The 72,089-nt window shown below is 44.3% G+C and overlaps 1 protein-coding gene and 1 long non-coding RNA gene across 2 annotated transcripts in view; one reads left to right on the top strand and one right to left on the bottom strand.

Annotated features, from left to right (window-relative positions):
• Positions 1-8,810: 8,810 nt before the first annotated feature.
• On the bottom strand, positions 8,811-24,071 carry LOC132404377 (uncharacterized). Its single transcript, XR_009515512.1, has 3 exons — positions 23,983-24,071; positions 17,379-17,453; positions 8,811-9,130 (listed from the first exon to the last, which is right to left on the bottom strand). It is a non-coding gene; the product is annotated as an uncharacterized LOC132404377 (long non-coding RNA).
• Positions 24,072-67,686: 43,615 nt separating this feature from the next.
• Positions 67,687-72,089, top strand: part of tmem150c (transmembrane protein 150C) — a 14,978-nt gene continuing 10,575 nt past the window's right edge. The window contains 2 exon segments of the mRNA XM_059989816.1: positions 67,687-67,777; positions 69,211-69,297. Coding sequence (XP_059845799.1) covers positions 67,687-67,777; positions 69,211-69,297 — 178 coding nt within the window.

Below are 72,089 nucleotides of genomic sequence, written 5' to 3' on the forward strand. Positions count from 1 at the left end.
AATTACTACTTACCGCCCTTTATGAAGGGTAGTATTGAACAGCACAATCACAAATGGCAACACAAATGATAATGTTTCTCTATGGAGTGTTATGATTGTATTCCCCACTGACAATGTCTAGTTATCAGCAGTCTATTGCTAATGTACCAGCTCCAACTGCACACAGTCTGACTGGGAATTCATCACTTTCTATTTGCTCAGTTAGGACAGCAGAGACTCCAGACAGGCTAGTGAAATATTTCTCTTGCAGGATGTGGAAAGGCAGGAGATCTCCAGTTTCCCTGATGACTACAACTGTGAGAAGTGCATTCAGCTGTAGCTTCTAACGTACTGCTTGAAGGAGTTGAAGCTGGAACTAGATGAACTCTGGACCATTTGGAAGCCTGAAGACGTGATAGATAGGACATAGAGAGAGGTAGTTACACCGAAGGACCCAGGAAGCTGGTATGACAGTCAAGAAGGGGAAAGGGGTTAAGGAGCTAGTGCAGAGTACTCCTGTGGCAACACCCCCCCCCCACAACAAGTTGTTGGATATTTTGGGTGGGGGGGGGGTTGGGGTTGCCCTAACAGAGGAAGGTCTTTGGCACTGAATCTGGCTCTGTGACTCTGAGGGAAGTGGGAGGAGAGGCACACTGTGGTGATAGGGACTTTGTTAGTTAGGGAATGGACTGGAGGCTCTGTGGGCAAGAATGTGATTCCCAGATGGTACATTGCCTCCTGGGTGCCAAGGTCCGGGACATCTTGGATCCAAGTACTCAGCATTCATAAGTGGGAGGGTGAATAACCAGAAGTCGTGGTCCACGTAGGTATCAATGACATAGGTAGGATGAGTGACAAGGTGCTGCATAGGGAGTTCAGGGAGTTAGGTGCTAAGTTAAAGAGCAGGACCTCCAGGGTTGTGATCTCAGGATTGCTACCCATGCCACGTGCTAGTGAGGTCAGAAATAAGAAGATTATACAGTTTAACAAGTGGCTAAGGAGTTACTGCAGGAGGGAGGGCATGAGATTTTTGTATTATTGGGCCCTCTCCCAGGGAAGGTGGGACCTTTACAGAAGGGACAGTTTGCAGCTGAACTGGAGGGGGACTTATATCCTAGAGAGAAGGTTTATTAATGCTGCACGGTGGGGCTTAAACTGGAGTTATGGAGGGGAGGAGGATGGGAACCAGAGTGCCAGAACAGTTAGTGGAGAGGTTGTGGGTTGGTAAGACCTTAAGCAAAGTTGAGCATTGTGCAACTAGAGTCCTGAGCTGCGTATACTTCAATGCAAGAAGAATCATAGGAAATGTGGATGAGCTCAGGGCACGGATCAACACATGGAATTCTGACGTTGTAGCTATTAGTGAGACTTGTTTGCAGGATGGGCAGGACGGGCAGCTCAATATTCCAGGGTTCCGTTGATTTAAGCATGACAGATGGGGAGGGATTAAAGGAGGAGGGGTGACATTACTAGTCTGGGAAAATGTCACGGCAGTGCTCAGTAGGACAGACAGGAGAACTCAACGAGTGAAGTATTATGGGTGGAATTGAGAAATAAGAAAGGTATGATAATGTTAATCAGGCTATATTACAGACCACTTGACAGTTCTAGGGATTTAGAGGAACAAATTTGTAAAGAGATCGAAGACTGTTGCAAGAAACATAAGGCTGTTATAGAAGGTGATAATAACTTTCCACATATTGACTGGTACTCCCATACTGAAAAAGGAATAGATGGGATAGAGTTTCTCAAATCTGTTCAGGAAAGTTTCATTCATCAGTATGTAGAAGCCGCAATGAAAGAGCATGTGGTATTGGATCTACTATTAGGGAACAAGACAGGGAAGATGACAGAAGTTTGTGCAGGGGAACACTTTGCATCCAGTAACCATTATATCATTTGTTTCAAAGTAAACATGCAAAAAGATAGGTCTGGTCCTTGGGTTGAGGCTATAAATTGGAGAAAGGCCAACTTTGATGGTATCAGAATTGATCTGACAACTGTGGATTGGGACAAGTTGTTTTCTAGCAAAGATGCACTTGGAAAGAGGGAGGCCTTCAAAAACGAAATTTTGAGAGTACAAAGCTTGTGTGTACCTATACCTAAAAGGTAAAGATAACAAATGTAGGGACCTTGATTTTCAAGAGTTATTGAAGCCCTGGTTAAGAGAAAAAAAGGAGGCACATAGCAGGTATAGGCAGGTAGGAACAAATTAAGTGCTTATGTGGTATAGGCAATGCAAGAGAAGATTAAAGAAAGAAATCAGGAAGGATAAAACAAGGAATGAAGTTGCTCTAGCAGACAAGGTGAAGGAGAATCTTGAGGGATTCTACAGATATGTTAAGGATTGCAAGGGACAAAATTGTTCCTAATGGTCTTCCATTTCTTTGAAGCTCAAAAGAGATGAATGAATCCTTTGCATTTGTATTTACTCAGGAGATTGATACAGAGTTTATAGAGTGAAGCAAAGTGGCATCAACTTCATGGACCATGTAGAGATTATAGAGGAGGAGGTGTTTGTTACACTGAGGCAAAACAAGATGGATAAAACCCCAGGGCCTGACAAGGTGTTCCCTCAAACCCTTTGGGAAGCAAGTACAGAAATTGCCAGGGTTCTATCAGAGATATTTTAAAAATCCTTAGTGACAGGAGAGGTACCAGAGGATTGAAAGATCCTAGATCCTAAAAGGCTTTAAACCTAAACCAGGAAATTATGGGCTGGTGAGTTTGACATCAGTAGTGGGAAAGTTATTGGAAGGTGTTCTAAGGGACTGGATATGTAAGTATTTGGATAGATGGACAGATTAAGGATAGTCAGCTTGGCTTCGTGCGTGGTGGGTCATGTCTAACCAATCTTACAGTTTTTCTAGGAAATGGATGAAAACAAGGCAGTGGAAGTTCTCTACATGAACATTAGTAAGGCATTTGACAAGGTCCTACATAGGAGACTGGTCAAGAAGGTTGTCCCTTGACATTCAAGATGAGGTAGTAAATTTAATGAAACATTAGCTTTGTGGGAGAAATCAGTGAGTGATAGAAGAGGGTTGCCTCTCTGACTGGAGGCTTGTGAATAGTGCTGTGCTGCAGGGATCTTTGCTGGGTCCGTTGTTGTTTGTCATCTATATCAATGATCTGGATGATAATGTGGTTAACTGGGTCAGAAAATTTGAGGATGACACCAAGATTGGGGGTGTAGTGGGCAGTGAGGAAAGGGATCTGGACCAGCTGGAAACATAGAGTCACAAAGAAAGCTTTAGGCACATTGTCCTTCACAAAAGAATTTATTGAATACAGAAGATGGGATGTTATGTTGAAGTTGTACAAGATGTTGGTGAGGCCTAACTTGGAGTATACAGTGGCATGCAAAAGTTTGGGCACCCCGGTCAAAATTTCTGTTACTGTGAATAGCTAAGCGAGTAAAAGATGACCTTATTTCCAAAAGGCATAAAGTTAAAGATGACACATTTCTTTAATATTTTAAGCAAGATTACTTTTTTATTTCCATTTTTACAGTTTCAAAATAACAAAAAAGGAAACGGTCCCAAAGCAAAAGTTTGGGCACCCTGCATGATCAGTACTTAGTAACACCCCTTTGGCAAGTATCACAGCTTGTAAACACTTTCTGTAACCGGCTAAGAGTCTTTCAATTCTTGTTTGGGGGATTTTCATCCATTCTTCCTTGCAAAAGGCTTTTAGTTCTGTGAAATTCTTGGGCCATCTTGCATGCACTGCTCTTTTGAGGTCTATCCACAGATTTTCAATGATGTTTAGATCGGGGGCCTGTGAGGCCCATGGCAAAACCTTCAGCTTGCGCCTCTTGAGGTAGTCCATTGTGGATTTAGAGGTGTGTTTAGGATCATTACCCTGTTGTAGAAGTCATCCTAATAATCATATAATTATAATAATAATAATAATAATCACAGCACGAAAACAGGCCATCTTGGCCCTCCTAGTCCGTGCCGAACCCCTAATCTCACCTAGTCCCACCTACCCGCACTCAGCCCATAACCCTCCACTCCTTTCCTGTCCATATACCTATCCAATTTTACCTTAAATGACACAACTGAACTGGCCTCTACTACTTCTACAGGAAGCTCATTCCACATCCTCTTTTCATCTTCAGCTTTTTTACAGACGGTGTGATGTTTGCTTCCAGAATTTGCTGGTATTTAATTGAATTCATTTTTTTCTCTACCAGTGAAATGTTTCCTGTGCCACTGGCTGCAACACAAGCCCAAAGCATGATTGATCCACCCCTGTGCTTAACAGTTGGAGAGGTGTTGTTTTCATGAAATTCTGCACCCCTTTTTCTCTGAACATTGCAGCCAAAAAGTTCTATTTTAACTTTGAAGGTTGCAGATGTTGTTCCTTTTTTCAAGAAAGAGAGTAAAGATAGCCCAGGAAATTATAGACCAGTGTGTCTTACCTCAGTGGTTGGTAAGTTGATGGAGAAGATCTTGAGAGGCAGGATTTATGAACATTTGGAGAGGTATAATATGATTAGGAGTAGTCAGCATGGCTTTGTAAAGGGCAGGTCATGCCTACGAGCCTGGTTAAATTTTTTTGAGGATGTGACTAAACACATTGATGAAGGAAGAGCAGCAGATGTAGTGTATATGGATTTCAGCAAGGCATTTGATAAGGTACCCCATGCAAGGCTTATTGAGAAAGTAAAGAGGCATGGGATCCAAGGGGACATTGCTTTGTGGATCCAGAACTGGTTTGTCCACAGAAGGCAAAGAGTGGTTGTAGACGTGTCATATTCTGCATGGAGGTTGGCCCAGCAGTGGAGTGCCTCAGGGATCTGTTCTGGGACCCCTACTCTTCGTGATTTTTATAAATGACCTGGATGAGGAAGTGGAGGTTAGTAAGTTTGCTGATAACACAAAGGTTGAAAGTGTTGTGGATAGTGTGGAGGGCTGTCAGAGGTTACAGCGGGACACTGATAGGATGCAAAACTGGACTGAGAAGTGGCAGATGGAGTTCAACCCAGATAAGTGTGAAGTGGTTCATTTTGGTAGATCAAAATGATGGCAGAATAGAGCATTAATGGTAAGACTCTTGGCAGTGTGGAGGATCAGAGGGATCTTGGGGTCTGAGTCCATAGGCTGCTCAAAGCAGCTGCACAGGTTGACTCTGTGGTTGCGAAGGCATACGGTGCATTGGCCTTCGTCAATCGTGGAACTGAATTTAGGAGCCGAGAGGTAATGTTACAGCTATATAGGAACCTAGTCAGACCCCACTTGGAGTACTGTGCTCAGTTCTGTTCGCCTCACTACAGGAAGGATGTGGAAGGGTGCAGAGAAGATTTACAAGGATTGTTACGTACCCTGTAACTGGGTGTCTGACCAGCAAAGACAGAAGAATCCATTGGAGTTTGGTGGTACTGTATTCAAAGGTGTTCATTAGTAAAATAAGCAAAACAATAACAATAATGCAAATATATATATAATACAAGTTAGCAATAATAAACCTAAAAGTGTAGGAATAATAATAATCAATAATAAACAAGCTCTATTGCTGTCTAGGGGTAAATGAATTGTCATAGAAAAGTATAAAGTTCAGTTCATTTCATGAGTGCTGAGGTAGTTATTGTTGTTGTTTTGTAATCGTTGGAGAGAGAGAGAGCGAGTGAGATGTAACAGCAACGGCTGCGGCAGGCAAACCTTTTATTCCTTTCTTAATCCGTCGTGTCGTTGTGGCCATTCAGTTATGACCCCTCCGTCATTCAGCTAGACCATTCTTCTGTGGTGGACTTGTTACTGTGGCATGAGTGGACACACACACAAGTCCCCACCGGCCCTGCTGTAACACTGTGAGATTTACTGACTGATCTCCTGGTTCGGTCTCCGATGCCTCCACCTTTCCTGTGGGTTTCCAACTCTCAATCAGTGTCCACTGGTGTGTCTCCTGGTGTGTCTCCTCAGACCTGTCTTTTTATCCCTACTCACGGGGTCTCAGCTATCCATCAACTCTGAATGACTGTCCATCAAATCAGGCCACTCCTGCTGTCTCCTGAGGAATGTTAACGAGCAAAATAGTAAAAGATAAATAACCCTTGTAGAAGTCAATATACAGTAAATCAACAGCCTCTCTCCCCTCTTATCTGTAGCAGATGTTCTTGCATGTTTTCCATCTCTCTCTCTCATGAGCCGCATAGCAACAGTAATGGTTCGTGGTTCTCAGGGAGGGGGAGATGGGTAACTCTGCACCCCATTGTCCATCAGATCTGTTCATCACTTATAACTGGATGTTGCCTGCACTGGGGAGCATACCTTATGAAAATAGGTTGAGTGAACTTAGCCTTTTCTCTTTGGAGCGAAGGAGGATGAGAGGTGACCTGATAGAGGTGTATAAGATGATGAGAGGCATTGATCGTGTGGATAGTCAGAGGCTTTTTCCCAGGGCTGAAATGGTTGCCGTAAGAGGACACAGGTTTAAGGTGCTGGGGAGTAGGTACAGAGGAGATGTCAGGGGTAAATTTTTCAGAGAGTGGTGAGCGCATGGAATGGGCTGTTGGCAATGGTGGAGGAGGCAGATATGATAGGGTCTTTTAAGAGACTTTTAAATAGGTACATGGAGCTTAGTAAAATAGAGGGCTATGGGTAAGCCTAGTAATTTCTAAGGTAGGGACGTATGTAAGGTTTGTCATTGATACCTAAGGTAGGGAAGTGTTGTGGGCCGCAGGGACTGTATTGTGTTGTAGGTTTTCTATGTTTCTGTGTAACTTCATCAGTCCACAGGACTTGTTTCCAAAATGCATCAGGCTTGTTTAGATGTTCCTGATGCTGAATTTTGTGGTGAAGATGCACAAAATTCCATGTGTTCTTCTGATGACTCTTCCATGAAGGTCATATTTGTGCAGGTATCACCGCACAGTGGAACAGTGCACCACCACTCCAGAGTCTGCTAAATCTTCCTGAAGATCTTTTGCAGTCAAGCAGGGATTCTGATTTGCCTTTCTAGCAATTCTTCAAGCAGTTCTCTCAGAAAGTTTTCTTGGTCTTCCAGACCTCAACTTGACCTCCACCATTCCTGTTAACTGCCATTTCTTAATTACATTACAAACTGAGGAAACGGCTGTCTGAAAACACTTTGCTATCTTCTTATAGCCTTCTCCTGCTTTGAGGGCATCGTTTATTTTAATTTTCAGAGTGCTAGGCAGCTGCTTAGAGGAGCCCATAGCTGCTGATTGTTGGGACAAGGTTTGAGGAGTCAGAGTATTTATAAAGCTTTGAAATATGCATCACCTGGCCTTTCCTAATGATGACTTTTAACAAGCCATAGCCCTAACAAACTATTTAAGGTCTGAGACCTTGTTCAAAGTTATCTGAGAGCTTAAATCTCTTGGGGTGCTCAAACTTTTACATGGTGCTCCTTCCCTTTTTTTCACTCTAAAATTGTACAAAACAAAAATAATACACTAATCTTGCTTAAAATGTTGAAAAGAATGTTTCATCTTTAACTTTGTGACTTTTGGAGATCAGTTCATCTTCTACTCACTTAACTATTCACAATAACAGAAATTTTGACTGGAGTGCCCAAACTTCTGCTTGCCACTGTAAGTATTGTGTGTAGTTTTGGTCACCTAGCTACAGGAAAGATGTAAACAAGATTGAAAGAGTGCAGAGACAACTTACAAAGATGTTGCTGGGCCTGGAGGACTTGATTTAAAAGGAAAGACTGAACAGGTTAGGACTTTATTCTTTGGAACGCAGAAGATCAAGGGTAGATTTGACAGACAACATTATGAAGGGTATAGATCCGGTAACTGCAAGCAAGCTTTTTCTACTGAAGTTGGAGGGACTACAACCAGACGTCATTGGTTAAGGGTGAAAGCTGAGAAGTTTAAGGGGAACACAAGGGGAAACTCCTTCACTCAGAGGGTTGTGAGAGTTTGGAGTGGTGCATGTGAGCTCAATTTCAATGTTTAAGAGAAGTTTGGATAGGTACGTGGACAGGGAAATGGAGGGCTATAATCCTGGTGCAAGTCAATGAGCGTAGGCAGTCTAAATGGATTAGATGGGCCAAAGGGCTGTACTTTTCTATGACTAAATATCTGAAATGAGCAGTGTGGATTCATAACAGTTCATTGTTGGATACTTTGCTCTGAGGGCAGGGAGAAGCTACAGAAGAAACTTCAACTTTCACGGGTAGTATGAAAGCAATTGGAAAGAATCATTGAAATCATCAAACTTCACCAATTTCTTATCATTCTTGACAAACAGGGTACAGCTCTGAGGGATTCCTTCTTATACTGCTTAAGATCAAAACTTTGCAGAGGTATTGTAAATTCAGGCAGTAATGCAAAATATGCAACTCCACATCCCTGCCAGGAAACAGTTGGATTAGTTCTTTAGCCTGAAAATAATTAATGGCATTAATGTTGGAACATTTAAGAGGCTGCAACATTCTTTGCAGCAGTATGTATACACAATTCCATAAACCGCAGCAAGACAAATGATTGCTGAGTAGCTGTTGTAAATAATTATAGCAGGGGGAAGAGAAAAGTGATAGATAATCACACACTAGTATGCAGTGAACCTCTTAACTTTTATTCTGATTTTGTAACATTAGAATGCACACAAGTTCAGTAGTTTTTAAATGATCACATTTTAGTGTGCCTGGTTTTGTTTTAATACACACACGGACAAATTGTCACCTGATGAAATTGTCCATAAAGTAAGCTGTTCTAAAGCTGACAAGTGCCAATGAACCTTTCAGGAATTAAGTTGCATGCGTTAATGCATATTTATATAAACCATTCTGTGTTCCTTAAAATATTAAAGTTCCTAGGTGTTATTTTGTTCTTCTCTGAAATGGCTCAAATTTTCCACAATATGACTTAAATATGTCACCATAATCACAGGCATTAAGAAATTAAATTCCAAAATCCTGTGAGTTTTACAAGAAGGTAAAACCTTACACGATGGAGAACTATGTTACATAATTTTCTTCACTTCTTGAACATATCAGCAGATCAATAATCTCAAAGGATGTTAGAAACAGGAATAGATCATTTAACCCCTTGAGCCCCTGATGATGATAACATCACATTCCATGACTGAGGAGGTCTTTGTTGTAAGGACAGGATTTTACCTCCGGATGGGTTGTGCTCTGTCCTTTTTGCTGTCATAGACAGATGATGCATCTACAGCAGATAAGGTGGTTAGGTTCAAAGTTCAAAGTAAATTTATTAACAAAAAGTTTATATGTCATCATATACTATCCTAAGATTCATTTCCTTGCAGGCACTTACAAGAAAATAAAGAAAAAGAATAAAATTTATGAAAAACTATAACTAAAACAAAGACTGACAACAAATGTGCCAATGAAGACAAATTCTGCAAATAATAAAAAAGTAATAAATAACACTGAGTTAAGTAGTTGAAAAGTCCTTGAAAATCAGAGGAGAGATTGCTTCTTTCTCTGCCCAGCCTGGCAACTACATACTTCAGGAATCTGCCAGCTTGGCCATTTGTGATGCTGTTTAGATGCTTTTGGCAATGGGTACTAAGTTTCCTTAATCGGAGTACATGCTATGCCTTTAGTTTTCCCAGCACTTTCTCCAAATGCTCTTCAAAGTAAAGAAGAGCATTGGGTGGGGAAGACTAATTGCTGGTAATCAGTGGAAAGCAGGAAGGCCAATCAGTAGTAATCGGCAGTACGTGTCAGAAATTGCAGGGTCTTCTTATGTGGTTTTAGTTTAATGATGGAAGAGAACATATCCAAGATTTGTAGTGGACAAGTTTGAGAGATTGGCTGCAGGTGTATTTCTGTAACTACTGTACTTTGCCTGACAGTTGCATGACTGGTATGAGAAAATTAGCAGGATTGCCAATAGGGCTTTCTCTAGCCTGCTCTGCATTCAATGAGATCATTGCTGATCTTATGACCTACATTCATTTTGCTGCACCATGTCTATATCCTCTGATTACTTTAATGTCCATAAATGTATCAACTTCAGCCTTTAATATAAATGATTGAACATCCACATCTCTAATTACATTTGCTGGTTTAAGATATTGTGCACTCCTTCTGCGTGATCCTGTGATGGGGAGTCAAATATTGTCTCTTTGGATTGTTCTTCTCCATTCTAAATGACTATTGACTCGGGATTTTCATGAGTCAGTGTGGATGTTACGATTTTAAAAAGGCGACTTCGGGAACATCCTCCCTTGGTGTGACAAAGCTCACATTAAAATGATTGTTTTGAATGAAAGTGTTTTGCAAGACTGATACCAGTCACACCAGGCAATTTGTAGCCTCCCGAAACTGATTGAGTGAGGTCAGAATCTTGATGCCAGGGTTAATGACCTGGGAGAGTATGTTGACATTGGATGTCTAGCCTGCCAGTCAGTTTGGAGGGTTTTGCAGCGACAGCATTGCCTTGTCCCTTGAAGTGACTACTATAAATTTATGACTTTAAGACATACAGCAGATTAAGGATCACTGCTGCTCTGTCATAGATGAATGTGGTACTGGGTTTGATGTTTTGGTGTTCAAAGATTATTTTCTGTAGTTGGCTAAAGTCTTCACTGGTGCTTGGAGGCAGCAGTGAATTTGGTTATTGACATCTACGGCTCAATGGTGTAAATGTGCAAATGTTCTCTAAATGTGTAAAGTGACCCTTGTTTACCAGGGTCTGGCATTGAATTTTGATTTCTTTTGCATATTCAACATAGGGCATGTCCTTTCTTACCCTTCGGTAAAGAGGTCAATGATTGGATCTGAGTTTGTGGAGGAAATGTTGACCAAGATCACAGTACCAAGGTCATTACATACATGTAATGAGGAGAGTCAAATTTAAGGGGGGATATCTAGAATCTCAGAAACTGCTAGGAATTCTCAGTATGTCAGCCAGTATCTTTGAACAGAGAAAGTTAGAATTTCACATTTTTGTCAGAACTGATAAATATTAATAATTTTTCTTTCTCCACAGATACTGCCTGATCTGCCGACCATTTCTAGCATATTCTGTTTCTTTTCCCCCCATTTATATAACTTCTCTAATTTATCTCCATTGACAGGGTCAAAGGTCGTCAAAATAGTAAATGATATTATTTATAATATTTACTTTATATTATTATAAGTATTATTTAGTTCTAATAAACTTTTAAAAGAGGTCTAAATTATAATAGTCCAGAAGTCTCAGATAGCTTTATCTCACTGGGACAGATTCAGGGCTGAACACAGATAATAGGTATGAAGGAAAGTTACTTACACCGTCTTTGGAAATGATCATTAAGTCTGGTTTCTGAATCATTATTCCATCTAAGACATTTATAAATACAATGAATAGATTGGTTCCAACACAGACCTCTATGGAACAGCCTTAATCAAACCCTGTCAATTAGACTATCTCCCTAACGACACTTTAGTGTTTTGTCTCTCAACCATCCTTATAAACAAATCAATCAATTGGCCTTAGTTCCTATGATAAACTGTGTTGCCTTTAAGGCATTTGTTTAGTTTATTATAGTTTCACTTTAGTAATTCTTTTGTTATCATTTTCTAGTTAAAGTTAAGGTTGTTTAAAGTAAGTTCGTTGTCTGTGATATATCGTGGCATGTGATGACGTCACACCCGGTTACGCCATGTCTTGTGGGAAAATACCGGTTTGGAGAAACGGGAAGGAGGGGGCTCACATGTGCAGGATCAGCGCGAGAAAAGTTTCCTTTCTACGCACTAGAAACATCAGTGAAGCAACGCCGTAAGTTCATGAGATAATTGATATGTTGAATTAAAAATGTTAACGCTGATTCTGTTAAAAGTAATGATGATTGATAAAGTTTATGTGTTCTGTTATTTAAGGAGTGGCGGATAGTTTGTGTTGAAGTGTATTTAAAGCCAGTCGATGGCATAGGTAGATTCTGATGGTATGTTGCACTTTAATGTAATATAGTTGTTGTAGTTTTACTTTTGCAAGTATTTATGATGTAAATGTGATATCAAGAAGGAAATAAATACTGTATATATTTTGTATTGTTTTATCAACAGTTTTCACCATACGTTAATGTGGAAGAGTGAACAGTAAACGGTTAATCTTACTGGGACCGCCTCAGTAACTGGTTTATGCTTGGTGTTTAGTTCAGAGTTCTTTTACACCTGTGCGAGAACACTACAGTGAAAAGGCGGCATTACCAGGTGTTTCAAGTGCTACAATGGCATCACAATCCAGCATTAAGTCGTTGCCATCCAGCGACGGGGCAGTAGGGCATCAACAAGTAAGGCTGCCCGTGCAAGAGCTAAGACAGAAGCCGCCAAGGTGCGAGCGTCGTACATTGAACAGGAAGCAAAATTGAAAAAGGAAGCGGCTGCCAGAGGAGCCGAAAACCAGAAGGAAAAGGTAAGGATAGAGTCAGAGTTAGAAGTGCTGACGCTACACCGAGAAGCAGAGATAATAGAAAATGCTGAAGAAATGCATGTTCTGGATGATGTAAAATCTACTTCAGAAAAGACCAGATTGGAACGCACAAGCGACTATGTCCGATCACAAATGGACTTGAAGATTCGTTCTTCCTCTCCATACTTATATGATAAAATCCCACCTCATGAGGAGTCTCAGAGAGGCCCAATTGCATCACATTCATCCGAGGAAGACAATTTACCCTTGCAACTCTGCGACAAATTCAAGAATGAAAGGGCTGATGACAAATACTTCTTGACACCAAACTTACCAGATTTGGCAAGAGGAGAGGCAAAGGCTGAATTCAGAACAGCAAATCCCATAGCAAATGTACACCCTCAGTCATATACCCGCTGACATATTCCTTCCGCCAGCATGCCACTTGCAGTTGAACTCTTGGCACAGTATTTAGCACGACGAGATCTCGTCACTTCAGGACTATATTAGTTTGATGATAAACCTGAAAATTACCGTGCAGGGTACACCTCATTCGCCAACGCTATCCACGGAGTCCAGCTCGGAGCAACCCAAGAGTTGGATCTTATGACGAAATGGCTGGGAAAAGAATCATGTGAACAGGTGAGACGCATATGTTCAGTGTACATTAACAACCCCAAGCTAGCCTTACGCAAAGCATGGGAGAGATTTCTGGAGTGCTATGCAGCCCCTGAAATTATTGAAACGGCGCTATATCGACAACTGGAAAATTTTCCTAAGGTGTCAGCCAAGGACCACACTAAGTTAAGAGAGCTCGGAGATTTACTCATAGAGATTCAAGGCGCCAAAGAAGATGGCTATTTAACTGGTCTATCATACCTAGATACTTCATATGGGATTAGACAATCGTGGACAAACTTCCATTTGGGTTGCAGGAAAGGTGGGTGTCTGTTGGCTCAGAGTACAAGGAAGAGAACGATGGTCGATTTCCTCCCTTTGAGTGTTTCACTAGGTTTGTGTGCAAGGAGGCGAAGAGGTGAAACGACCCTAGCTTCATGAGTCCAGGTAGCGGTACAATTTACACCAAGCCAGTTAAATCCACTTTGAATAATTTCAATATTAATAAACCTGTCTTAGTGCGTAAAACTGAAGACTTTACAACTAACAATGACCCTAGCAAGAATTGTCCATTGCACAACAAACCCCACCCCCTCAAAAAATGCAGAACGTTTAGGAAAAAACCCATTGAAGAGAGGGTGGCCCTTCTCAAGGAGAAAAAAATATGTTTTAAATGCTGTTCCTCTACCTCTCACCTTGCTAGAGAGTGTACAATATCCGCGAAGTGCCCAGAATGTAATAGCACTAATCACGATGGGGCCATGCATCCCGGCCCGTTACCACAAACTGACAAAGCTCCTTCACCCTCACAAGAGGACGGCGGGGAGGGAGAGGCTCACTCCAGGACAACTGTTGTCAGCTCGAGCTGCACAGAAGTTTGCAGTCAAGCTCAGTCAAGCCGTTCTTGTTCAAAGATCTGCCTCACTAAGGTGTACCCTAAGGGAGCCAAAGACAAGGCCATCAAAGCCTACGTAATTCTGGATGATCAGAGCAATCGCTCACTAGTCAGACCAAAGCTCTTTGACTTGTTCAACATTGAGAGTGAGCAGTTCCCATACTACCTTAGAACTTGCTCAGGCAGCGTGGAAACAAATGGAAGGAAGGCAGAAGGCTTCCAGCTCGAGTCCCTGGATGGTAAAGTCGTCATCTGTCTCCCTCTGCTCTTAGATGCAATGAAATTTTGAAGAACCGCACTGAGATCCCGACGCCAAGTGCAGTGCTCCACCAGCCACATCTTCACCACATCGCCAAACACATCCCAGAACTGGATCCAACAGCAGACATACTCCTGCTATTAGGAAGAGATGTTCTCCAGGTGCACAAGGTTAGGCAGCAGGTCAATGGACCACACGACGCCCCCTTTGCCCAACGCCTGGATCTGGGCTGGGTGGTGACAGGAGAGGTGTGCCTTGGCAATGTACACAAACCGACAGTTAACACACTCAAGACCAATGTGCTAGAGAGTGGCCACCATTCAATTTTTCAACCCTGCACAAGTTTCATGCATATTAAGGAAGCACGACAAGGCTTTAACAAATGTAAAGTAACCGACAAGACGTTGGGTCAGTCAGTCTTCGTTCAAACTGAGCATGATAATAAACTTGCTCCATCAGCACAAGATGCCATTTTCTTAAAAATAATGGACACCAAGGTCTTCAGAGATAAAGCAAATAATTGGGTCGCCCCACTAGCTTTCAGAGAACCACGCCAGCGCTTGCCAAACAACAGAGAGCAGGCAGTCAAGCGGTTCACGTCCTTGCAAAAAACCCTGAAAAGGAAATCTAAGATGCAACAATACGTAGCATTTATGGAGAAGATCTTCACTAATGGACATGCTGAAGTAGCGCTGCCACTGAGGGAAGGCAAGGAGTGCTGATACCTCCCAACGTTTGGGGTTTACCACCCACAAAAGCCCAATCAGATCAGGGTGGTCTTTGACTCCAGTGCTCAGTGCACTGGTATCTCCCTTAATGACGTGCTCCTTGCAGGCCCCGACCTTAACAATACCCTTCTCGGGGTCCTGCTGCGCTTCCGGAAGGAGAAGGTTGCAATCTTAGCGGACATCCAGCAGATGTTCCATTGCTTCTTAGTACAGGAGGACCATCGCAATTTCCTCCGTTTATTATGGCACGAATGTAACTTACCTCGCACTGCAGACAAATTGGCCCAGGCAAAGGACGTCACCTTTAAAGCAACTCAAAGAGCAGCTTTTGCAGGGGAGTTTTCAGCTCTTCAAGCTAATAAACCAATACCAAAGGACAGCCCTTTGAGGAAATTCAACCCGATCCTGAAGAACGATATCATTTGCACTGGAGGCCAGTTAATACACTCCCAACTTCCAGCTTCAGAAAAGAGTTCAGTAATCCTGTCCTTACTGCTCACTCGCCATCATCATGAACAGGTAAGGCATCAGGGCCATCACCTGACAGAAGGAGCAATAAGGGCAGTGGGACTGTGGATCTTGGGAGGTAAAACACTGATCAATTCAGTACTTCACAAATGTATAACCTGCAGGAAACTGCGAGGGATGCTGGAAGCTCAACGTATGGCGGATCTCCCACCAGAATGCCTCGAAGCCTGCCCTCCTTTTACATATGTGGGGCTCGACGTATTTGGTCCCTGGACTACCACTACGAGATGCACCAGAGGAAGACAAGCAGAGAGCAAGCGGTGGGCCATCATGTTTAGCTGCATGAGTTCAAGAGCGGTACACACTGAGGTCATTGAATCTTTGGATACATCCAGCTGCATTAATGCTCTCAGGCGCTTCTTTGCGCTAAGAGGCCCTGCAAAACAGTTAAGGTCTGATTGCGACAGGAACTTTGTTGGAGCATCCAAGGAGCCGGGGATGGACAAAATGATGCAAAAGTACCTCAGTCAGCAGGGATGCAACTGGGAGTTTATCACACCACATGCCTCTCACATGAGAGGCACATGGGAGTGGATGATTGGTATCGCCAGAAGAATTCTTGATTCAATATTTCTGCAGCAATGCACCCGACTGACCCATGGGGTACTGTGCACACTAATGGCAGAGGTCACAGCCATTATAAATGCACGGCCACTCCTACCTGTGTCTTCTGACCCGGAAAACCCCTTCATACTCTCGCCATCAATGCTCCTTATGCAGAAGGCAGGAGCTCCCCCTCCACCAGGAGACTTCTCTGATAAGGATTTGTACACAAAGCAATGGAGACAGGTCCAGGCTCTGGCAAATCAGTTCTGGTCTTGTTGGAGGCATGAATATCTACCTTTGTTGCAACACAGACGAAAGTGGACAGAACCCAGAAGGAATCTTCAAGTTGGAGATTTAGTCCTGCTCAGGGACAAGCAAATCACCTGCAACTGCTGGCCAATGGCCAGAATCACTGCTACATTCCCTAGTGGGGATGGACATGTCAGGAAGGTTGAGTTGAAAACTTCTGACCAAGGTGATGTGAAAATTTACCAAAGGCCAGTTGCAGAAGTCATTCTACTTCTCCCTAAGGACTGATTTAGAGACTGAAGTTTGTATCATGTTCATTGTGACCCTACGAAGATCAGGCGGGGAGTGTGTTGCCTTTATGGCATTTGTTTAGTTTATTATATTTTTGCTTTAGCAATTCATTTGTTATCGTTTTCTAGTTAAAGTTAAGGTTGTTTAAAGTAAATTCGTTGTCTGTGATATATCGTGGCATGCGATGACGTCACACCTGCTTACGCCATGTCTTGTAGGAAAATACCGGTTTGGAGAAACAGGAAGGAGGGGGCTTATGTGTGTGCAGGATCAGCGCACGAAAGTTTTCTTTCTACGCACTAGAAACATCAGTGAAGCAACGCCATAAATTCATGAGATTATCGATATGCTGAATTAAAAATGTTAACGCTGATTCTGTTAAAAGTAATGATGATTGACAAAGTTTACGTTTTTTGTTATTTAAAGAGTTGCGGATAGTTTGTGTTGAAGTGTATTTAAGGTAGTCGATGGTGTAGGCAGATTCTGACTGTCTGTTGCACTTTAATGTAATATAGTTGTTGTAGTTTTAGCTTTTGCATGTATTTATGATGTAAATGTGATGTCAAGAAGGAAACAAATACTGTATATATTTTGTATTGTTTTATCAACAGTTTTCACCATACGTTAATGTGGAAGAGTGAACAGTAAACGGTTAATCTTACTGGGACCGCCTCAGTGACTGGTTTATGCTTGGTGTTTAGTTCAGAGTTCTTTTACACCTGTGCGAGAACGCTACATAAACCTTACAGGGAACCTTAAGAATTGTCTTCTGGAGACCTATTTAAATAAGATCTATTAAATTGTCAGCTACTGTAGTCATCACCTTAAAAAGTTCAACCCAGGTACATCACATATGGCCTACATTTGTTCAGACTCTAATTAATTCTTCTAATTTCCTAATGACGTTTTAACCAAACTTGTCTGTAGTTCCTCTCTTACCTTTTGCCTTGCGTGGTGATTCCTTATGTCATTTAATTTCTCCAGTCTTCCAGTTCTTTGTTTCTCCAGAGATAGCTGGAAATAAAAGAATGAAGCAAATTGTTTCTGAAGGAACAGCTTAGAATGCTGAAAGGGAAAGTGAGGGAGATTGCTTTGGTTGTGACGTCACATTGGAAATCAACACGAATGATCTGTTAGATGTAAAATTGTCAAAGATGTGGACAAAGGAGATCCGAATTCTGGTTCTGGAAGGGAGAAGAGACAAGAACAATGATGTAGAAAATTGAATGAATAGTGGGAAGAAATCTTTGTAACAGGAGAAAGGAAGAAATATCAGAAGTACCTGGAAGAGGATGAGAGGTATAACCATAATACTGATGCAGCATCTGGTAAATTCTGCCATTTTGGATTATGAAAGGTTCATCCAGTCTCTGATATTAACTATAGTACCCAATGTTGATGCTGCCAATAGAACCATGGTGTATGGGGGATTCAGATAAATCATGTTCAATTACAATGCTAATACTTACACCCTCCTCCACCATCGTTTCTTAATGGTCCATGAACCCATAAACACTACTTTATTATTACTTTTTTGCATTATTCATTTTGTAAGTTCTAATAACTTACTGTCTTTGCACTGTCCTGTTGCCTCAAAGCAACGAATTTCACATCATATAGCACAGTGATAATAAACCTTGATTCTGATTGGAAGATCAGTGCCTCTAAAGAAGGGCCATCTCCTGGCCAGATTTTGGAACTACAAGCAAACTGAAATTTCATTATGAACATCAACAGTGTGCCAAGTATTGCAAGCGTGAAGTTAAAGTCTGTTCAAGGAATTGATAAGGATGGCTTAGCTATAATATAGATTGGAATAGTATGATGCACGCAGCAGTTTTAGTAATGATAAGTTAATCTTTAACATAATGTGTCACTTGCCTTGGGTTTTTTCTACGAGCCATGTACTGATTCTTTGGGAAAATTTCTAACTATCATGATATTTAATTTCAAATACATTTTAAAGCATTTTCCTTTGTGTGATATGACTATAGCCAGTAGCAAGTCTTCCCTTTGATTTTCCATTGGCTACTTTTATAAGGTTTCTTGACGTGATTCTCAGACAAATGCTGTCTTTATGTCAAGAGTTGTTTCTCTCAATACTCTTATGGAATTCAGGTATTTTGGACAGTCCTGACTTTTATAAACAGGAGATAAGTGTGGATTTTTCCACATGAATTGGGTAGATGCCAGTATCGCAATTGTACTGAAACACTTCAGCTAGATGTGCAGCTAATCCTGGAACACAGTCATCAGCACTACGACCAGGATGTTCCCCGCCTGGTATCCTTCACTGTGTCCAGTGCTCTCAACCACTTCATGGAACAAATCCCATTGGCTGGAGACTAGCTCCTATTATGGACGACCACAAGATTAAACTGAAAATGGCTATTGTGTTTTCAGCCTCATCTTTGTAGCATTATTTGAAGATGGTGATATTCTTGGAAACTCTTCTTCCTTTCAGCTGTCCAATTATTTACCACTATCATTCTGGAATAGATGTAAAAGGACTGCCAAGCTGTTGATCTAACTCTTTGGTTGTGGGCTGGTTCTTCTGATATGCATGAAGGGAATCCAACCAGACCAGTTTATTTTTTCAAAGTCTATTTCCACATATCCCCATACACACTTTCTGTCTCCAAAGCCTTTATATCTTTCTTGACCTTCTAAGATCATATCTACTATGCAAAATAATGAATTTATATTTCTCTTGTTGTTACAACTGGTCTAAATGGATTGCCTTCATGCATATTGGAAGAACCAGCCTACAATCAAAAAGTTAGATATTTGGCAATACCACATTGTCTAGCACTTTATCTTGTGTCTATTTTAGCACATCTACCCTTGTCCTGATGTTTTGTTATATTCTATTTTAATTTAATTTTGTTAATTCTCTGATTTTTTTTATTATTTGTTTGAATTCTTTCCTAACTTTTTGTACCCCCCAACCCCACCTTCTGTGGCCAACCTTTTTTGACTCATTTCAGGTTTTCCCTTATTTCTCCCATTGAGTATAAATATTGGAGTTTCATCTTGCATTTGATCATATCAATAGTCTGATCCATTTGTATTAGTGGTGTCTAGTTAACCAATTAACTCCCCAGAGGTAGCACTAGTAGTAGTGAGATCACTTGCATCAAGTATGATGTTCTCCCAAAGGGTTTATCTATTGGTGGGTCCTCAGGACCCACTAATAGAGACCGCTCTGGGATCCACATATTCTGGTGTAGTGTGGACAAGAGTAAGTGGTGGCTGTGGTTAGTAGCTGGGTCTTTTGTGTTGTCCAGTCTCTCCTTTTGCAGCTGCCACTTGCTTTCTTCGGCACTGTGTGAGGTCGTTCTCAGGTATCACAGCTCCCTCTTAAACAGATTTCCTCCAGGTGAGTGCAATGTTTTCCCCTTTTTTTAGACATCATATTGGGTTTCCTCAGTGAGTTTGATGTCACCTTTGAAGCATTTCCTTTGCCCACCAATGGGGTTGCTGATCTTTCTTCAACTGGGAGTAAAGGATCTGTTTCAGGTGCCTTCTGTACGTGATCCATGATTCAGCTCCATACATTTAGGACAACTGCTCTATTGGCCAGAAGTTTTGTTTGGACCTCCAGGTCCTGGTCTTCAATTTCCTTAATCTTACATCAGCCCCCTAGCACTACTCAGGTGATCTCTGAGCCGATGTCTGCTTTTGAGGAGAGAATACTACCAAGGTAGTATCCAAGGGTATTTCAAGGGTGATATCCTCAACTTTTATGGAGGGCTGGATAAATGGCTTGGACGGAATGAAAGAGGCTTTGACTCCATGCTCAGCGAGCAAATGCAAAAGACTAGAGTGATTGCAGATGATTTTTAACTATAGTTTCTGAGTGGATAATCCTCCAACACAGGTGACCACTTTTGACCAATACCTCCATGTTACAGCAATAAACATGTGGGTTCAGGTGCAGCTCAGCTGCAGTGCTGGACATTTGTGCTCCAGAACAAATCTTTAACCAAGCCTATCCAATGCAACTCCTGCTGTGACATCTACCCAGCAATAGACAGTTGTCTAAATATGTACTGTCGAGAAAAAAGCAAGGCAAATCCGATCCATCTAACTACTACCTCATTGATCTACCAGCAATCATTAGTAAAATAGTGGGATCCATTGATATCACTATGAAGTCTCACTTACTCATCAATATCTAATTCACTGTTGCTTGTTGCTTTCTGCCCAGACCATAGAGTCACAGAAAAGTAAAGCACAGAAACTGGTCCTTCAGCCCATCTAGTCTGTGCCAAACAATTTAAACTGCCAGCTCCCTTTGACCTGCACCTGGACCATAGCCTTCCCTAATCCTCCCATCCATGTACTTATTACAAACTTCTCTTAAATGTTAAAATTGAACTCACATGAACCACTTGCACTGGCAGCTCATTCCACAATCTGAGTGAAGAAGATTTCCTCGTGTTCCCCTTAAACTTTTCACCTGTCGCCCTTAACCCATGACCTGCAGTTGTAGTCCCACCCAATCTCAGTTGAAAAAGCTTGCTTGCATTTACCCTCAAAAATTTGTATACCACTATCAAATCTCAGTCTTCTAAGTTCTAGGGAATAAAGTCCTAACCTATTTAACCTTTCCTTATAACTCAGGTCCTCCAGTCCTGGCAACATGCATGGAAAATTTCTGTACATTCTTTCAACCTTATTTACATCTCTCCAAATTAGGCCTCATTAATGTCTTATAACATAACATCTAATGCAATCTCCGTACTAAATATTTTGATTTATAAAGGGCCAATTTTGTCTTGTGCAATTCTTTTACTCTTAACATATCTGTAGAATCCCTTACGATTCTCCTTCAGCTTGTCTGCTAGAGCAAACACATTCCTTCTTTTAGCCCTCCTGATTTCTTTCTCAAGTTATACTCCAGCAAGTGAATACAAAAGACTTCTGCATTCTCCAAAGACTTTCTCAAGTTATACTCTCATTTGTTACCTTTCTATACCTTCCCTACCTTTCTATACCTGTTATGCACTTCCTTTTTCTCTTACCCAGAACCTCAAAATCTCTTGAAAACCAAGGTTCTCTAAACCTTTTATTCTGACGGGCATGTACAAGCCTCAAAATTACACTTTTGAAGGCCACCCACTCACCAAGTACACCTTTGCTAGAAAACAGCCTGTCCCAATCTACACTTGCCAGATTATTTCTGATTCTATCAAAATTGACCTTTCTCCAATTTAGAATCTCAACCAGCAGACCAGACCTATCTTTTTCCATATTTACTTTGAAACTAAGGGGATTATGATCACTAGATACAAAGTGTCCCCCTCCACAAATTTCTGCCACCTACCCTATCTCATTCCCCAATAGGAGATCAAGTAATGAAAACTCTGCCATTTGGGCTTCTACATGCTTATTAAGGAAACTTTCCTGAACACATTTGACAAATTCTATCCCACCTGGTCCTTTTACAGTCCCAGTCAATATGCGGAAAGTAAAAATTGCCTATTATAACAACCGTATGTTTCTTGCAACAGCCTTCAATCTTCCTTCAGATTTAAATTTATTATTCTAAATCCTGCAGACTGTTGAATGGACTATGATATAGCCCCATTAACATGATCATGCCTTTCATATTCCTCAGTTTTACCCACAAAGCCTCACTAGACCAGTTCTACTGTCTGTCCTGACTTAGCACTGCTGTGAAATTTTCCCTGACTAGTAACGCCACCCCTTCCCCTTTAATCCCTCCCACTCTGTCACAGCTCAACAAAAATATTGAGCTGTTAGTTCTGGTCTCTTGCCACCAAGTCTCACTAATAGCTACAATATCGTAATTTCATATATTAATCCATGTTTTGAGCTCATCTGGCTTGAGTTTTGAAGGATCAGGTTAAACATGGACAGAAGAATGGAATTCCTCATGTGAAGTGGGAATGATTGTCCTGGACATCAAAGTAGCAACTGACTGAGTGTAGCACAAAGGAGCTGTTAAAAAATTAAAGTCAATGAGGATCAAAGAAAATATTCAACACCAGTCTAGAATTATATCCAGCACAAAAAATGATTACAATACTGAAAGCCATTTATGATACCCTCAGCACTTAACAGTACAAGACAACTATGGACAATTAGCATGGATTTGTTAAGGAAAGTTCAAATCTAACTTAATTGAATTTTCAGAGGAAATAAGACTGTTGATGAGAAAAGATAATTTTATATAGCATACATGAATTATAGCAAGAGTTTTGATAAGAAGTCATATGGAAGATTGATTAAGAAAATAATATTTCATTGGACCTAAGGGAGAAAGGTGCTGAATTTAAAAAAGTCAATACTGTGGCATAAAACGTAAGGTAATGGTTGGTTGATTTTACTGTTTTAATCTCCACAGTGAATTCTGGAGAACTTAGTACTGGGACTAGAGATATAAATAATTTTTAATGAAATGCAAAGGCCAGAAAGAGGTTTGTTGACAGCACCAATAATAGATTTAAGGCTGAGAGTAAGGGTACAAGTTCTAGACTAGAGGAAGTTATTAATACACTAGTTAGATGGGCACAAAAATGATTGTGTAGTCAATCCAAAATTGAGTAAGATAATGTAATTGGGAGTAGGAAGAGGTAAGAGAATATACATTAAATGATAGGATACCAAGAAGATGTCTACAGATGATACAGGATATATTGATGAGGTGTTTAAGGTATACAGTACATTATATTTAGGTTTATTGGCTCAGGAAGGTCATGATAAAACTATTTAAAACCTTTGTTATGCCACTGTTATAGTACCGTGCGCAGATAAGATTATCGCACTGCAAGAAGGCGAATGCACTAGAAAGGATGCAGAAGAGAATTTTAAGAATGCTATCGAGGCTGGAGAATGATGTCTGAGGAGAGAACCAGCTGTTTCCTTTGGAACAAAGCAGGCTGCGGGGAGATATAATTGAGGTGTATAAAATCACAATCAGGTTCATTAGCACTACTTCATTTGATGTGAAATTTGTTTTGTAGCAGAGTGTCATGGAGATGGCTGAGTCTACAATCCTCTTCAGCCGTTTGCCATCCTCTGCACAGGAGCCCCCATACACCATCCTGCAACAGTGATGCAGCCAGTCAGAATGCTCTCCACCATACATCCATTGATATTTGTAAGCTTCTTCGATGAAATACCATGATAGTGTAGCAGTTAGCACAATGATAGTACGGCTCAGGGTATCAGAGTGAGTTCATTTTGGTGCTATCTGTAAGGAGGTCATTGTAGCCACACCACTGATCTAGCTCACTCCTGTATGCCATCTCATAGGCACCTGGGATTTTTACCATCCACAGCAGTGTTTATTCTTGGCATTTGAATTGTGCTTAACCATAGTCAAGAGTGTAGAGACAGAGAAAGAGAGAGAGCAGAGCAGATTATCACCTATCTTTACTGATTTATAGTCTCCCAGTGAAGCTGGCGCTTCAACACTTTACGGCACCGGCAGCATGGGTTCAATTCCGGATAAGGAGTGTACACGTTCTCCCTGTGCATGGGCGCTCTGAAATACCACTGTACAAAGACGTACCGGTAAATTGACCCGTGATTAAACTCGGCACGAAGGGCCTTTGTCTCAACCAACAAACAAACCCGCGCTGAGTTGCGCGGCAACGGTCGCTGACCCAAGCACCGCCCCTTTTACACATTCCGGCGTTCCAATTGGTTGATGTTGGGCCACGCCCTCAATGGTTTATTGTTCTGGGCGCTGTCAGTCACGGCTGCGGCGAGGCGTGAGTGGGTGTTCGCGTTGAGTGTCAGTTGGGAGGCCGTAGGGGCGTGGAAAGGGTGAGCGCTTGCTTGGCGGCGGGGCTGCCAGTTATTTTCTGTGAGGAAAGGGCCTCGCCACGGCGAGTGGTGTCCTGCTGCATCATGCACTTACTTTTCCCTGAAGCTTTAGTTTTTAGATTGATACGTTGTCATGTGGTGTCTATAGGGCACCATTGCACCAAACAAACCCACCTCGTTCATTTGCAGTATTCAGCAGACACACTTGGCGTTACGCTTACTTTCAAAGCCAAGCTCCAAATTGTGACGAGTACTTTGAGCGAAGTGAACAAGCGTTATCAGTCGTGGTATACCAAAGATTATAATAGACTGGTGGCAGTAAGTCAAAACTGTGGGTCTCGGCTGTCTCGTCGACAGTGCTTCCCCCTATAGATGCTGCCTGGCCTGCTGTGTTCCACCAGCATTTCGTGTGTGTTATGTAAATATTGGCTTTATTTGTCAGGTACATGGAAACATACAGTGAAATCCATCAATGACCCAACATACATCGAAGGTGTGCTGGGGACAAGCCTGCAAGTTATCGCTATGATTCCAGTGCCATCATAGTGTGCCCACAACTTACTAACCTTAACTCGTATTATCTTCGGAATCTGTGAGGAAACAGAAGCACCTGAAGGAAACTCACTGGGTTATGGCGAGAACGAACAATTTCCTTACAGCTGGCAGCAAAATTGAACCCTGATCTTACAGCTTCCCTTGCTGCCCTTTCCTCAATTGTCAAACCCTTCAACTGAAGAATTAATGTGGCGAACCTTCTTTATACTGCCTCCAGTTTGACAGTGGAGAGCAAATCTGTATTCTGCGTTACTGGTGTTGTCTGGCCCATACCCTGTAAAATTGCATCAAAATTTTGTACTCCAGACCTCTTGCAAAAAGGTCAATATTTCTCCTTTTTATTTATTGGGCTAGCTTTTTGTTTAACTTTCACCAGGACCCTCCAATCCCCTTGTACGATAACATTTTGTAATCTCACTACATTTTGATTAATAATTTGTTTTACTGTTCTTCCTTCAGAAGTGAACAACAGAGTTGTACAGCACAGAAATAGGTCCTTCGTAACAACGTGTCAATGCTGACCTCAATGCCTATTTACTCTAATCCCATTTGTCTGCTTCAGACCAAAACACCTATCAAAATGGTTTTTAAATGCTGGTGTCACATTTTAAACATTTGTATCTGCCTCTACTGTTTTCCCTGGTAGATTGTTTCCTACAACCAGCACTCTGTGTGAAAAACGTGCCTCTCAGATCTCCAGATCTGTAAGGGAACAAAATCATTACAGACAGCTGCAAAATTGAACCTGATCTTGTAGCTGGAGGGCAAAAAGGTTTAAGTGCTCAATGCCACTTTCTGTGAAATTGGTTCACAACATCAGGTGTTGCTGTAAAAATCTGGGGCAGTACAGTTATGTTTAAAACAAAGCAGTGTGGAAGTTCACATTCACTGCAGTTCTTCAACATCACAAATGGAGATGAGTATATCACACTATCACACGTGCCTTATATTCCCCATTTGCCAACTTCCCCACTCACTTAACCTCCCTGTAGAAGCTTTAGAGAGAGTGCAGAGGAAATTTACCAGGATGCTGCCTGGATTGGAGACCGTGTTTTATGAGGACAGGTTGAGCAAGCTAGGGATTTTCTCTTCGGAGTGAAGGAGGATGGGAGGTATACAAGATGATAAGAGGCATAGATCAAGTCCACAGCCAGAGACTTTTTCCCGGAGCAGAAATGGCTTGTATGAGGGGATATAATTTTAAGGATGATTGGAGGAATGTATAGGAGAGATGTCAGAAGCAATTTTTTTTTAACACAGTGTGACACACTGCTGGATTGGGGGGAGGGTATAGTGGTGATGTAGTGGAGGCAGTTGCATTAGGGAGACTTGAAAGACTCTTAGGTATATGGATGATAGAAAAATGGATGGCTAAGTCCGCACAACATAGTGGGCCTAAGGGCCTGTACTCTGTTGTAATGTTCTAATTTCTATGTTTGATCTCAGGTGGCTTAGCAATTTGTGAGTACATAAAGATCCAGCAAAGGAACTGAGAGCAAACATAGAAATTAGAACATTACAACACAGTACACAGATAATGATACAAAGATAGGTGGCTTAGCAATTTGTGAGTACATAAAGAGCCAGCAAAGGAACTATCTTTGTATCATTATCAAATCTGACTACTGTATACTAATTACCCTCATTCAAGTCATTTTATATATGCACCTTGCTGACTGCCAATTTCAAAATATTATTTCTGAGTTTACTCCCATACTCCCATCTAAATATTTTTTAGAAACTGGTGAAGGAAGGTTGAACTCTTTATAAAGATTTTCCAATTCTCTGGCTTGACACTACTCTTTGCAGAATTGTTTGCTTTTCCTTTCAAGTTAATGTATAGTATTAGATAACTTCTTTAGTTGGCTCTGGACATTGCATCTGTCCTATAGAGCTTTTCTTTCTATAAGTACCTTTTCAGGCATCTATGAATATCCCCTAATTGTCTGTGATGATGATTGATTGTTTTACCTTTTAATCTATTTTCTCTGGACCACTTTGACCTACTCTGTCCTCATGTGATTGCAATTGCCATTATTTACATTTTGGACAAGTTTTAGACCCAATTTCTTACCCTCAAGCTGCATTTTAAGTTCTACCATGGCACAATCACTCTTTCCTAAAGAATCCTTTGGTGTGCGATGATTAGTTGATTCAGAGCAGGTACTTCAGCCTTTTCAGTCTGCCTCATCATCCTCTATCTCAATATAATCTCATTATCTGCCCATACACTGACGCTTTTTATGTCTATAAATGTATATCCTTCAGAAATATATTCAATGTAACTAAATCCCTCACAAGTTCCTACTGTGTGAGTTTCTGAGCTCCTGAGATGATGCCATCTGGAGTTTACGCACTTGCTCTTTACTCCTGGTAGGGTTGCCTATGGTGGGTGGGAAGGTCAAGCGTAGGTTCCAACAAAAATTGTTTCAACCAAGACCTTGTGATGGAGCTGGCAGAAGATGATAACACATCACAAAGCAGTGAAGGCACAGGAAGGCTGTAGCAGAGAAGGGTACTCAGTTGTCTTGCATTCCAAGGCACTGGATCCTGACCATGTTAAAGAAAGTCACACACAGCTGTTCTCCATTAAGAGAAACCATCCAAATTTCCCAGATTACTTGGATTCTGGAGCCACCTGAGGACAAACCAATAGACAACTCTTTAGGAGAACATCATACTCAACTCGAATGATTGGACTAGTACTACAGTAGTACAGACATCAGTTAAAATGTTTTGGAAACAGTGAGTAAAAGGGAAATATTGGTCATAACCTAAGTGGTACCTCCACGAATTCTCCTTAGAAATAGAGTCACAGATCATTTGTATTCATCCAGACTGGATCTAGTGGACGCAAATGATCCAGTTAATGTCCACACTGTTCTTTCAGAACTGATGGTCTCCCCTCGTACTTCACTGGAATTTCTGGCTGGATTTCTGTGCTCAAGTCTCTGGAACCACCTGAGGACCACAACCTGACCTGGAGGCAAGAGCAGCAGCGGATTTAAACAAGAATGATATACTTGAAACTTGCAATCACCTCGTTCCTTAAAAGCCAGTTACTGTAATACTATTTACATTATGTTACTCCAGTTTGGTCTTCTGGTGTGAGATTCTTAATTTCCAGTTTCTCATGCAACACCTCCCACAACAGAGCTACAGTAGATTTACGTGGCCCAGCCACAAACCAATCTGTTTGTGGATTGATCAATTGATGAGCCACAAACTCATCAATGAATAATGAGTTGGTGCTTTAATATGGTGAGATGGCATAGATGGTACAAAAAAACTAATTAGCTATGTGAAATTACTTTGGCTTATTCCTGTCTCTGTCTTTCAGAAACAGATTATTAGTCAGAAAATGAAGAACCGCAGTTGCTGGATACTTGTACCTATTATAGTTACTGTCTTTGCAGCAGCTGGATTCTGGACTACGCAAGTCCACCACGATCGTCTTTGAAATAATTATTATGTAAATGGAATGCTTTTAAAACATCAATGTGATTTTTCCTTTTCCTTTATTTAAGAGACAGAGGACACTAATGGCCCTATGAAGTTTTGCCTGTAATATTCCACAGTATAATGCATATTTTTCAGGTAGTAAATGGCTTTAAGTTGCCAGTAAAGTGATCAGGAGATACAGCTTCATTATATGTCAACTGGAACTGGTAGAGAAAAATAGTCACGTATGTTTCATACTGGAAACAGCATTATCCTCTTGAATAAAAGCAAAAAAAAATGCTGTAAGTACCTAGTAAGTCAGGTACCATCTGTAGAAAGAGAAACAGAGCTTGAGTCAAGGACTTTGAGCATTTCCAGGATTTTATGTTCACATTTCAGATCTCCAAAATCTGCAGATTTTTATTTCATTAATTGTTCAAAATTTTTGCCACCACCACTCTTTAAGGAATACCTGCTTTGAAGAAGCTATACCTCTCTACAGTGGGATTTCTGTCAGTTATAAGTTAAAATGAAGGGTCTTTGATCTAAAATGATAGCTCCGCTGCTCTTTCCACTGTTGCTTGACTTGCTGAGTATTTCTTAGGGTCAAATTTTGTTCGGTAATGCAGTGAATTTCTCTCATTCTAAACTGATTTCCTGAGTCATTTTTTAAAACTTAGATGGTGGCACATCGAGGAAAGCTAGCCCTCTGTGCTCCACTAGGAAAATATGATGTGTGCCAAACTACAGCCTGAACTTCAACCTTTACAGTATCAAGAAAGGCTTAACAGTCAGATGAGAACTAGGCCACTTTTAATTTTCAAGATTTAATTCAGAATTTATAATTAGATCAGATAGCATAAAAATATAAATTGTCATTGTCTTTACCGTGATTATGAAGAAATTGTAGCAGTTCACTTTATATTGGTAAAAGCTAAAACGTCATATTAACTAATTGTATATTCCATGCAGTTCGTGGAGAGTATAATTTGGCTTAATTAATACATTCTTCCTTTGCTTAAACAGAATTTGCTATTATTTTGAAAATCCTTTAAATTGGTTGAAAGTACCTAACTCAGAGGTTGCTGTCACTCACACTGTTAGAATCAGAAGTATATTTTTCCACGATGTTCTGCAAAGACAGAAATTACAATTTGACAGACTGTGGTGTAAGGTCACACAAACAACAATGAGATAAATAATTAGTGATTTATTTAAAAAATAGATGGTGGCTTGGATACCAAGGAAGTGCATCAGCTGAAACCATAAATTGTCACCTACTTGACAAAGAGGTTTCTCTTTGGCTGTTCATCCAAAATGCGACCTAGATCGGTGGAAAGAATTTAAAAGGAGACCAGTTTTTCTTCTGCAGTTTGATCGAGGCATGACTGTGCAGGCACGTGGACGTCAGCGAGTTAGACCGGCAGGAAGAAAAAAGAAGACAGATTTACAGAGCGGCCATCGGAGTAGGGGGGTTTTGGCTCAGTGGGTTGAGGCGAGGTAAGTTACTTGTGAAGAACAGGAAGTATGTCTGTGAGGCCGGTGTTCTGTACTGGCTGTTGGATGTGAGATGTCCGGGAGACTCCCAGCATCCCAGATGGCCACATCTGCACCAGGTGTGTCAAGCTGCTGCTCCTTAGGGACAGGGTAAGGGAACTGAAGAAGCAGCTCGATGACCTTCATCTGGTCAGGGAAAGTGAGGAGGTGATAGAGAGGAGCTATAGGCAAGTAGTCACACCGGGGCCTCAGGAGACAGACAGGTGGGTAACAGTCAGGAGAGGGAAGGGTAAGAAGCAGATACTAGAGTACCCCTGTGGCTGACCCCTTAACAATAAGTACTCCTGTTTGAGTTCTGTTGAGGGTGGGTAGCCTACCTGGGGGAAGCAACAGTGGTCACGCCTCTGGCATGGAGATGGCCCTGTGGCTCAGAAGGGTAGGGAAAGGAAGAGGATGGCAGCAGTGATAGGGTACTCTTACAGTTAGGGGGTTAGACAGGCGATTCTGTGGATGCAGGAAAGAAGCATGGATGGTAGTTTGCCTCCCAGGTGTTAGGGTCCAGGATGTTTCTGATCACGTCCACAATATCCTGAATTGGGAAGGAGAACAGCCCTGGTACATATTGGTACCAACAACTTAGGTGGGAAAAGGGAGGAGGTCCTGAAAACAGACTATAGTGAGTTAGGAAAGAAGCTGAGAAGCAGGACCACAAGGGTAGTAATATCGGGATTACTGCCTGTGAGTATAGGAATAGAGTGAGGTGGAGGATAACACAGTGAGTATAGGAATAGAGTGAGGTGGAGGATAACACAGTGAGTATAGGAATAGAGTGAGGTGGAGGATAACACAGTGAGTATAGGAATAGAGTGAGGTGGAGGATAGCACAGTGAGTATAGGAATAGAGTGAGGTGGAGGATAACACAGTGAGTATAGGAATAGAGTGAGGTGGAGGATAACACAGTGAGTATAGGAATAGAGTGAGGTGGAGGATAACACAGTGAGTATAGGAATAGAGTGAGGTGGAGGATAGCACAGTGAGTATAGGAATAGAGTGAGGTGGAGGATAACAGTGAGTATAGGAATAGTGAGGTGGAGGATAGCACAGTGAGTATAGGAATAGAGTGAGGTGGAGGATAGCACAGTGAGTATAGGAATAGAGTGAGGTGGAGGATAACACAGTGAGTATAGGAATAGTGAGGTGGAGGATAGCACAGTGAGTATAGGAATAGAGTGAGGTGGAGGATAACACAGTGAGTATAGGAATAGAGTGAGGTGGAGGATAACACAGTGAGTATAGGAATAGAGTGAGGTGGAGGATAACACAGTGAGTATAGGAATAGAGTGAGGTGGAGGATAGCACAGTGAGTATAGGAATAGAGTGAGGTGGAGGATAGCACAGTGAGTATAGGAATAGAGTGAGGTGGAGGATAACAGTGAGTATAGGAATAGTGAGGTGGAGGATAGCACAGTGAGTATAGGAATAGAGTGAGGTGGAGGATAACACAGTGAGTATAGGAATAGAGTGAGGTGGAGGATCGATGCATGGCTGAGGGATTGGAGCAGGGGGCAGGGATTCCGATTTCTCCATCACCGGGGCCTCTCTTGGGGCAGGAGTAACCTGTACAAAAAGGATGGGATGTGCTTGAATCCCAGGAGGACCAATATCCTGGCAGGTTTGCTAAGGCTTTGGGGAGAATTTAAACTAGAATTGCTGGGGAGTAGGAGCTGAACTGAAGAGATGGAGGAAGGAGTGGTTGGTTTGCAAATAGAGAGAACTTGCAGGCAGTGTGAGAGGGAGGATAGACAGGTGATAGAGAAGGGATGAGCTCAGGCTGATGGTTTGAGATGTGTCTGTTTTAATGCAAGGAGTATCATGAACATAGCGGATGAGTTTAAAGCATGGATCAGTACTTGGAGCTCTGATATTGTGGCCATTACAGAGACTTGGATGTCTCAGGGACAGGAATGGTTACTTCAAGTGCCGGGTTTTAGATGTTTCAGAAAGGACAGGGAGGGAGGCAAAAGAGGTGGGGGCGAGGTACTGCTGATCAGAGATAGTGTCACGGCTGCTGAAAAGGAGGAAGTCGTGGAGGGATTATCTACGGAGTCTCTCTGCGTGGAAGCTGGAAACAGGAAGGGGTCAATAACTCTACTGGGTGTTTCTTATAGACCACACAACAGTTACAGGGACATCGAGGAGCAGATAGGGAGACAGATTCTGGAAAGGTGTAATAATAACAGGGTTGTCATGATGGGAGATATTAATTTCCCCAATATTGATTGGCATCTCCCCAGAGCGAAGGGTTTAGATGGGCTGGTGTTTGTTAGGTGTGTTCAGGAAGGTTTCCTGACACAATATGTAGATAAGCCTACAAGAGGAGAGGCTGTATTTGATCTGGGATTGGGAAATAAACCTGGTCAGGTGTTAGGTCTCTCAGTGGGAGAGCATTTTGGAGGTAGTGATCACAATTCTATTTCCTTTACCATAGCATTGGAGAGGGATAGGAACGGACAATTTAGGAAAGCGTTTAATTGGAGTAAGGGGAAATATGAAGCTATCAGGCAGGAACTTGGAAGCATTAATTGGGAGCAGATGTTCTCAAGGAAATGTACAGCAGAAATGTGGCAAATGTTCAGGGGATATTTGCATGGCATTCTGCATAGGTACATTCCAATGAGACAGGGAAAGGATGGTAGGGTACAGGAACCATGGTGTACAAAGGCTGTAGAAAATCTAGTCAAGAAGAAAAGAAAAGCTTATGAAAGGTTCAAAAAACTTGGTAATGATAGAGATCCAGAAAGTTATAAGACTAGCAGGAAGGAGCGTAAGAATGAAATTAGGAGAGCCAGAAGAGGGCATGTGAAGGCCTTGGCGAGGAGGGCCTTGGTGGACAGGATTAAGGAAAACCCCAAGGCATTCTACAAGTATGTGAATGGCAAGAGGATAAGACGCGAGCGAAAAGGACGAATCAAGTGTGAGAGTGGAAAATTGTGTATGGAGCCGGAAGAGAAGGCAGAGGTACTAAATGAGCACTTTGCTTCAGTATTCACTATGGAAAAGGACCTTGACAATTGTAGGGATGACTTACAGCAAACTGCAAAGATTGAGTATATAGACATTAAGAAAGAGGATGTGCTGGAGCTTTTGGAAAGCATCAAGTTGGGTAAGTCACCAGGATTGGATGAGATATACCCCAGGCTATTATGGGAGGCAAGGGAGAAGATTGCTGAGCCTCTGGCAATGATCTTTGTATCATCAATGGGGATGGGATAAGTTCTGGAGGATTGGAGGGTTGCAGATGTTGTTTCCATATTCAAGAAAAGGAATAAAGATAACCCAGGAAATTATAGACAATGAGTCTTACTTCAGTGGTTGGTAAGTTGATGGAGAAGATCCTGGGAGGCAGGATGTATGAACATTTGGAGAAGCATAATATAATTAGGAATAGTTAGCATGGCTTTATCAATGGCAGGTCATGCCTTATGAGCCTGATTGAATTTTATGAGGATGTGACTAAACATGTTGATGAAGCTAGAGCATATACTTTTCAGCAAGGGATTTAACAAGGTGTCCCATGCAAGGCTTATTGAGAAAGTAAGGAGGCATGGGATTTTTAGGGGACCTTGCTTTGTGGATCCAGAATTGGCTTGCCCACAGAAGACAAAGAGTGGTTGTAGATGGTCATATTCTGAGTGGAGGTTGTTGACCAGTGGAGTGCCTCAGGGATCTGTTCTGGAACTCCTTTTCTTCATGATGTTTATAAATGACCTGGATGAGGAAGTGGAGGGATAGGTTAGTAAGTTTGCTGACAACACAAAGGTTGGAGGTGTTGTGGATAGTGTGGAGGGCTGTCAGAGGTTACAGTAGGACGTCGATAGGATGCAAAACTGGTCTGAGAAGTGGCAGATGGAGTTCAACCCAGATCAGTGTGAGGTGATTCATTTTGGTAAGTCTAATGTGATGGCAGAATATAGTATTAATGGTAAGAATGAAATTAGGAGAGCCCGAAGAGGCCAAGAGATCTTCCATGAGGCAGTGTGGAGGATCAGAGTGATCTCGGGGTCTGAGTCCATCAAAGCTGCTGTGCAGATTGACTCCGTGGTTAAGAAAACAAATGGTGCATTGGCCCTCATCAACCATGGGATTGAGTTACATCTGTAAAGGACCCTGGTCAGACCCCACTTGGAGTACTGTGCTCAGTTCTGGGCACCTCACTACAGGAAGGATGTGGAAACTATAGAAAGGGTGCAGAGGAGATTTAGAGGGATGTCGTCCAGATTGGGGAACATGCTTTATGAGAATAGGTTGAGTGAACTTGCCCTTTTCTCCTCGGAGCAACGGAGGATGAGAGGTGACCTGATAGAGGTGTATAAGATGATGAGAGGCATTGATTGTGTGGATAGTCAGAGGCTTTTTCCTTTTCAAATCTTTATAAATTTTTATTATTCAAAAATAACACAGGTACATCGAAGTAACAACACTTACAATGCCTCAAAAAAAAAAGAAATTATCTTAAAGATTGAAAATCTTTGTGAATAAAAAAAACCCTACTAAGCAAAAAAAGTGAGAAAAAAAAAGAAACCCATTGGAGGTAAAACCCCGGAGCCTTGCGTCATACAGAAAGCTTCTAAAATAAACATCAAACTGTAGCGGTGTGCTACACGCAGCGCTGAAATAACGACACGGAGTCGGTAAACTGCAGTTAAAAAAGATTTTATTCGAACTTCGCGGCCTCGCTTTAACACCTCCCTGATCCCGCCCTCCCCAGGTGTGGATGCTGTAGGGGGCACGTATTCACAGTCCCGCATGGGCTTTTCCCTTTGTTGGTGAAGCAGATCTGGCACCTTTTGGGACTGGCCTTTATGCCGGTGCGCTGGCTATTTGTAAGCCGGTTCGAGTGCGCTAAGAAGTGTGTCACCACATAACCCCCTCCCCAGAACCGGCGATACACCCCCCAATGTCCACAGTCTGGGATGGATCCTGTTTGGGAGGTCTGCCTCTGTGCCGCGGTGCCGGAAACTCGACCGGTTGTGCCAAGTCCACATGGGCCGGTTTGAGGCGGTCCACCGTGAAAACCTCCTCTCTCCCCACAACGTCCAGCACGAATGTGGACCTGTTGTTCCTGATCACCGTAACTGGCCCCTCGTAGGGCCGCTGTAGCGGTGGCTGATGCCTGCCCCTTCGTACAAACACAAACTTACAGTTCTGCAGATCTTTGGGCATGCAGGTCGGGTTCTGCCCATGCTGCAAAGTGGGTATGGGGGCCAGGTTACCGAGCTTCTCGCGTAGTCTGCCCAGGACTGCTGTGGGTTCTTCCTCGTGCCCCTTTGGGGCTGGTATGAACTCCCCGGGGATGACCAAGGGTGCGCCGTACACCAACTCAGCCGACGAGGTGTGCAGATCGTCTTTGGGCACCGTGCGGATTCTGAGTAGAACCCAGGGAAGCTCGTCCACCCAGTTAGCTCCTCGCAGGCGGGCCATGAGAGCCGACTTTAGGTGACGGTGGAAATGCTCCACCAGGCCGTTCGACTGTGGGTGGTAGGCAGTTGTGTGGTGCAGCTGAGTCCCCAAAAGGCTGGCCATAGCTGACCACAGGCCGGAGGTTAACTGGGCGCCTCTTTCGGAGGTAATGTGGGCCGGTACACCAAAGCGGGACACCCAGGTGGCGAGCAGTGCCCGGGCACAAGATTCGGAGGTGGTGTCGGTGAGCGGGATCGCCTCCGGCCATCTTGTGAACCAGTCCACGATAGTCAGGAGGTGCCGCGCTCCTCGCGACACTGGCAGGGGGCCCACGATATCCACATGAATGTGGTCGAAACGCCAGTGGGTGGGGTGGAACTGTTGCGGCAGAGCTTTGGTGTGCCGCTGCACCTTGGCCGTCTGGCAGTGCATGCACGCTTTGGCCCATTCATTGACTTGCTTGCGGAGTCCATGCCAAATGAACCTGCTGGAGACCATCCGGACGGTTGTCTTGATGGAGGGGTGCACTAAGTTATGAATGGAGTTGAAAACGCGTTGCCGCCAGGCTGCCGGGATGACGGGAGGGGGTTGGCCGGTGGTGACGTCACAGAGTAGGGTCCTCTCACCTGGGCCTACGGGGAGGTCCTGGAGCTGCAAACTGGAGATTGCAGTTCTGTAACTCGGGATCTCCTCGTCTGCGTGCTGCGCCTCTGCCAGCGCCTCAAAGTCTACCCCTTGGGAAAGGGCATGAATGTTAGGGCGAGAGAGAGCGTCCGCCACGACATTGTCCTTACCCGAGACGTGCCGGACATCCGTCGTGTATTCAGAGATGTAGGACAGATGGCGCTGCTGGCGGGACGACCAGGGATCGGACACCTTCGTGAACGTAAAGGTAAGCGGTTTGTGGTCCGTGAACGCGGTGAAGGGCCTACCTTCTAAGAAGTATTTGAAATGCCGGATTGCCAGGTATAGCGCCAACAGTTCCCGGTCGAAAGCACTGTATTTGAGCTCGGGTGGCCGCAAGTGTTTGCTGAAAAATGCCAGGGGTTGCCAGCAACCCTCGATGTGTTGCTCCAGTACCCCACCGACTGCCGTGTTAGATACGTCCACTGTGAGGGTGGTAGGGACGTCCATTCTGGGGTGCACTAGCATCATGGCGTTTGCCAAGGCTTCTTTCGTTTAAATGAAAGCGACGGCGGACTCCTCATCCCAGGTAATGTCCTTGCCCGGACCCGACATCAGGGTGAACATGATTCGGGCAGCTGAAGGGAGGAAGCGGTGGTAGAAATTTACCATACCCACGAATTCCTGAAGGCCTTTGATTGTGGTGGGTCGGGGAAAATGGCGTACTGCGTCTACCTTAGCGGGCAGAGGGGTTGCCCCGTCTGTAGTGATCCTGTGGCCCAGGAAGTCGATGGAGTCGAGCCCGAACTGGCATTTGGCCAGGTTGATTGTCAGGCCGTATTCACTCAGTTGGGCGTAGAGTCGACGGAGGTGGGACAGATCGTCCAAATAGATGAAAGCGAAGTCCAGGTCGCGTCCCACCACGTCCACTAACCACTGAAACGTCTGTGCGGCATTCTTCAGGCCAAATGACATGCGGAGGAACTTGAAAAGGCCAAACGGGGTGATGAGTGTCGTTTTGGGGACGTCGTCCGGATGCATCGGGATTTGATGGTATCCCCGGACGAGGTCTACCTGGGAGAAGATCCGTGCGCCGTGCAGGTTTGCTGCAAAGTCCTGAATGTGCGGCACAGGGTAGCGGTCCGGTGTTGTAGCCTCGTTCAGTTTGCGGTAGTCACCGCATGGTCTCCAGCCCCCTGTTGCTTTGGGCACCATGTGCAAGGGGGAGGCCCATGGGCTGTCGGACAGCCGTATGATTCCCAATTCCTCCATCCTCTTGAACTCCTCCTTCGCCAGTCGGAGCTTGTCCAGGGGAAGCCTTCGAGCGCGGGCGTGGAGGGGTGGTCCTTGTGTCGGGATGTGGTGCTGTTCGCCGTGTCTGGGCATGGCCTCCGTGAACTGTGGTGCCAGAACCGGTGGGAAATCCACCAGGACTCTGGTGAAGTCGTTGTCGGACAGCGTGATGGAGCCGAGGTGAGGGGCTGGCAATTGGCCTTCACCCAGGGAAAACGTCTGAAAGGTCTCGGCGTGGACCAGTCTCTTCCTGGGCAGGTTGACCAGTAGGCTGTGAGACCGCAAGAAATCCGCACCTAGAAGCGGTTGGGCTACGGCGGCCAGTGTGAAGTGCCACGTGAACCGGCTGGAGCCAAACTGTAGCTGCACTGTACAGGTGCTGTAGGTCCTTACCGTGACGCCGTTCACGGCCCTCAGGGTGGGACCTGGTGCCCTGTTGTGGATGTCGTAACTCGGAGGTAAGACGCTGATCTCTGCACCGGTGTCGACCAAAAAACGGCGTCTCGATTGCTTGTCCCACACATACAGGAGGCTATCCTGATGGCCAGCTGCCGTAGCCATCAGCTGCGGCTGGCCCTGGCATTTCCCGGGAACTTGCAGGGCGGGCGACAGTGGCGGGCTTCTGCGTTCCACCGCTGGTGGTAGAAGCACCATTGTTCGTTGGGCTCCTCACCCCTGCCTCTGGGGTTAGCGGGCTCTGTGGCCGGGCCTGGTCTGGTTTGCTGCTGGGAGCGTGGCCTGGTGATCTGTGCGACGGACGCCCCACTCTCCTTCTTGGTGTTCCACAGCAAGTCTGCCCGGGCTGCCACCATCTGGGGGTCGCTGAAATCCACGTCGGACAGCAGCAGGCATATGTCCTTGGGCAGCTGCTTCAGAAATGCCTGCTCAAACATGAGGCAGGGTGTGTGTCCTCCGGCCAGAGACAACATCTCATTCATTAAAGCCGATGGAGGTCTGTCACCCAAACCATCCAGGTGCAGTAAACGGGCAGCCCGCTCGCGCCATGAGAGTCCAAAAGTCCTTATGAGCAGGGCTTTGAATTCCGTGTATTTGCCGTCCGCTGGGGGAGACTGTACGAACTCCGCGACCTGGGCCGCTGTGTTCTGGTCGAGGGGGCTCACCACGTAGTAGTAACGTGTGTCCTCTGAGGTTATCTGCCGAACGTGGAATTGGGCTTCTGCTTGCTGGAACCATAGGTGAGGTCGCAGCGTCCAGAAGCTTGGCAGTTTCAATGAAACTGCATGAACAGATGCGGCATCGGTCATCTTTGGCCCAAATATCGTTTGGGCCTTCAGGGTCACCAATTGTAGCGGTGTGCTACACGCAATGTTACAATAACAACACGGAATCGGTGAGCTGCAGTTAAAAAAGATTTTATTCGAACTTCGTGGCCTCACTTTAAAGCCTCCCTGATCCTGCCCTCCCCAGGCGCGGATGCTGTAGGAGGCAAGTACTCACAGTCCTGTCCCGCGTGCGGATGCTGTAGGGGGCATGTATTCACAGTCCTGTCCTGCGCGCGGATGCTGTAGGAGGCACGTATTCACAGTCCCGCGCGGGCTTTTCCCTTTGTTGGTGAAGCAGACCTGGCGCCCTTTTGGGACTGGCCTTTATGCCTGCGCGCTGGCTATTTGTGAGCCGGTTCGAGTGCGCTAGGAAGTAGGTCACCACAAAACCACCAACAAGAAAGAAAAATACATTAAAAAAAACTTACAATTAGATTGTGGAGAAAATCTATCAGTTAACTCAAATGATAATAACAAGCAAATGAGCCCATCTCTTCTCAAAATCAAATAAAGGTTCAAAGGTTCGACTTCTAATTTTCTCCAAGCTAAGACACAGCATTACTTGAGAGAACCATTGTGACAAAGTAGTAGCTGATATATCCTTCCATTTCAACAAGATGGCCCTCCTAGCTATCAATGTAACAAACACAATAACATGTTGGTCAGACACAGAAATACCATGGATATTTTGAGGAATTATTCCAAAAAGCTCAGTCAATTTATTAGGTTGTAAGTTGATTCTGAGTGCTTTAGAAGTTGTTGAAAAGACTGACTTCCGAAACTGTTTTAGTATAGAACATGACCAGAACATCTGTGTCAGTGTAGCTATCTCAGTTTTACATCTATCACAATACTTGTCAACATTGGGAAATATTTTAGAAAGTCTCTCCTTTGTCAAATGGTAATGATGTACAATTTTAAATTGAATCAGTGAATGACTAGCACTGATCGAAGAAGAGTTAACCAGCTTCAGAATCCGCGTCCAATCCTCACACATAAAAGTCAAATTGAGTTCCTTCTCCCAATCCCATTTAATCTTAAATGCTTAACCACAGGATATAGGTTTAAATTGGCAACTTTAGCTAATTGTATAGGTAGAGCAACTCCTAGCAACAAGGTTAAATAGAACTGTTTCACAGCTCTGAGTTCCAGGTCCAAATTGGCCGATCATTCCTATCACCCCAATATAACCAAAAGGACATATATCGCAGGTTAACAGCCTAATAATACATTCTCATATTAGGCAAAACAAGACCTCCATTCTTTTTCAACTTTTGTAAATGACATTTACTAATTCTTGGTCTTTAATTATCCCAAATAAAAGATAGAATAATAAAATCAATCCGATCAAAAAACTTCTTAGTCAAAAAAACAGAAATATTCTGAAATAAATATAAAAATTTTGGTAAAATCGTCATTTTAACTACATGAATACGGCCAACAAGTGAAAATGTAAGTGGGCTCCATCTACGAAACGAGTACTTCGTAGAGTCCACTAAGGGAGGAAAATTGGCCTTATAAAGATCCTTATATTTTTTATTAATTATGACACCTATCTAAAAGAATCCATAACTTTAAAAGGAATATTATCATATATAGAGACAGATTAATTTAAAGGAAGCAATTCACTTTTACTAAAATTTACTTTATATCCTGAAAAATTTCCAAATTTGTCAAATAACTTTAGCAAGGCAGGAATAGATTCTTCAGGTTTAGATATATATACCAATAAGTCATCAGCATAAAGAGAGATCTTGTGCATGGTCTCATTCACAAAAATCCCATGAATATTTTTGGCTTCACGAAGAGCAATAGCAAGGGGTTCTAATATTAAATTAAATAACAAAGGACTTAATGGACAACCTTGTCTTGTCCCCCGTGATAGCTGAAAAAAAGGAAACCTACAGTTATTAGTGACAACAGTAGCAATAGGAGCTTTATATATCACTTAAATCCAATTATTAAAATTAACACCAAAACCAAATTTTTCTAAAACATTAAATAAGTATTTCCATTCAACTCGATCAAATGCTTTTTCAGCATCTAAAGATAAAACACATTGTGGAGGTCTGTATGAGGCACAATCAGTAGGATCTTTATCCTTTTTGAGAATTAAAGAAATAGAAGCCTCATAAAAAGTAGAGGGTAAATCCCTTTTCACAAAAGAATCTTCAAACATCTCCAACATATATGGAGAAAGCAATTTTCCAAATTTTTTATAAAATTCTGCAGGATAACCATCAAGTCCCAGGGGCTTTACCAGACTGCATTGAAAAAATAGCTTTATGAATTTCAGATTCATTAATCTGAGCATCAAGAGTTTTTTGATCCTCAGCAGAGATTTTAGGAAAAGCCATCTTTCATTAAAAGACATTCATTTCAGAAGAATCTACTGGACATCGAGAATTATAAAGTTCAGTATAAAAATCTTGAAAAATCTTATTAATTTCTTGATATTCCCGAGCCAGGATACCATCCTTTCTACGAATTTTCAAAATTTGCCTTTTGGCCCAGCCGATTTTAATTCAGATGCAATTGAGATGATCTGATTCAATATCCTCTTGTGTAAATATGTTAGATTTAATAAAGATAGACACGCCTTTAGTTTTACTCTGAGAAGCAGCATGGAGCTGTAATTCATTCCATCATCCAAAAAACCTATTTTGATCTCTCACCCTGATATGCGTCTCCTGAGCAAAAATTATATCAGGTTGGAATCGATTAATAATTTTTAAAGTCTTTTTTTCATTAAATAGGATGATTCCAACCACATCCATTCCAACTTATTACATTAATCTATTTGTCATACTATAATTTTATTCTAATTTACTTTATACATGCACAGAACGCATACCAATATGGAATGATCAAAAATGGCGGTGATGAAGAAGACAACCATAGAAAAAACATGAATGCTCCGGAACCACCCAGTGGAAAAAACTCCTAACGCTAGACCCACCCACCCTCCCAAAAGCCCGGAAAAAAAGCAAGCGAACTAAGATAGGATACAAAGGCATGGCTGCTCTGTCGGTCTCCTCTTTCCCTCCCACCAGCCACACACAAAAAAATAAAATGACCTTGCAAGAAAGACAATAACGTCTCAACAAAGGAGAGTGTTTACATTCCATCATGTATTAAACAAAAAAAGAAACACAATAATATAATCCCTTAGAGAAAAAAACCAGCGCCATCTTAAGTTTAGCTTTAAATCTCTAAGAAAACTTTAAATTCTGTTATAGTGTGGCGACCCATTTCCTGGCACATCCGAACCGGCTCACAATTAGATAGCCTACGGGGGTTTGCGAGCACAGAGCTTTGGAGCCTCTGCGCCACGGGGGGGCAGGTTGAGGGAGGCTTAAAAGTGAGGCTGAAGATTTCAAATAAAGTTTATTCCTTCGACTGCAGTTACCGACTCCGTGTCGTAATTTTAGCGCTGCATGTAGCACACCGCTACAATTGGTGACCCTGACGGTCCAAACGATTTTTGGACCAGAAATGACCGACGCCGCCTCTGTTCATGCGGTTTCGTTGAAACTGCTGGGTTTCTGGACACAGCGACCGAACCTATGGTTCCAGCAAGCCGAAGCCCAATTCCACGTTCGCCAGATCACCTCAGAAGACATCCGCTACTACTACGTGGTGAGCTCCCTCGACCAGGACACCGCGGCCCAGGTCACGGAGTTCGTACAGTTGCCCCTGGTAGATGGCAAGTACACGGAATTTAAAGCCCTGCTCCTCAGGACTTTCGGACTTTCACGGCGCGAGTGGGCTGCCCGTTTACTGCACCTGGATGGCTTGGGCGACAGACCTCCATCGGCTTTAATGAATGAGATGTTGTCTCTCGCCGACAGACACACACCCTGCCTCATGTTTGAGCAGGCATTCCTGGAGCAGCTGCCCGAGGACATACGCCTGCTGCTGTCCGACGCGGATTTCAGTGACCCCCAGAAGGTGGCAGCCCGGGCGGACTTGCTGTGGAACGCCAAAAAGGTGAGCGGGGCGTCCATCGCACGGATCTCCCAGCCACGCTCCCGGCAGCAAACCAGTCCAGGCCCGGCCGCAGAGCCCGCCAACCCCCGGCCCAATGAACACTGGTGCTTCTACCACCAGCGGTGGGGTGCATAAGCCCACCGTTGTCGCCCGCCCTGCAAGTTCCCGGGAAACGCCAGGGCCAGCCGCCGCTGATGGCTACGGCAGCTGGCCATCGGGATAGCCTCCTGTATGTGTGGGATAGAAGGTCGGGACGCCGGTTTTTGGTCGATACTGGGGCTGAGATCAGAGTTTTACCTCCGACGAGTTACGACACCCGCAGCAGGGCACCGGGTCCTCCCCGAGGGCCGTGAACGGCAGCACAGTAAGGACCTATGGCACCCGTCAGGTGCAGCTACAGTTCGGCTCCAGCCAGTTCACGTGGGACTTCACACTGGCCGCCGTAGCCCAACCGCTTCTGGGTGCGGATTTTTTGCGGGCTCACAGCCTACTGGTCGACCTGCCCAGGAAGAGACTGGTCCACGCCGAGACCTTTCAGACGTTCTCCCTGGGTGCAGCCCAGTTGCCAGCCCCTCACCTCGGCTCCATCACGCTGTCCGACAACGACTTCACCAGGGTCCTGGCAGATTTCCCATCGGTTCTGGCACCGCAGTTCACAGTGGCCATGCCCTGACACGGCGTACAGCATCACATCCCGACCCAGGGACCACCCCTCCACGCCCGCGCTCGGCGGCTTCCCCCGGACAAGCTCCGACTGGCGAAGGAGGAGTTCCAGAGGATGGAGGAATTGGGGATCATCCGGCGGTCCGACAGCCCATGGGCCTCCCCCCTGCACATGGTGCCCAAAGCGACGGGAGGCTGGAGACCGTGCAGCGACTACCACAGGCTGAATGAGGCTACCACACTGGACCGCTACCCTGTGCCGCACATTCAGGACTTTGCAGCAAACCTGCACGGCGCACGGATCTTCTCCAAGGTAGACCTCGTCCGAGGGTACCATCAAATCCCGATGCATCCTGACGACGTCCCCAAAACGGCTCTCATCACCCCGTTTGGCCTTTTCGAGTTCCTCCGCATGCCGTTCGGCCTGAAGAATGCCGCACAGACATTCCAGCAGCTAATGGATGCGGTGGGACGGGACCTGGACTTTGCGTTCATCTATTTGGACGACATCCTCATAGCCAGCAGCAGTTGTCAGGAGCATCTGTCCCACCTCCGTCAACTCTGCGCCCGACTGAGTGAGTACGGTCTTACAATCAACCCTGCCAAATGCCAGTTCGGACTCGATACCATTTACTTCCTGGGCCACAAGATTACTAAAGACGGAGCAACCCCTCTGCCCGCTAAGATAGATGCGGTCCACCACTTCCCCCGACCCACCACGATCAAAGGCCTTCAGGAATTCGTAGGTATGGTCAATTTCTACCACCGCTTCCTCCCTTCAGCTGCCTGGATCATGCGCCCCCTGTTCGCCCTGATGTCGGGTCCGAGCAAGGACAGTACCTGGGACGAGGAGTCCACCGCCGCTTTCGTTCAAACGAAGGAAGCTTTGACGAACGCCGCAATGCTAGTACATCCCAGAATGGACGACCCTACCGCCCTCACAGTGGACGCATCTAACACGGCAGTCGGTGGGGTGCTGGAGCAACTCATCGCAGGTCGCTGGCAACCCCTGGCGTTTTTCAGCAAACACCTGCGGCCACCCGAGCTCAAGTACAGTGCTTTCGACTGGGAACTGTTGGCGCTCTACCTGGCAATCCGGCATTTCAGGTACTTCCTAGAAGGTCGGCACTTCACCGCGTTCACGGACCACAAACCGCTTACCTTTGTGTTTACGAAAGCGTCCGACCCCTGGTCGTCCCGCCAGCAACGCCACCTGTCCTACATCTCTGAATACACGACGGATGTCTGGCACGTCTCGGGTAAGGACAATGTCGTGGCTGATGCGCTCTCTCACCCTACCGTTCATGCCCTTTCCCAAGGGGTAGACTTTGAGGCACTGGCAGAGGCACAGCAGGCAGATGAGGAGATTCTGAGTTACAGAACCGCAGTCTCCGGTTTGCAGCTCCAGGACCTCCCCGTGGGCCCAGGTGAGAGGACCCTACTCTGTGACGTCGCCACTGGCCAGCCCCGTCCCGTCGACCCGACAGCCTGGCGGCGCCGCGTTTTCGACTCCATTCATAACTTGGCACATCCCTCCATCCGGACAGTTGTCCGGATGGTTTCCAGCAGGTTTGTTTGGCACGGACTCCGCAACCAGGTCAGTGAATGGGCCAAAACGTGCATGCACTGCCAGACGGCCAAGGTGCAGCGGCACACCAAAGCCCCACCACAGCAGTTCCATCCCACCCACCGACGTTTCGACCACATTCATGTGGATATCGTGGGCCCCCTGCCAGTGTCGCGCGGAGCGCGGCACCTCCTGACTATCGTGGACCGGTTCACCAGATGGCCGGAGGCGGTCCCGCTCACCGACACCACCTCCGAATCTTGCGCCCGAGCCCTGATCACCACCTGGATATCTCGCTTTGGTGTACCGGCCCACATTACCTCCGACAGAGGCGCCCGGTTCACCTCCAGCCTGTGGTCAGCTATGGCCAGCCTTTTGGGGACTCAGCTGCACCACACAACTGCCTACCACCCACAGTCGAACGGGCTAGTGGAGCGTTTCCACCGTCACCTGAAGTCGGCCCTCATGGCCCGCCTGCGAGGAGCCAACTGGGCGGATGAGCTTCCCTGGGTCCTACTCGGCATCCACACAGCGCCCAAGGACGACCTGCACGCCTCGTCGGCTGAGTTGGTATACGGCGCGCCCCTGGTCGTCCCCGGGGAGTTCCTACCAGCCCCACGGGGGCAAGAGGAAGATCCCGCAGCAGTCCTGGGCAGACTACGCGAGAAGCTCGGTAACCTGGCCCCCATACCCACTTCACAGCATGGGCGGAACCCGACCTGCGTACCCAAAGACCTGCCGAACTGTAAGTTTGTGTTTGTACGAAGGGGCGGGCATCGGCCACCGCTGCAGCGGCCATACGAGGGGCCGTTTATGGTGCTCCGGAACAACGGGTCCACGCTCGTGCTGGACGTTGGGGGGAAGGAGGAGGTTTTCACGGTGGACCGCCTCAAACCAGTCCATGTGGACCTGGTGCAACCGGCCGAGTTTCCGGCACCTTGGCGCAGAGGCCGTCCTCCCAAGCAGGTTCCGGCCCAGACTGTGGACATTGGGGGGTGCATCGCCGGTTCTGGGGGGGGGGGGTGTTATGTGGCGACCCATTTCCTGCCACATCCGAACCGGCTCACAATTAGATAGCCTACGGGGGTTTGCGAGCACAGAGCTTTGGAGCCTCTGCGCCACGGGGGGGCAGGTTGAGGGAGGCTTAAAAGTGAGGCTGAAGATTTCGAATAAAGTTTTTCCTTCGACAGCAGTTACCGACTCTGTGTCGTAATTTTAGCACACCGCTACAATAGGATGCTATAATAAAACAGAGTAAAAAAAGGTTAATAGTATATTTAACTGAACTAAATTTATGGAAATATTAATTAGTAATATCATAAATAACTAAACCCTCCCATATTTTTATATATATATATATATAAAGAAAACCTATTAGTAGGGAAAAAACTACCAATTAGTGAATTCAGAAACAACAAAAAGTAACATCAAACCAAATATTAGATAAAAGGAACAAATCCTTTTATCCTCTTTTCTCAGTCAAATATCTAATTAGCCATTTAAGCAGTCAAACTTGAACCGTAAATCTTCTTTCCAAAAAAAATCTAATAAGATGCAATAATGAGCAGGTTTCCTTATCTTCTTTTATTAATCTCTCAATGAGATATCCAAATAACATTCATATATCTTCTTTTCAAAATGGGAATAATATACAGATAATCAAACAGCTTTTCAGATAGTTCATTTGGTAGTAGCGTCAGTGACGATGACAGGTATAGCCTGAACAAAATCCAGAAATAACTTCATTTCATTATTATCCTTTTCCAGTCGATCTTTAATTGCCCTATTCTGATCTTGAATTGAATTCAGTGTCCGAACGATACCTTCAGCCCATGATGGCATTTCATCAGATCTTTCTTTCGGCATCTTTTCTTTTCCATTACCTTTGTCACTAGGTTCAGGGAGATTCTTCCCACTTCTCATAGACATAGACATATTACTCCCCTTCAAGAATCAGCAATTAAAAATTTTAAATTCTAAAGAGAGAGAAAACTAAGAGCAGCACAAAATTACAGCTACTCCATCGACAGACAGAGGCTTTTTCCCAGGTCTGAAGTGGGTAACAGGAGAGGGCACAGTTTTAAAGTGCTTGGAAGTAGGTACAGAGGAGATGTTTGGGGTAAGTTTTTTACACAGAGTGGTGAGTGCATGGAATAGGCTGCTGGTGACAGTGGTGGGCTTTTAAGAAACTCTTGGATACCTACATGGAGCTTAGAAAAATAGAGGGCTATGGGTAACCCTAGGTAACTTATAAAGTTCGGCTCAGGCTGAAAGGCTTGTATTGTGCAGTAGGTTTTCTATGTTTCTATATTAATATCTTGCCTCCATGTAGCATTCTTGCTTCTGAATGCCTAAATAGCTTCTGTATAGTTATCTTGAAAATTAATGAAAAACACCCAAAATACAACATTCTACTGTCTTTTGCTCATCTGCGACTTTGAACCTTCATTGGATCTGGTGATTTTTCAGTCCCCAGGCTTTTTATGATAATTTATTTTTAAGTTTAAACAAAGGAACGGAAACAGACCTTATGAAACTAAAGATCCTCAGGAAAAGACAGAGAACAAGACAGAGAAAAGATGGTGATTTTTATAGAGCCTGGTGCTTTAATACTTGAGTTAAGCAAATTCCTAAGATAAGGAAGGACCAATTAAAAGATACACAGGTTCAGCACATGTGCCATGTGCTAACACTTGTCAATGAAAATATAAAGATGGCTAACTGTATGTAAATGCTATAATGCTTTTCTGCCAGTAGGTGGAGATAATCACATATTGTGAAAATAAAATTATTAAAAAATACAAATTGAGTGTTCGAAAAAAACTATGACTTCAGTCTTGCATTAATTCAACTAATATTAAAAACATTTTAAAATGATTTCAACACCATCAACTGTGATTCGGTCTTTAACGTGAGTGTCCTTAATTCTGATTTATATACTCTGCCACCCCAGCCAGTTGCTTCGGGCAGATGGGGCTCGTTAGCCATGGATGGTAGCTCATCTAGGAGAGGGAAACTCCGAGTTCAAACCTCCGCTGCCTTGCAGTTATACCTGCTCACGGGAAAGGCTTTGGGAGTGAACCCCGAGGAAAGATCCAGAGTTGGAGACCCGAAGGCGGCTGACTGCTCTACCCAGCCCTGGCACTGCAACTCCTGCGATGCTGCTGGCACCAAACTGTACCGACTTTCATTGTCAATTCTTTGGACCTGTCATCAGCATGGAGAGGGGGTTCCACTGCATGAGCAACAGAGGGATCTCCTTATCAATTCTGCCCTGGCTTGCACCCTGCAGAGGCCACTCCAGCTTTGCTTCTTGCGTTGGACAAACATGGGAAGCAGCAGTTACCAGTTATAAGTCATAATGCTTGGTTGGTGTAGAGCATAGCACCAGGGGTTGCTTCCGATGGTGGGAGAGACCATCGCGTTTCAATGGACAGCTGCCGCCTCAAGCTGGGCAGCCTCCAGCCGATAAGGTGCTGTCCTGCCACAGTCAGTCTTCCTCATTGGGTGCATGGGGATGATGGATTATTCTACAAAGAACTGACTATAACTACTGCACCAGACAAGAAAGAAAACAAATTGAATAAGACAACTCCCCTCAAGTTGGGATGTTGGAATGTCTGCACAATTATGACTGGACTCAACCAAAATCTCAAGGATATTGAAAATGCACGTAAAACAGTGGTTATTAACAATGAGTTACTAAGGCTCAAGGTAGACATAGCTGCCCTACAAGAAACCCGTTTGGCAGATTCAGGTACACTGAAGGAAAGGGACTACACATTTTTCTGGCAGGGAAAGAACCAAGATGAGCCCCACGAGCATGGAGTGGGTTTTACCATTAGGAACTCCTTGTTGCAAATGGTGGAGCCACCAGAAAATGGATCAGAATGACTTATGACTTTCCGCCTATACACCAGTTATGGCCCAGTATCTCTCGTCAGAGTGTATGCCCCTACGTTGAACTCCACCTCTGAGGCAAAAGACATGTTCTACAACAAATTAGAAGCTGTTGTCAGGAATGTTCCCAATGATGAGCACCTCGTTCTCCTTGGTGACTTCAACACCAGAGTGGGAGCTAATAATGATTCCTGGTCGTCTTGTCTTGGCCACTTTGGAATTGGCAAAATAAATGACAATGGACAACATCTCCTTGAGTTCTGCTCCTATCACAGCCTGTGTGTAACTAACTCCTACTTTTGGATGAAGTCGCAGTACAAGGTCTCATGGCGACATCCACAGTCTAAACACTGGCACCAACTAGACATGATCATCACCAGACGCTCTTTCATCAACTCTGTACTAATCACCCGCTCATACCACAGTACAGACTGCAATACGGATCATGTTTTAGTATTCTGCAAGATCAAAATACGTCCAAAGAAAATCCACCACTCCAAACAAACTGGAAAACCTCGCATGAACACAACAGAGATGAAACAGTCAGAAAAGTTTGCCAAGTCAGCACCGGGTGCTAAGACTACCTCCTCACAAGGAGTTACTGCAACAGAACAATGGTCATACCTTCATGACACCATCCACGAATCAGCACTCTCTATCTTTGGAAGAAAGTCCACAAAGAGCAGTAACTAGTCTGAGGCAAAGTCCAACATCGTGACTCCTGTCATCGAAGCCAAGCGTGCAGCTCTCACGGACTACAAGCGCTCACCATCTGATCAAACACTCCAGGCTTTTTGAGCTGCTAGAAGCAAAGTGCAACAGATTGCAAGGCAGTGTGCAAATGAGTACTGGCTCCAGCTCAGTGAGGACATTCAGACAGCAGCTGTGACAGGCAACATCAGAATGATGTATGATGGTATCAAGAAGGCCCTTGGCCCATCGCAGAGCAAGACAGCACCACTGAAGTCATCCAGTGGTGAAATAATCACTGATAAAAGCAAGCAGATGGAATGCTGGGTAGAACACTGCTCTGATCTCTACTCGAGGGAAAATGTTGTTGTTAGCTCAGCCATTGATGCCATCGATTGTCTACCAGTCATGGATGAACTTGACTCCGAACCAACCAGTGAGGACCTCAGCAAGGCAACTGACAGTCTGGCCCCAGGGAAAGCTCCTGGCAATGATGGGATTCCTCCAGACCTGATCAAACACTGCAAGAGTGCACTCCTCCAACCTTTACACAAGGTCCTCTGTCAGTGCTGGGAGGAAGGAACCATAGCACAGGATATGCACCACTCCAAAATCGTCACTTTGTACAAGAACAAGGGTGATAGGAACGACTGCAGCAACTACAGGGGTATCTCCCTCCTGAGTATTGTCGGCAAAGTCTTTGCTTGTGTAGCTCTGACACGTCTACAAATTCTGGCAGAACGAATCTACCCTGAGTCCCAATGTGGTTTTTGCGCAAGGAGGTCAACTGTCAACATGATTTTCTCACTCTGCCAACTCCAGAAGTGCAGGGAACAACAGAATCCCCTCTATGTCGCTTTCATTGATTTGACCAAGGCATTCGACCTTGTCAGCAGGGATGGGCTCTTTCGGGTTCTCCTCAAGATTGACTGTCGCCCGAAACTCCAAAGTATCATCAAGTCATTCCATGACAACATGAGGACTACTGTTCAGTACGATGGCAGCTCATCAGAACCCTTCGCTATTCGTAGTGGAGTCAAACAAGGATGCGTGTTGGCCCCAACATTAATCGGCATCTTCCTCTCTATGCTATTGAAGCATGCATTTGGGACGTCGACAAAAGGCATCTACATGCACACCAGGTCTGATGGGCGGCTGTTCAACCCTGCGCACCTGAAAGCAAGAACAAAGCTGCGAAAGATCTTAATTCCTGACATGTTCTTTGCTGATGACACTGCTATAACCTCGCACACTAAACAGCAACTACAAACTCTCATGGATCTCTTCTCTAAGGCATGCAAGGACTTCGGGCTTACCATCAGCCTAAAGACACCAAATGTCCTTGCCCAGAACGTAGTGGAGACACCAGTCATTACCATCAACAATTACAATCTAGAAGTGGTCCTCGAGTTCACAGACTTGGGGTCGACCATTAGCAACACTCTCCCTCGATGCTGAAATCAATAGGCGTATCAGCAAAGCAACATCGATCCTTGCTCAACTCTCCTCGCGGGTCTGGGAGAATCCGAAACTCTCTACGAAGACCAAGACTGCCTTGTACAATGCATGCCTTATCAGCACCCTTCTGTATGGTAGCAAGACGGACCATCAACTCCAAACAGGAGAGGAAACTCAATAGAACAGAATCCGGTTTATTGTTGCTGGCATATTGTGAAATTTGTTAAATTTGTGGCAGGAGTACAATGCAATACATGATAATGGACAGAAAAGTAACTGAATTACAGTAAGTATAAATAAATAAATAAATAAATATTCACTGTAACTCACAGGGTTTTTTCTATATAACGAGGAAATAATAAAGCAGTGGAAGTAGTGTTCATGGGTTCAATGTCCATTGAGGAATTGGATGGTGGGGGGAAGAAGCAGTTCCTGAATTATTTTGAATGTGTGTTTTTAGGTTGCTGCACCTCCTTCCTGATGGCAGCAATGAAAAGAGGGCATGTCCTGGGTAGTGAGGGTCCTTAATGATGGATGCTCCTTGAAGATGTCCTCAATACTAGTGCCCAAGACGGAGCTGACTGAGTTCACAACTCTCTGCAGCTTACTTCGATCCTGTGCAGTAACCCCCCCCCCCACCCCCACCCCCATACTAAACTCTGGTGCTGCTAGAATGCTAGAATGCTGTCCATGCTACAACTGTAGAAATTTGCCGGTATTTTTGGTGACGTACCAAATCTCCTCAAACTCCTAAGGAGGTATAGCCGCTGTCTTGCCTTGTGTATGGCTGCACCGATATGTTGGGCCCAGTTAGGACCTCAGAAATATTGACACAAAATTTCTCACTCTCTCCATTTCTGATCCCTCTATGAGGACTGGTGCGTGTTCTCTCATCTTAGCCATTCTGAAGTCCACAATCAGTTCTTTCATCTTACTGACATTGAGTGCAAGGTTGTTGCTGCATCACCATTCAATAACAGGTGCATCTCGCTCCTCTCGTCACCATCTGAGATTCTGCCAACAATGGTTGTATCATCAGCAAATCTGTAAATGGAATTTGAGCCTAGCCACGCAGTCTGATGCACCATCAATAACTCTCGGAGATGGGAGGCGAACGATAGGCTTTTATTAGCTGCAAGAGACCACCACACAACATCCTGGAGACTGAGGGAGGAGCAGTGCCTCCAATCGCCTTTATACAGGGGTCTGTGGGAGGAGCCACAGGAGCAGTCAGCAGAGGGGTGTGTCCAGACAGGTATATGTAGTTTACCACATTCACCCCCCCTTTGTTTTAAAAGAGGGTCCCCATGGGGTGAAGTTTCTTACAAGTATATTTACAGATTAAGTCTATCAGGCGGTCGAGTCTGTCGCTGTGATCTACGTAGCACCGGTGACGGTGGTTGTGCTGGTTCCGGCCTGACTGGAGGTGCCAGACCGTTAGGCGCCAGTGATCCCTCATGCGTGTGTGAGGCGCCCGGTATGGGAGTGTCGTGGAGTCTGTGTAGGGCATGGTGTATGCGGTGTCTCGTGGTTATACACCTCGGTGGGTACAGGGTTCATAGTCACCATGGAGTGTTCAGGGTAGGGGTCTGGTGCTCCTGCAGGTGCCAGGTTGCGGATGGAGACAGTGTCCTCCCGCCCGTCAGGTAAGACCACGTAGGCATACTAGGGGTTCGCATGAAGTAGGTGAACCCTCTCGACCATCGGGGAGTATTTATTGCTCCTCGCATGTTTCCGGAGCAGCACTGACCCTGGGGATGTCAGCCACACTGGTAGGGTGGTCCCAGTGGCAGACTTCCTGGAAAAAGAAAAGAGTCGACTTCCGGTAAGATGGCGATTGCTTAGCTGCTCCGAACTTTTGTTCCGTTATTTTCGCTATCTTTGCACTAAATGTCTCCATTTTTTAAACCTTAGTTAGGAACTTTATTTGGTTTCTTTTACTTGCCTGTGAACACATCTACCTTACAATGTCTAGCAAGAGTTCTAAATCTGGGAGAAAGGAAGTTCTGGTTCTGTTGGCTGAGACCCTCGCTGCGCTGGAAAAACATCAAGACGATATTTTAAAGGAATTTAGAACCGCTTTCGAACAGCTGGAAGCCAAACTGGATCGGATCAACGATAGAGTGGACGAACATGCTGAACACTTATCTCACATCGATTCGACTTCTGAAGATTTAGGAAGTCGTGTTCGATACTTGGAGACTCTCTGTTCCAGCCTAGAGGGAAAATATAACAAACTCCTTTCCAAAATGGTGGATCTCGAAAATCGCAGCAGACGTTGTAACCTTCGAATTCTTGGGTTGCCAGAGGCCACCGAACAGGGATCAATCGTGAAGTTTTTCGCCGAGTTTCTCTGTGAGATATTCGGGAAAGATTTGCTTCCGAACCCGCCTGAGCTCGAAAGGGCACACAGGGTCTACGTTCCCCCCCGGAATTCTGGGCTCCCGCCCGTGACCGGTAATTTTGTGCTTTCATCAATACCAGGTAAAACACCATCTGATTATGGAGGCACGTCGCAGAGGTACTTTTACTTTCCAAAATACAATCATTCGCTTTGTGGAGGATTTTGCACCCCAGATCTTAAAGATGCGCGTTGAATTTAAAGGCGTAATGAAAGTGGTTTTTGATCGTGGTTTTAAACCCTCTCTTCGCACTCCTGCCGATTTAGGAATCACGCTTAATACTGGAAAATATAAGTGGTTTAAGTCAGTGAAGGAGGCTGAGGCATTTGTTGCAAGTCTTCCGGCTATCCAGTCATCTTCGGAACCCGATCGAACCTCCTAAAATGGTGGATAAGTACTTCTCGTAGTAAAATTATTTTTTCTGGACTCAGACTTTACTTGAATCACTCAGACATTATTTATTGAAACTCTAAGGGCTGTTGACAATCTCTCCCTGGATTTGGTGTGTCTTTTTTAAATAGACATTCTGTGCTTAATGTTTCCCTATGGACGTTTAAATAGTACTTGTGTAATCTATTTTATTCTTGTATAGCTCTATCTATAGAGTTCTACAATTGACTCTAACTTGATTTGGAGGTTTGAAGTCTTTATTGAAGGCCTCCGTGTTTGTTGGTTCACAGTTTAACTGCTGATTATTTTTTATTTTTTTATTTATTATTTTTTCACCTTTTTTTAAATCTTTGATTTTTTTTTTCCTCTCTGTAAAGTACTCTTCTTGAATCTATAATTTTCCCCTTACTCCCTTTTTTTTCCCCCTTTCTCTTACTTTATTCTTCCATAATTTTTCACGGGTAGGTTAGTTTTGGTTTTCTTCCGATTTTCTCTGTATAAGTTTTATATTTCTGCAGAAGATGTTCCCATTTGTAGTTATGTTTTCTAGTGCATAAACTAGTTACTATTTGCTATAGTATTTATATGGAACTGCTGTTAATGACACAGATCTGGAAGTTATATTTGGGATAATTTTTTTGGTAGAGCTAGCTGCTTTTTTTGGTAGCAGTCTAGTTTTGGGTTGTGTGGGTGGGGCGGATTTTCCAGTTCCAACATCACTCACTATATTTATTGTTTTTCTTTATTGCTCAGGACATGTTTATGTTTTGATTTTACGAATCTATGTTTACATTTCTGCTCCCAGACTGCTATTGTATTGCTTGACTTTTTATATGCCTGTTGCCTTTTATGCATTAGTAATTGATAATGGCTAGTGCACTTAAATTTGTGAGCTGGAATGTAAAGGGATTGAATCACCCTGTTAAAAGGAGGAAGGTATTCTCACATATCAAACAACTCAAAGCTGACATTGCTTTCCTTCAAGAAACTCATATTCGGTGTTCTGATAACTCCCGGCTTCTGTCAAAGTGGGCGGGTCAGCATTTTCATTCATCCTTTGCCGCTAAAGCTAGGGGAGTCTCCATTCTTATTAACTCAAATATTCCTTTTGAACTCCATAATAAAATATCTGATACAAATGGCCGTTTTATTATTGTTTCTGGTAAACTATACAACACTAAAGTTGTACTAGCAAACCGGTATGCCCCCAACTTTGATGATGTTAACTTTTTTGAACGTTTTTTTTCCTCACTACCAGACTTAAACTCATAGTCTCTTATACTGGGTGGTGACTTCAACTGTTGGTTAGATCCTAATCTGGATCGATCGTCCTCTGTTACCAGATCACCTACTAAATCTGCCTTAGCTATCCAATCATTTCTCTCTAATTTTGGTATCTCTGATACATGGCGTTTCCATCATCCTACTGAGAGAGATTATTCTTTTTTTTTTCACATGTTCACCATACCTTCACTAGAATTGACTATTTCTTACTCGATAACCAACTTATTCCATTTGCCCACTCTTGTGACTATCAGAGTATACTGATCTCTGACCATGCCCCAATTACTCTCTCTCTGAATTTGCCTGGTCGCCCTCAGAGGAATAAACACTGGCAGTTTGATTCAACTTTACTATCGGATGATGATTTTTAAAAATTTATTAAGGTTCAGATAACCTTTTATTTTAACACTAATACATCACCTGAAGTGTCATCCCAGATTGTCTGGGATGCCATGAAAGCATATCTGAAGGGTCAAATCATCTCTTACTCAACAGAAGATCCTGTGCAAATCGATTAGACCTCATTAACCAGATTAAAGAATTGGATCAACTACATGCTCAAACCAAGAACCCTGAACTATACAAGAAGCGTGTTGAACTCCAAACTAAATTTAATCTTCTGTCTACTCAACCTGTCGAACGCCAACTTCTCGAAAGCAAGAGTCGCTTTTACATTCATGGGGATAAGTCTGGTAAATTTCTAGCCAGTCAGCTGAGGCGTTCCAAAGCCAAACAACATATTACAAAGATCTGGAAGGAGAATGAAGACTTTACATCGGATCATTTAGAAATTAATGACGCATTAAAAATTTTTTATTCTTGGCTTTATTCCTCTGAATCTTCGAATGACAATATCTCTGCTGATCAATTTTTAAAGAATCTGAATATTCCTTCACTTTCATCTGATTTTAAAGCCAAACTTAATGCGCCTATATCATCAGAAGAAATATCTTTTGCAATTTCTGCACTGTCCTCAGGGAAATCTCCTGGACCTGATGGGTTCCCTGTAGAATTTTATAAATCATCCTCTTCACTTCTTTCTCCTCAGTTACTCTCAGTATTATCTGACTCGTTTAATTACGGCAAATTGCCACCCTCTTTCAATGAGGCATCTATTATTCTTCTATTAAAAAAGGGCAAAGACCCAACAGAGTGTTCCTCTTATAGGCCGATTTCTTTGCTCAATGTTGATGTAAAGATCTTAGCTAAAGTTTTGTCTTATGGATTAGAAACCATTATTCCCTCCATTATCTCTGATGACCAATCAGGTTTTATTAAAAACCATCTCCCTTTTTTTAACATTCGGCGTTTATTTAATATCTTATACTCACCTCCAACTGGGATTCCTGAATGTGTTATTTCCCTCGATGCGGAGAAAGCATTTGATCGTATAGAGTGGGACTACCTTTTTGCAGTCTTAGAAAAATTTGACCTCAGTCAAAGTTTAATCTCTTGGATCAAATTGCTGTACCTGTGTCCTACTGCTTCTGTTTTAACTAATTTTCAGAAATCCCAGGAATTTAATCTCAAACGTGGCACCCATCAGGGATGCCCCTTAAGTCCCTTTCTCTTTGATTTGGCTAAGGAACCATTTCGAAATTGTCCTGAATTGACCCGGATTTGGAGAGGGGATGTTGAGCATAAAGTTTCTCTTTATGCTGATGACTTATTACTCTTTCTCTCAAATCCGTCTACATCCTTACCTCCAATGTTTTCATTTCTTGACCAGTTTAGCCAGATCTCTGGCTATAAACTTAATTTACATAAGAGTGAACTTTTCCCAATTAATAAAGAAGCACAAGAATTAACATTTCGTGATCTCCCTTTTAAAGTAGTCCATAATCAATTTACTTATTTTGGAATTACAGTCACAAGGAAGTTTAAAGATCTCTTTCGTGAAAACTTTGCCAATCTTTCATATACTATAAAACAGAGTCTGGTACAATGGTCACCTCTATCTATGTCTTTGGTAGGTCGTATTAACGTCGTTAAAATGTATGTTCTCCCCAAATTTTTATACTTATTTCAATCTATCCCAATTTTTATTCCTAAATCTTTTTTTGATTCCTTAGACTATTATTTTGTCATATCTGTGGAAGAATAAGCGCGCTAGAATTAATAAAATCCATCTCCAAAAATCTAAAAAAGAGGGTGGCATGGCTTTACCTAACTTTCGTTTATATTATTGGGCAGCTAATATATGTTGTGCTACCTTTTGGTCTTTCTTCCATGGCCAACCCAAGTGCCCTAATTGGGTGGCAATGGAGTTGAGCTCCACTAAAGAATTATCTATCTCTGCACTTCTTGGCTCTGCACTCCCTAGTAGTCTGTCCAGATTAATAGCTAATCCTCTTGTTAGAAACACTTTGTGTATATGGGCTCAGTTTAGGAAATGCTATGGTTTCCATGGTTTTTCCATTTCCGTTTTGTACATAATCACCTTTTTTTACCTAGCACGTACGATTCAGCATTCCATGTTTGGTATAGGAAGGGCATTAGACATTTTGAAGATCTTTTCATTGATAATCGCTTCGCTTCTTTTCAGCAGCTCTCTGTTAAGTTCAATCTGCCCAATGCTCATTTTTTTAGATATCTCCAAATTAGACACTTTATTGCTCCTTTAATTCCTAACTTTCCTGAAATGCCTGCGAAAAATGCTATGGACTTATTTCTTTCCATTAATCCACTAGGTAAAGGTTTAATGTCAATTATTTGAGATAAATTAGCAGCCTTACAATGGGCCCCTGTGGATAAAATTAAAATGGCATGGGAGCAGGATTTAAATACCTCCTTATCTGATGAGAGTTGGGACTCGATTCTCAAATCGGTTAACTCAACCTCTCTTTGTGCTCGCCATTGCCTTTTACAGTTTAAGATTGTTCATAGAGCCCTTATGTCTAAATCTAAACTATCTCGATTCTACCCTAACATTAGTCCGCTCTGTGATAAATGCATGAGGGGCGAGGCCTCTCTCATTCATATGTACTGGTTCTGTCCTAGCTTGGAGAAATTTTGGAAAGATGTCTTCACTACATTATCGTATATTCTGAATCAGCACCTAGAACCAAACCCCTTAATTGCTCTGTTTGGTTTTTGGGGCGAGATGGATTTACGTCTGAGTCCAACCAAATGCCGAATATTATCCTTTGCCTCTCTCCTGGCTAGACGCTTGATTCTCCTCAGATGGAGAGATGTTGCCCCGCCCACTCATGCTCAATGGCTTAACGACATCATGGCCTGTTTGGACCTCGAAAAAATTCATTATTCAGTTCTCAATTCGGATCTAAAGTTCCATAAGGTCTGGGGACCTTTTATCGAGTACTTTCATAACCTTCCTCTTGACTAGGGTTTTTTTCTTTTCGGTCCCTTGCTTTCAGATCCCTTTTTTTTCTGGTAGTAGGCATTATTATCCTCTGTTGCTAAATGTACTTACAGTCTGGGAGTTTGATTGTCCTGATTTATATTCTCTATATTGTGTTGTGGTTGGTCTGGAGTTTTTTTTTGTGTTGTGGGGCTGGGGGAGGATACTAAGTTTACTTGTCTTTAATTTAGGTGCTTTTTAAAAAATTCTCTTTCTTTGTATCATATTGTCATTGTATGCTTAATTTTGCACTGTATTAATGTTCCTCATTTTGATTTGGGGTTTTTTAATTTGTAAAATGTATAAAAAAACTAATTTAAAAAAAAGGAAAAAAAAGAAAAGAGTCGCTCATGAGGGGTGGCATTGGTGGACGTGCATAACAGGGAGCGGATGGAGTGGAGTGCCTCAGGGAGGACCTCCTGCCAGCGAGAGACCGGCAATCCCTTTGACCTAAGGGCTAAGCGTGTGGCCCTCCACACAGTGGCATTCTCCCTCTCCACCTGTCCATTTCCCCGGGGATTATAGCTCATGGTCCTACTAGTAGCAATACCCCTAGCCAGCAGGTACTGACGCAGCTCGTCACTCATAAATGAGGACCCTCTATCACTGTGGATTTAGCAGGGATATCCGAACAGAGTGCAGAGCTGGTGCAGGGCTTTTATGACGGACGTGGCAGTGGTGTCGGGGCAGGGGATGGCAAAGGGGAACCACGAGTACTCGTCAATTATGTTGAGAAAGTAGACAATGCGGTCGGTGGAGGGAAGGGGGCCCTTAAAGTCGACACTCAGTCGCTCAAAGGGGCGGGTGGCCTTGATAAGTTGTGCCTTTTCAGGACGGTAGAAGTGCGGTTTGCACTCAGCGCAGACTTGGCAGTCCCTGGTCATCGTCCTGATGTCCTCAAGGGAGTAAGGCAGGTTTCGGGCTTTCACGAAATGGTAGAGTCGGGTGACCCCTGGGTGGCAAAGATCTGCATGGAGGGCGTATAGCCAGTTGAGCTGTATGCTGGCACACGCTCCCCGTGATAGGGCATCAGGGGGCTCATTGAGCCTACCAGGCCAGTACAGGATGTTATAGTTGTAGGTGGAGAGGTCTATTCTCCAATGTAAAATTTTATCATTTTTGATTTTGCCCGGCTGTTGGTTGCTGAACATGAACTCAACTGAGCGCTGGTCGGTCAGCAAGGTGAACCTTTTGCCGGTGAGATAGTGCCTCCAGTGCCTAATAGCTTCCACTATGGCCTGGGCTTCTTTCTCCACCGTGGAGTGCCGAATTTCAGGGCCTTGAAGGATATGAGAAAAGAATGCTACTGGCCTGCCTGCCTGATTGAGGGTAGCAGCAAGCGCGAAATTGGAGGCGTCACTCTCTACTTGGAAGGGAATGATCTCATCCACGGCATGCATCGTTGCTTTGGCAATGTCCCCTTTAATGCGGCGGGCCTCGGCTGAGAGGGGAGATGCGGTGGACTTGACCAGGGGGCGGGCCTTGTCTGCGTAGTGAGGGACCCATTGGGCGTAATAGGAAAAGAAGCCCAGGCACCTTTTGAGGGCTCTGAGGGTGGTGGGAAGAGGGAGTTCTAACAGGGGGCGCATACGGTCGGGGTCAGGGCCAATGACCCCGTTCTCCACGACATACCCAAGAATAGCAAGTCGGGTGGTTCCAAACACACACTTGTCCTTGTTATAGATAAGATTAAGAGCTTTGGCCGCTTGGAAAAATCGTTGGAGGTTAGTGTCGTGATCCTGCCAGTCGTGACCGCAGATGGTGGTGTTATCCAGATATGGGAATGTGGCCTTCAGTTGGCACTGGTCCACCATCCGGTCCATTTCCCTCTGGAAGACAGAGACACCATTCGTGACACCGAAGGGGACGCGCAGGAAGTGATAGAGCCTGCCGCCCGCCTCGAAGGTGGTGTAGGGGCAGTCCTCCGGACGGATGGGGAGCTGATGGTAAGCAGATTTCAGGTCTATGGTTGAGTACACCTTGTACTGAGCTATCTGATTGACCATATCCGCGATGCGGGGTAGGGGGTACACATCAAGCCGTGTGAACCTATTGATGGTCTGGCTATAATCCACGACCATCCTATTTTTCTGCCCTGTCTGAACAACGACCACCTGGGCCCTCCAAGGACTTGTGCTTGGCTCAATGATCCCCTCCCTGAGCAGCCACTGCACCCTGACTGAATGAAGGCCCTGTCCCCCACGCTGTACCTCCTGCTTTTAGTTGCCACAGGTTTACAGTCGGGGGTCAGGTTGGCGAACAGCGGTGGGGGAGGGATCTTGAGGGTGGAGAGACTGCAAGTGGTGTCAGTAGCGCGGTTGTTGGCATGGTGTTGGGTGGGATGTGCGGGTCGGTGTGTGTGTGTGGTCAGTAGCGGGGTATATGATAAAGCCCCACAAAACTGAGTATTTCTGACAGTGATTGGTGGGAGGGGCCCATCATACTCCATTGTCACACTTTTCAGGTGGCTCTGGAAGTTGAGCCCCAATAGCACAGGGGCACACAGTTGAGGCATGACCAGTAACGCAAAGTCCCGATATTTTGTGCCCTACACCACCAATGTTGCTACACAAGCCCCCCCGGATGTCTGTGGAATGCGATCCAGAAGCCAAGGTGACCCTCTGGTTTACCGGCTGTGTCACGAGTCCACAGCTTTGCACCGTGTCCGGGTGAATAAAACTCTCAGTGCTGCCTGTGTCAAACAGGTAGCTAGTCCTGTGCCCCTCCACCAGGATGTCCATCATTGACCTTGCAAGCTGGTGTGGAGCGCTTTGGTCGAGGGTTTTGGAGGCCAGAGTTGAATCGGCGTCTTGGTGCCCGGTAAGCACCTGTGGGTTGGAGGCAAGGTGAGGTGGCGCCGACAAAGATGGCTGCCCCCATGTGCACGAGGTGGGCAGGCAAGATGGTGGCGACCAAGATGGCCGCCCCCATGCCTCGCACGTGGCGGGCAGGCAAGATGATGGCGACCCCCATGCCTTGCACGCGGCGCTGCTTGACCCCGCTCGTGGTTTAGACTTACAGGCCTTGGCGAAGTGGCCTTTCTTTCCGCAGCTGGAGCAGGTAGCTTCTTGGGCCAGACAGTGTTTTCGGGGGTACTTTTCGAGTTCACAGAAGTAACACTGCGCGATCTTGTGACTGGCAGGAGCCTTGGTCGATTCGCCGGAGGGTTGCGGGGACTTCACAGACTCACGAGTGGCAGCAGCTGTGGTCGATTCGCTGGTGGGTGGTGGGGTCTGCAGTGTCCATGGGACCTGCGGGAGATCGCGCGGCTGGACAGCATTAGCATTGTGCAGAGCAGCCTCCAGCGTGTCGGCCAGCTCGATCGCCGACTGTAAGGTAAGATCAGCGTTTTCCAGCAGCCGCTGGCGCACGTACACTGACCTGATCCCCGTAACAAAGGCGTCTCGTACCAGGAGCTCCACCTGCTGTTCAGTCCCCTGCAGTCACAGGCCTGCACGAGTGTCCGTAGGGCCCAGACAAACTCAGCGCTCGACTCTCCGGCCCGCTGCCGCCACGTCGCTAAGTGATGTCTTGCGCAGACGGTGTTCACCGGCCACAGGTACTGTCTTTTGAGGGTGTCCAGTGCCCCTTGGTAGGTCGGCAGGTCTCTGGTAAGGGAGTATACCCGTGTATTGACCCTGGAGAGGAGAACTCTGCGCAGGATAGCAGGCTCTGTCACGGGAATCTCTTCCAGGTATGATTGGAAGCATGCAAGCCAGAGTTCAAAGACAATAGCTGCTTCGGGAGGTTGAGGATCAATGTCCAATCTGTCTGGTCGTAAAATGCTCTCCATGTTTTAAAATTGCAGCTAATAAAATTGATGCACCATCAATAACTCTCGGAGACGGGAGGCAAACAATAAGCTTTTATTAGCTGCAAGAGACCACGATTAGTAGCAAGAGACCACCACACAACATCCTGGAGACTGAGGGAGGAGCAGTGCCTCCAATCGCCTTTATACAGGGGTCTGTGGGAGGAGCCACAGGAGCAGTCAACAGAGGGGCGTGTCCAGACAGGTATATGTAGTTCGTCACATAGTCATAGGTATAGAAAGAGTAGAGCAGGGAACTAAACACACATCCCTGAGGTGCACCAGTGTTGGTTGTCAGTGAGGGAAATATTATTTCCAATCTGCTTAGGTTGTGATCTTCCATAAAGAAGTCGAGGATCCAGCTGCAGAGGGAGGTATAGAGGCCCCGGTTCTGGAGCTTTTTAATCAGAACTGTAGTGATTATGGTGTACTTGGTACTTTTTCTTTGTGATTATTGCAGTACATATGACTGACTTATAGCATCTAAGTCCATGTACCTATCTGTATGGCATTGATACATTGCAACAGATACTGAAAACAAAAATTCAATTGAGAGTTACTGTTCTCAACAGAAGGTACACTGTTTCTTGTTCTATGCCTTCTAAAGCATTACGCTTACAACAAGGAATCTGCTAGGTGTTAGACTATCATTGAGTTTGGAATGTTGCATGGTAGGAGAATGATCTAGTATGAAGGAAAGAGAGGATGGGGATCTCTAAGTATATCAGGAGTTCCTAAACTGGAGTCCATGGACCCTTTGCTTAATGGTATTGGTCCATGACATAAAAAAGGCTGGGAACCCGTGAAGTAGACCAATTACATTGGCAGCTACCTGATGAATCCAATACATCAGGGAGTCTGAAAGGTCTGAGTAGACTCAGTCATTCATCTTGTTCACAAAATGAGTGAAATTGTCTCAACCAAGTATACACAGCTATACATGAGAAAAGGAAAATAATGTTGTTGTTAGTGATAGGCCAGAGATATATGAGACATTGGTGAGTCTCCCAGTGCCCTGAACTTAGTGAAAATCCTTGATGGTACTCTTCAGTCTGATTATCATCTGATATTTTTGAGAGCTACAAATTTAGCAGAGCAGTCATAGACCAGAGGAAATGGGTGGTGAAAACATTGTCTGGTTATAAGAATGGCAAAGGTTTGCAGATCTGGTGAGAAGGCCCAACATAGTGATCAAGTGGGAACTACAACGTAATCCTAAACAGAATCTCTGATGATGAATTGTATCTGTAGCCCCGCTCACAAAATTGGCAGATTCTTAATATTCTGTGAGCTTGATGTGTGTCATGCCTGCAGAATGTGAGCTCTACAAGCCAGAGCTGTCTGATAATTATCATCTACAAGATGCATATACCAGTGTACCACGTGAGTTCAATTGGACACATACTGCAGTGAATCCAGAGAGGCCTGTGTAATCAAGAAAACTTCCTCATCACCTCAGACGTTTGAGAGAATGCCTGAGAGTGCTATGGGAGAGCATGGTATCGGGCTGAAATGGAACAAGTGTGCATGTGTCTGGTGTGAAGTTGTCTGCCTGGGGCTCATAATTGAAGAATGGACAGCGACTGGTCTGGGTAAAGGTGATGGTTGGTTTGGATACAGGAGATCTGACTGATATTACTGAACCTTGTTCGATTCTCCAGAGTTTCTACTGACTGTGGCCACCACATTGAGACCCCTTCACAAGTCACTGCACAAAGGGAATCTCAAAGGGCAACAGACAATATACACAGATCAAAATTTGGAAGTGAATCTTTCTCTGTATATTGCAACTTGCAGAATCTATTACAAATGTTACAAGAAGCGTTTTCAGTTCGGTGGATGCTGTGGCTTTCAAGCACTAGGTGGAATCAAATCATGAGTTACTGATTTCCTTACTTTCCGCATCTTCATCTCCAGTGAGAAAATTGATATGCAGATCCCAAAACAAACTATTTTTTCAGGCTGGTCAGGCAATTCACTCTAATTGTAAAAACTGGTGACAGATTTTGAAGCAAAATTAGTAATTCACAAATGGTAGCTTCACAACTGCAGTCTTTGCCATATCTGGATTCATCATTTTCCACTGTGATGTTGATCATTTTGTATTCACACATGAAACTTTGGAAGAGGAGAGGAACAGAACAAGCATTGATTTGAGTTTCGATTGGTCTCTATGATACTATCATCATTGGAAGGGAGCCGCGTAAATGTGGTCCTGGTGCATGGAAGGAAATGTGGGAACTGGTGTCTAGGAGAACCAGACAAGCGGTTGGGAACCAGGATCCCTGTGAGTTGGGAAAGAGTGTAGCAAATATTACCTGGTGTGCCACATGTCAAACAGTTGGGATTTCTGAATGGCCAGAAACTGGATTAGTGGAGTTTTACTTATGGGGAGTTATCTCTGGAAAAGTAATGGGCTGCCTGACAAGCTCCCCACCAGAAATGCCAAATTACAGAATCTCCCCTTTGCAGTGAAGTTTACTAATCTTTGATCCAATCTCCTGAAGCATCCCAACTGTATTATGTAACATTTTCATTTCTTATAAACAGCCACACTGTGATACCTTTATATCAATTTTTTTGGATCTAAATTAGGGGTGAGTAATAAGAACATATGTGAAAATAAGCAGGGATCAGTCATTCAGCTCCCCAAGCCTGCACTGCCATTCATTATGATTATGGCCTTCTCTTTGCTAGTTTCCATGGTCCTCAATTTCAAAAATTCATCTTTTTCCTCAATTAATTCCAATGTTCTTGCCTCTGCAGCCCTCCAAAGTAGAGAATTCAAAATTCACAGCCCTCTGTGAGAAGTTCCTACACACCTACATCAATATTTGATAGGCGAGATCCCCTTCATTCTTCTAAAACTCCAGCAAGAACAGGCTCAACACCACCAAATGCTCCTTGTACACCAACCTTTCATTCTCGTGAACCTTCTCCAATGCCACCACATCCTTTCTTACGCAGGGGTCCCAAAATTGCTCCCAATACTCCAGGTGCAGTCTGACCAATGGCAGCCTCTTTTGGTTGGGGTTAACCACAGGAGTTGCATCCTAGCTGTCATACACAAGCCAGGGTAATATGATATGGAGTGCAAGCTGTTGCCTATGTAGCAGGCTCCACCTCTCCATGCTGCTGGGGAATCCAAAGGAATGGCAGAGACCAATATAGGTTGGCACCAGTGGCATCACAGGAGTGGCCAGTCAGCATTGAACTTAATGTAGTACTGCCTTAGGAACTCCAGCTCCTGATTTTTCCTCGGGGTTTTCTCCCAGAGCCTTCCCCATGAGTGGGTATAACTACAAGGCAATGGAGGTTTGAGATCCGAGTTTTCTTTCTAGAGGAGCTGCCAGCCATGCCTGATGAGCCCCATCTGTTCAAAGTGACCGGTTTTAAGGGGCCAGTAACCTGCTTTTGCGCCTTCTCCTGTCAGTGGAAACAGTTCCACCGGGCTTAGTAGCTGAGCCACATTCAAAGATCAGGAGCTGGACTTGGTTGTTAGAGGCTATTTGAGATGCACACCATTGAGAGTATTTAATAGGCAGTGGAAGTTTATCCCCACTAAGCTCCCCCCCCACCCTGCTATGGCAACTTTAAGGAACCATGGTCTGACCAATGCCTTATAATGCCTCAGCATTACATCCTTGCATTTATATTGTGCCCTTTCAAAATGAATGCTAACATTACATTTGTCTTCCTCACCACTGACTCAACCTGCAAGCTAACCTTTAGGATTCCTGCACAAGGACTACTAAATCTCTTTGCACCTCTGATTTCTGAACTTGCTCCCCGTTTAGATAATAGTCTACCCTAATTCCTTCTACCAAAATGTATGTTCATATAGTATACTTCCATAGATTGTATTTCATCTGCCATTTCTTTGCCTATTGTCCTAATCTGTCTGAGTCCTGCAGACTCCCTGCATCCTCAACACTACCTGCCCCTCCACCTACCTTTGTATTTTTCACTAACTTGGCCACAAAGCCATTAAACTCTGTCATTCAAATCATTGGCGTGAAAAGAAGCAGTCCCATCACTTACCCTTGTGGAACACCACTAGTCACCAGCAGTCAACCTGAATTATCCATGAGGGGTAACTTGTTTCATTTGTCAATGTACAGGAAAAAAAATCCATGAAGGAATAAATCTTGTTTAATCATCATACTCTGGCTTGAATTTCTCTTGCAATTGTTTATAGTGGGTATCCTCCATGCTCCCCGTCTCCCTCACTGTCCCTCAACTGTTACAGTCTCAGTGTCTTTACACTGTGTCTCAGTGTCTCACCTGTTTGCAGCCTCCCGGAGTGACTTTACGTTACGCTTCACCGGGGGTGGTGTGGCGCAGTGTACAGAACAGAGTTGGAGCTGCCCTCCCAGGGTTTCGCTTGGCAGAAGATAAGTCCTGTTGTGTCTCAGTTACTGACACTGTTACTCAGTGTCTCAGTGTCTCTTCGCCTCTTGCCAGTCAGCTAATCTTCTATCTTTGCTAGTGTATTTCCTGTCATACCATGAGCTCTTATCAAATCTCCTCCAGCATCCTTCATTATGCTGGAGATTCTCCCATAAGTTACGTACCAGATGCTCAGTTTTGATTCATGGTTCCTTGTGGTTTATAGAGAGGCAGCTTCCAGTCACTCAGCCAGGGCAAGGTTTGATGCAGATCACAGAGTGTAAGAGCTCGTTTAATCTGCTTTATCTATTTACCAAAATGTTGTGATCTCCTGGTTAGCTACTATTGTGGTATATGTTGAATTGTATTTTTGTGGTATGTTTTGAATATTCATAAGATAATTTCTATTTTCAACAGGTATGTATTTGCACATAGAAACAGAAAGATATGTAGCCTTGATTTACTGGAAAGGCAAGTACTTTTTCTGATTTCCCTGAAGTTTAGCAATAAATATGCCTACTTGAAGGTAGAATTATACTTTGCAAATTGCATTATTGGAGACCAACTGGAAAAATAGCACTGAAAAATACATTATCCTTGAGGGATAACTTGTTTCATTTGTCAAGATACAGAAAAAATAACCTTGAAGGAATAAACCTTGTTTGACCAGCTTACTCTCCTGTAATTGTTTATAGTTGCTATCCTCTGTGCTCCCTGCCTCCCACACTGTCCCCAGCTCCCCCCCCCCCCCCACTCCTCAACCCCTGTGACTCCACGGCTTGTGTCACAGTCCGCGCACATACAAATCAACAAACCCATATAGAATATCAGTAAAACACAATGATGCAGATTATGCATGTATATTCCAGACCCCTCTCCCAGCCCACCGAGATTGCCTGTTGGCCCGCCACCAATGCGCGCTAGGTAACAGCGTGGCTTTGAGGCCCAGTCCTCACATATACTGGCACATGTAGACCATTAGTAAAAACTCAACCAGACAGATATATATGTATATAGTCCAGACCCCTCAGTCCATTTTAAATCTTCAGTCGCTAAGCCACTCCCGGTAGAGCGCGATGGCTCGAATGCCTCTGGCGGCTGAAAAGCAAGCGACTCCGCAGCTTGAGGTCCAAGTCCATTGAGTGCCGCTAAAGTATCTGCAGCCGGCCACAACAGGGCTTATCTTCTGCCAAGCGAAACCCTGGGAGGACAGCTCCAACTCTGTTCTGGACACTGCGCCACACCACCCCCGGTGAAGCGTAACGGCTTCGTCCCGTCACTCTGGGTGGCTGCAAACAGGTGACACTGTGGCTTCAGGCCTAGTTATCACTACGACCGAGAACTAGGCCTTCTCCATCCTCCCCTGCTCGCATCCAATAAATCAGCGAATGGAACTTGCAGCGTACCAGATTAACAATGTTCCAAAGAGTTCTTTTGATCGCAAGAAAAGCAACCATGACAGCCACTTGCTATTTGACTGTAAGCCTCCATTGACTCGGGCAGAGCACGTTGTGTAGCTCCTTCATCATCTCCGGCAGCTAGCAACTCGCTGATGGTGTAAGCCCACAGTACTTTGTGTTCTTAATGTGCAGCAGGGTATTGAGATCATTAGACATACATTTAAACAGAACAGTAACACCGTTTGTTGACCCTGTAGAAGCCACTGCGACTAGTCGTGCTGCCACCTTGCCGGAATTTCAGGAACAAAGGGAAATAGAAGCTCTGTGGGCTTATGGCCAGTGTGGGAAACAGAGGCCTATAGGTGTAAAGTCTTTATATTTACTGAGTGTAATGGCTGACATTGCTTGAACACAAATCCTCCTCCATTGGCAGGGAAACCACACACTGGGACCCATAACATGAGCATTAGGAGACCTTGACCTTCTGACCAAATGGTCAGCAAGACCCAAGGGAGAGACCTGGACAGCCTGAGCTAGACACAGCTGCTGGGGGAGATGAGGGCCACTGGGTATCTGGGGAGTATACTCGAAGAAAGTAGTGGCCATGTTTTGGGTAGAGTGGAGTGGCCTCAATCAGGGGAAAGCTTGAGTGTCCAGCAGCTGGAGGGCGAATGGAGGCCAAACAGAGGGAGAGCAAAGGCATCAAGGAACAAAAAAGGGACAAGCTCCAAACATTGCTGCATCTGTTGGATGTTGTGGTATCTTGTCCCTCACACCTAGCATTTTATTTATCTGCCTGCTTGAATCACCATTTTAAAGAAATAACTGAACCTGTTTAAATAATTAAAATGCCTTCAGAATTGAAAAATCCCATTTTAAACACTTTGGTTATCTGGTGTGACCTACCCAGTTTGGTGTAATGGAATATCGAATGCATCATACTTTGCTTTAAGAGGGGAATGTTTTATATGTGAGCATTTCTGTAACCATTTGTGTAAATTCATAAAAGTTGTTCATTATCTGTCACTGAAAAGGGATTACCATCGAATAATGTTACTTCCTGCGAGTCAGTTAAGTAAAATCAATGTAAATATATATATATAATATGGGAAATGTAAATGGTGTTTAAACACAGTAAACAGTTTACATATGTAATTATTTCTAAAATCATTATGTCTGTTTTCTTTCTAGGAAACAGAAATGCAATTTACGCCCTCTTTTTTAAGGTATTGTGGTGAACTATGTGCCTGTCTGGACATGCCCCCTGCTGACTGCTCCTGTGGCTCCTCACACAGACCCCTGTATAAAGGCAATTGAGGCCTGAGTCTCAAGGATGTAGTATGGAGATCAACTACTGCTTGTTCCTTCTTCCGGTCAATAAAAGCCGATATCTCGCCTTTACGTCTCAGAGAGAGTAATTGATGGTGCATCAGGTATTTTGGGATTTTCTCTATTCAGTGCATTACCCTTTTATTCACTTGGGCCTTATGAGCTAATTGAGTACAAATTCAGTAACCTTTTTCTTTTTAAGCATTGTAGGTGATACCCCTCCTGAAAGCTGTATTTTTAGCCAAATGCTGAATATGACAGCATTTCTAGGTATGTAAGAATCAGTGCTAGATGTTTTCTACATTCATGAAAGTCGCTAAACTGAAAATAATTTATTTGTTTCAATATTTTAAACTGCTTGCAATTGGTGTCACTTTAGGATGGTTTGGGTAAGTCACTGGAAATTAACTTAGGTAGACTTATTCAACATGTTTTAATAAAGCTCAGTTTGATACATGCTGAGCATATCCCTAGAATATGCATCTTTTGCCAATGTTCTTCCAATTTAGGTAACCTAGCTATATTGCTTAGCAGACTTTTTGTGACATCTTATCAATTTATTTCCTGCCTATCTTTGTATCATCTACAGATTTATTTCTGGTTGAGGCCTTGTGCATCCCACTGGTTACACCTTGCTTTACATACTAGCGGATTCATACAATTCTATCTTCTGCAGTACCCTTGTATATGGAAGCTTACTGTATACCTTTTTGATATCCAGAAACACTGTCAGGCCTGTACAGGCAGGTACTTCCCAGTTTCCACAGGAGTCACCTGCCACTTGTTTCCAACGTATCACCTGCAGCCTATTTAAATCCAGCTCTCATCCAGAATCTTCACCTTTTGAACCAGCCAATCTCACCAGTTGCTCCTAGCCTTCAATGACCTTGTTAAGAGTCTGTTCTCTCTTGTTATGTGGCCTCTTGTGGGTCATCATTTTGAAGATTATTATTAAGGTTATTGCTCACCATTAAATCGTCTCCACTGCTCTGTGTTTGGGTCAAACCTCCTCAGCATTTCCTGACAGGATGAGTGAACTAGTGATTGGCCCAACTAAGTTTGCTTGCCTAAAGGAAGTTGTCCATCAACATGAGCACGTGGTCCAGAAACAGCAGGAAACTATTGACCATCTGCCTAACCTTCTCCAAGGCTGATACTTTCTGAAACCTATTTTCCTGATCCTACTCTCTATTAGCAACATCTAAATTTTTAAACCAATTTGTATCAAGTTTTAGAGAAACAGAACTTTATCTTTTCTACCTCTCATCTCAATACAGCAACCTTTGATAGTTAACCTCCTCCCTCTGAGCCACAGATCCCCAACCCAATGCAGCAACTTCCTAACCCAGTGCATCTTACATGTTAAGCTTCAGCCATCTCTGTATACTACAGACCAAGCTGAGATTGCCTCCATCATATCTCTCTTGACTGAGCGAACTCTAATCCTAACTGGGAAAATAAAACCATTATCTGCAAAAAATCAGGAATTCACTGCTGAGATGTGCCAGGTGGGAAGTGGAAGGGGGAGAGCGGATATGATTCTTTGCCTGCGTCAAGACTCATGTTCAATGCTGGAATACACCCTGGAGTACAGGACCCTCGTGGCGGAATGTGGCTGGAATGCAAAACAGCCACTGGCCCCTTACGGTCACGGCCTCTCGGAGTGCTTGAAAGATGAGCCGTCTGCCCAGGAGATGCCCTCCAGCCTCAAAGCCTCATTACTCTGGCTTTCCAAATTGACAAGCCCCTAATGGAACAACCCTTCAGATCATCAGGCAGAACCCCAGTTCCATTGCCAAAACCATTTCAGGCTGCAGGACCCTCATCATCAATACCTCCAGAGTCCATGCACTTAGGGGGAGCTCCCTTAACTGCCCCCCACCCCCACAGCATATGTCGGTGGAGAAACAACTTGTTTGCTTATTACAGAGCCGCTGCTATCAACCCAGTGCTCACTGTGTCTGGGTAAATGGCACCACCTAGTAGAGATGAGGGGCCTTCTATCTGGCAAGCTCCCCCAGTGCGTCATTCAAGTTCCATAGCCCAATTCTCTCGATTTGCCTTTCTCCACATCCTGACAGCTCTACACACACTGGAGGGTCTGGTGGATTCTGGTGCAACTTTCTGGACCAGGTGTGTGCGTGTGTGCATGTGTGTGTGTGTGTGTGTGTGTGTGTGTGTGTGTGTGTGTGTGTGTGTGTGTGTGTGTGTGTGTGTGTGTGTGTGCGTGCGTGCGTGTGTGTGTGTGTGTGTGTGTGTGTGTGCGTGCGTGCGCGTGCGTGTGTGTGTGTGTGTGTGTGTGTGTGTCCGTGCATGTGTGTGTGTGTGTGTGTGTGTGTGTGTGTGTGTGTGTGTCCGTGCATGTGTGTGTGTGTGTGTGTGTGTGTGCGCGTGTGTGTGTGTGCGTGTGTGTGCGTGTGTGTGTGTGTGTGTGTGTGTGTGTGTGCGTGTGTGTGTGTGTGTGTGTGTGTGTGTGTGTACGTGCATGTGTGTGTGTGTGTGTGTGTACGTGCATGTGTGTGTGTGTGCGTGTGTGTGTGTGTGTGTGTGTGCGTGTGTGTGTGTGTGTGTGTGTGTGTGTGTGTGTACGTTTATCTTGGACTCCCTATCAAGCCTATCTCTCACCCCTTCTGCATTATGGCCGTTGATGGATGTCCCTTGGGATCTGGGATGGCTGGTGTGTGCATATGAGCTTCAGAGAGCACTACGAGTCCATCCACTTCCTCCTGATTTACTTACCCAACACTCCTCTCATCTCGGGTTACCCTGGCTGTCCATTCACGACCCTTACTTCACCTGGTCATTCGCATTGTGTATTTAATATTTCAGTAATACTTGAGTAATCTTGTAAATACAAACCCCATTTCCAGAAAAGTTGGGATATTTTCCAAAATGCAATAAAAACAAAAATCTGTGATATGTTAATTCACGTGAACCTTTATTTAACTGACAAACATACAAAGAAAAGATTTTCAGTAGTTTTACTGACCAACTTAATTGTATTTTGTAAATATACACAAATTTAGAATTTGATGGCTGCAACACACTCAGCAAAAGTTGGG

The sequence above is a fragment of the Hypanus sabinus genome, chromosome 14 (assembly GCF_030144855.1).
Source record: "Hypanus sabinus isolate sHypSab1 chromosome 14, sHypSab1.hap1, whole genome shotgun sequence".
Lineage (NCBI taxonomy): Eukaryota > Metazoa > Chordata > Chondrichthyes > Myliobatiformes > Dasyatidae > Hypanus > Hypanus sabinus.